The sequence below is a fragment of the Spermophilus citellus genome (assembly GCF_964194105.1).
Source record: "Spermophilus citellus genome assembly, chromosome: 3".
NCBI lineage: Eukaryota > Metazoa > Chordata > Mammalia > Rodentia > Sciuridae > Spermophilus > Spermophilus citellus.
Window position 1 is genome coordinate 188,365,205 of NC_138184.1, and position 72,089 is coordinate 188,437,293.

General features: G+C 38.2%; 2 protein-coding genes across 2 annotated transcripts; both read right to left on the minus strand.

Annotated features, from left to right (window-relative positions):
• Nucleotides 1-7,465: 7,465 nt before the first annotated feature.
• Nucleotides 7,466-40,138, minus strand: CAV1 (caveolin 1). Its single transcript, XM_081284371.1, has 3 exons — nucleotides 40,020-40,138; nucleotides 38,468-38,632; nucleotides 7,466-9,708 (listed from the first exon to the last, which is right to left on the minus strand). The coding sequence occupies exons 1-3, from the start codon at nucleotides 40,047-40,049 to the stop codon at nucleotides 9,367-9,369; spliced, it is 537 nt and encodes a 178-aa protein (XP_081140497.1). The 5' UTR covers nucleotides 40,050-40,138; the 3' UTR covers nucleotides 7,466-9,366.
• Nucleotides 40,139-56,602: 16,464 nt separating this feature from the next.
• On the minus strand, nucleotides 56,603-64,347 carry CAV2 (caveolin 2). Its single transcript, XM_081285386.1, has 3 exons — nucleotides 64,018-64,347; nucleotides 63,501-63,688; nucleotides 56,603-58,943 (listed from the first exon to the last, which is right to left on the minus strand). The coding sequence occupies exons 1-3, from the start codon at nucleotides 64,165-64,167 to the stop codon at nucleotides 58,793-58,795; spliced, it is 489 nt and encodes a 162-aa protein (XP_081141512.1). The 5' UTR covers nucleotides 64,168-64,347; the 3' UTR covers nucleotides 56,603-58,792.
• Between the last annotated feature and the right edge of the window lie 7,742 nt (nucleotides 64,348-72,089).

Genomic DNA, 72,089 nt, shown 5'->3' on the forward strand with positions numbered 1-72,089 from the left:
ATATATATTATTCAACTTTCTATAGAATCAAATCTCTTCTCTGAGTAGATTTAATTTTTAACTTTCTCCATGTCTAACTGTTCCCATTCCTCTCTCATCACAATAATAAAAAAATTCCTACTTCCTTAGTTGTAACTTTCTAGCTCTGTGGAAGTCAGAGTGACTCATTGCATAGTGGAATTGATGAAATCAACAGCTGCTGGAAAAACATCTTTTTCCCTAATAGCTGTATCAACATGTGTTTGCTATTATTCAAGTAAGAAAAATACGTATATCAAACATCCATGTTAGTTCTTGCTAGAATCTTTGTTAGGGAAACTCATGTTTTGATCATAACAAAATATTCAGATGCGTACAATTGAGACACTCTGTTGGATAACAAAATTATGGAGAAATACTGTGATGTAGAAGAAGAAAAACAAGTGATAGATGTGTTGCTGACAATACTGCAGCTTATTTCAGAACTGGTTAGATGACTTTCTTCATGACATTATTACTTGTTAAAGCCAAAATTTGACAGTTTGTGCCTGTGTAGACCCTGGGTGGTCTGACTATCCATCCATACTTCTGTTCAACAAACATTAGTTTTCTGTTATGGTAAAATCTCTGCCTCATGGAGCTTAAATCCTAAAGGGCGAATAGACTAAAAGAATATAAAAAGTCAAGTAAAATAATTGATATAGTCTGTGATGGAAAAAAAAAGAGGCTAAGATAGAGATTAAGAAGGAATGCCTTGCTTCAGGTAAGGAAGACCTGAAAGAGCTCTGAGAGGTGACATTGAGGCTGGGCCTAAAGGATGAGAGGGAGCTAAGAAAGAAAGAAAGGTGAAGGAGCTTCTCAGTCAGAGGGAGCAGCTGTGCAAAGTTCTGTGACCAGAAAAGGCGTAGCATGCTCTTGGGACTGAAAGAGGATCAGTGGGTCTGGTGTACAGATGGTGAGAATGTGCAAGAGAGAGTGAAGGGCAGGGACTGGACCACATAGGACTTTATAGGTCTTGATACAGGTATTCAATTTTATAGTGCAATAATATGTCATCAGAGGATTTTCTGCTATAGTGTACGTGTGTATGTGTGTGTGTGTGTGTGTGTGTGTGTGTGTGTGTATGTGTACATGCATGGGGCAATTTATGTTTCTGTATAATAAATGACTAAATGAGTTGGGTACAGAGCAAAAGTGGAAGTAGACTAGCTAGGACAGACCAGGATTTGAATGACAAATGTTCACACTGAGGTAGTAGCTGTAGAAATGAGGCAAGAATGCCAAAGCAAGATGTGTCATGGAGATGGAACTGATGGAATCTGCTGGATTGGCAATAGGGATAGTGGCAAGAATATTTCAGGGAATCTCCTAGATTTGGGGCTTGAGTAACTGCATAGATTACCAAACAATTTAAAATTATGTAGAATATTTTGCAGGATGGAGGAAGCATCAACAGAATAGTTTTGAATAGGATATAGGAGAAATATCTGTGAAACATCCAAGGAGAGAGAGAGTCCAGCGGTCACATGGATAAAAGGACAGGAAAAGGTTTAGGATGAAGCCTGGGGAATTTTCAACATATATGGTAATGTAGAGGACCTTTGAGGAACAAACTATCTCAAAAAGAGAACAACAAACTGGATTACAAATACCATCAGAAGCAGACATATTTAGAACAGAAAGACCAAAAATTTGTGTTTTCTAAAATGAACACTTTGAGGAAAGAAATATAACAGAGTAACAGTATGAAATAAGAAAAGAAATCACAAAAGAATTATGTATAATATTAGAATAAAAAATATAAAGTTTGAAGTAACCTAATTGATGGAATAAAAGTGATATAAAATCAGGTTAAGAATGAATTAGTTCACTGAAAGACCAGATTGAAAGTCCTAGGAAATGTGAATGTTCAGAGGCAGAGATAATATAAGTACCAACTTGTTTGTTTTTGATTTGCATTTTTCTTTATTTAATTTTTTGGTCCCAGGGATTGACCCCAGGGCACTTAGCCTTTGAGCCACATCCCAATACCTTTTTATTTTTTATTTTGAAATAGGGTCTTACCAAGTTGCTTAGGGCCTCACTAAGTTGCTGAGGCTGGCTTTGAACTTGTGATCTTCCTGCTTCAGCCTCCCAAGAAGTACCAGGTACTTTGGGAACCACGGAAGGAGAAAATACAAAAATGGAGAGAAGAAAACATTTGAAGAAGAAATATGGAGAAATATTTCTAAGAGAACAATTACAGATTGAAATAGACTACAGAGGACTGACTAAATGGGAAATATAGATCTCTTTTTAAAAAAATCACACATAGATACACTTTTAAATCATACACTAAGATGTAAAAATATCATAGACAAAGAGAAAATGATAAATGACACAAATGACCTAAGACTTTTAAATAGTGATACCGAATGCCAGAAGCAGTGCAATCATCTTTTTAAAACACTGAAGGAATTTGAAGATAGAGTTTTACAAGTAACTAATTTGTCATTCAGATGTGAGACCACAATAAAATATTCTGAGACATACAAAGCTTTCCAATCAAGAGACTCCCATTGAAAATACCTTTAGAGTAAGTGGCAAAAAAAAGAAAAAATGAAAGAAAGAAAGAAAGAAAGAAAGGAGAGAGAGAGAGAGAGAGAGAGAGAGAGAGAGAGAGAGAGAGAGAGAGAGGAAGGAAGGGAAAAAAAAGAAAATACATCAATTAACTCAGGAAACCTTGGTAGACTTCCCATTTTCTGAAGGAAAATAAAGCTAATATTAAGAAAGCTAATATTAAGAAAATGAAGAAAGAATATCACCTCCCCATTTGGTAGATTCAAAATCTCTCTCAATTAAGCTTCTGGATAGTGTCAGCATGATTTGCATTGCTAGTGTAGGAAGGCCAATGTCATAAATGTGTGCTAAAATTCTCATCTAATTAGAGTAATATATATAATCAGAAAATATATAAAAAACTAAAACACTGGCAATAAAAATAAGAAAATAGAAAAATATATCAATAATCTTAAATTTTTTTTATAATAGACTGAATTTACTACTTAAAGAACAGACTATCAGGATAAAATACACACTCTAACTTTGTGTTGTTTATAAAAGACCTATAAAGCATAAGGAAGTAGGGAAGGTTGTGCAGAACCCAGGAGATGCCATTCACATGGCAGTGTCTTTGACTGGCACGCTGAATGATTCAGTGTGTAGGGGTAGAGCACACTGTCAGTACTGCTGTGGATGGCAGCCTTAGGGATAGAATACTGGGAAAAAACATATCAGAACAGTGCTGGTGTAACTAGAAGTAAGCTGATATAGTCACATAAATATCTAGGGAAATAAATTTAGGAAAAAGCAATTAATTAAAGATAGAAAGACTCACTAATCAATTCATAAGTAAGATACAATATTTCTGAGGAGGTACCAAGTGAAGTAGTTTATATAGTCTCTGTATACATAGATATACACACACATGTTCATGTGTGCATATGTGTGTGTATGTCACCATTGTAGTTCTTTGATTTGGGGATGAATTCATAGGTGTTAATGATAATGATAATTAAATAACAAAATAAAGAAATCAAATCAAATACAGCCTCCTGAGGAACAACAATGGTATTGATTTCTGATATACATTATGTCTGGGAACCTGGAGTCAAATGTTATTTTAAAAACCTAGGTGGCTTAAAAATATGATGCTAGCTAGGGTAATTTAATAATGTCTAGATAATGTCTACAGATAATTTTTCTAAGAAGTTTTCCTGTAAAAGAACATAAAGAAAATAGTTGATGATCAGAGAAGGGTCTGAGGACAAGAAAAGTATTTTTTTATAGAGAAATATAGACACATGATGTTTGTAGGCAAAAACAAACAATCCAGAACACAGGGAGGGGTTGGTGGTAAAGAAGTTAAAGGAGATAACCAAGGGAGCAAAGATCTTGGGGAAATGAAGAATAGGACTTGGGTACCTAGGAAGAATTGGCTTTTGGTATGAGAGGGAATCATCCATTTAGCAGAAGGGAAAGAGATGATGGGAGCAAATCTAAGCAGATTGTTGTGCATTCTGGGAGGAGAGAGTTTGCACTGATGTTTATATTATTGACTCAAGCAAGTTGGGTAAAAAATAACACCTAGAGAAATTCATTATCATTCAAGGAATTGGCAGATTTGAGGTATGAAAGTCAAGTAAAGAACGGAGATTTCTAGAGAAAAAAATAGCAGTTCTGAGTGTTAATGGTAAAATGGTTCTATCAGTAATCTGTTTTTTCTTTTTTTTGGTCTAAATAAATATAAACATTATGGTTCAGTTCAAAATGGGTGTTTCAAATATCTGCCCTGAATTTTGTACATCAACTAAAGTTAATCATTTTATGTTCTTAGAAGTCATTAAGCTATGTGACAAAATATACACTCTTATGAAACATTTTTGTGTTGTAAAGTCTTTTATTTAAATCTATAAATCAATGATTTTGATAAGTTTGCGAGCAGTTTTAGTTTTATATTTTAAATGTAAAATGTTTTGATTTGCATTTTAATTACCACCTATGTTTTTAGCTATTACTTATTCTCAGTAGAGATACTCCTTGCTCTCTGCTTTTTGGCATTACCACTAACTGTATGGTTTGGTATCCTGGTTCAGTTCCCAGACTCTGGAGTTAGACTCCATGGATTCAAAACCCAGACTTTACTGGCTGTGTGACTTTGGGCAAATTACTAGATTCCTCTGAGCCTCAGTTTCCTAATATGTAAAGTTGGAATGATAATGATAATACATATCATTGGAGGTTATTGGGAGGATTATGTGAATTAATACATTTAAAATGCATAAACTTGGAACTTAGAAAATATTACAAGTTTTAGTTGCTATTAGTTCACTGTTGAGAAAGTTTACTCCAACTTTGCTCATACTACTTGATTGTTATATATTCAAAGTGGAAGAAATGATTCTATAAGTTTGTGGGAACAGAAATCTTCATGAAGAGGAAGAAGGCTGAGGGCTCAGAAGCCACATAAAGTTAGGTGGAGGAGTGGGAGGAGCAGAGCATTGATGCAGAACACACAAGTCCAAGACCTATTATTTATGAGAGCTGGTGATGCAATACAACACTCTAAATCTTATTTGTAAAGTGAGAATATCAATACCTATTTTGAAATCTTACACACATGCAATAATGCCTATAAAGCAGATAGAAACTTAGAAATAATTCAACAATTTGAAGCCCTACCCCATCCCCATTTTTAAGAAACAACAACAACAAATTAGTAGCATATTTCACATATAATTTTTTATCTTTCCTTTTCTGGTTAAGATTATCAAGACTATATTTTCATGTGGTTATTCTATTACATAAGCTAAAAGTAGTCTGTTAAGTTCATGCACCAAAATTTATTTAACTGACTCCCTGTGTTTGTATATTTATGTTGTTTCCAACTTATTATACTATTGACAACCAAATTTATAATGATGAATCTTGGTATGCCTTTGTTACTTTTATTTAGTAAATAACATTGTAATTTTATAAAGATTTAATTTTATAAATTTTATAAAACTTAACTGTCCACCAGTGACCTTCAAAAAAGTCATGGATGAAGGCATTGCCTTTCTCATCCTCACCAGTATGAACATTACCTTTATTTCAATCACTGCATATGTAGGTGAGAATAGTATCCCATTGCTCTGATGTTATTACCTCCTAATAAGGTTTTCATGTGATTGTCATGCATGTCCTTTTGTAGATTATCTTTTTTTTGCCTATTTCTTCTATTGACAACATCTTTTTCTTAATTTATGAAAACTCTTTATATTTTAAGTATATTATAATGCGTTGCATGATATAAGTTTCTCAAATGCTTTCTTTTACCATCTTCTATCATTTCTTTTGTATTTATTTCTACAGTTTTTGGTATATAGAAGTACAACATTTTTATGTACTCATAAAATGAATTTTTTATGGCTTAACATTTTGTATTAAGAATGTCTTTCTTTACTCTCCCCTCTCTAATTTTAGCATGTGGATAATTTAAAAACCAGAACATTTGAATATCAGCAGCCATATGCAGGCAAGTGACAATCAGCTATTCAGACACAGCCCCACTCTGCTGAACTGATGTGTATTATTACGTCAACTGACATTTATTAAATGTGTGACGTATGCAGCTGTGATCACCAGTACAGAGATAAGTCCTCCAAAATCGCCTAATTATTTGTGCATCCATAGTTGGAACTATTTCCTGTGTATGGCTGAATCACAATATAAATAAGTCCTAATTTTGTTAATATATATTCATTTAGAGACTCAAGTAATAAAACCAAAAGAGAATCCTTGTTTATATTCACTTCACTTATTCTGCTTGAACTAGAGATGTAACTTCAGCCTGGATCTCAAATGCTGCCATGAGCAGAGACTCAGAGGCATGTCTTCATGTGCATCTGGAAAAGGAATTGTTGGGTAAAAACAAATCCCAGAGTGAGTTACCAACACAGCAGTCTCAGTATTTCCTTGGTAGTCCAGAGAAAGGATGAACTCTGTAAACTGTGTGAAATAAATTTCAGAATGAGAGAAATTAGAAGATCTCCTTTGCAAAATTTGGTTTGGAAAACATTATTCTGGATATTTCTTGAGTGGTGTTTTTGAGTGAAAATTACATTTAAATTGGTAGACTGAGTAAAGCAAATGCCCTGCCTAATGTGAGCACACTTCACCCAAGTTGAAGGTCAGAGAAGAACAAAGACCAGCCCTCTCCCACGTCAGAACTTATGCTTCATTGCCCTCAAACTGGGACATAAGTTTTTTCCTGCCATTAGATTCAAGTGAAAAATAGGGTTTTCCTGGGTCTTGAGCCTGCCAGAATTTGACCTGGACCTTCAGTGTCAGCTGTCCTGAATCTTCAGCTTGCTGACTTACACTGTAGATTTTACAGTTTGTTGGCTTCCATAATCCTAGAGCCTAGACTTAATACTAAATCTCTTGCTCCCTATTTTTATCTCGGTTGTTTCTAAGTCCCATGGGTTTTGTTTTTCTGGAGAACTTTGACTAATAACAGAAGTCCTGAATATAAACTTAGCCAAGGATCAAAATAAATGATTACCTTTTGATAAATCCCAGTTAAGCCCTGGCAAAATTCAAGGCATTGCCTCCTAAATGCAAATTGTGTCCTTAACCAAATGACTGTGTTAATATCCAACACACAAGGTTGTTGAGGGCTCATATTAGATAATAGATAATAAAACATTAAGCCAACTGCTAAAAAAGTCTTTGTTATTAATTACAATTTTATCTGAAGTAACTCATGAATGGTAATGACCTTAGCAAAAAGATCCCAACTAAATGATTGGTAATAATTGAAAAGTAGAAGACCATTACTTGCTCCCCTCCAATACAGTACAAGCATGTGCACATGCAAAACACACATGCTCACTACATACAAACACACAGACACAAACACACTGACACACAAAACCCTGTTTTGAGGAAAAAATAAAGTTGATGGTTTAACTGTTAAATGTTTTTATTTGTGCAGATTTGTAACTTTTATAGGACATGCAGGATAAAAAAGTGTAAAATATATCAGTAAGCATATAAAATTTCAGCAATTTTTTAGACCAGCAATTGATTTGCATGAGGGACTAAGCCTCTATACAGAACAGATATGTCTTGGGATACACAGTATACAAACTGAATCATAAAGCCATTTCCCAAATGATTTTCCTCAAATAAAGATAAAAATATCTTTACACTTAAAAAGTATGCAGTATAGTGTATTTTTTCAGTTATGTACACTGCTTAAAAGAAAAAAAAAAACTATGTCCACGCCAGTGTCTGTTTTAAATGCAAACAATCATAGTAGGTAACAGGTTGGTAATAAAACTGTCAAGAAATTGGAAGAGGCAAAAAAAAAAAAAATCAAGCAGAGTTTCCAATAAGTGTATGAAAATAAAAAATAAAAGCGTAACTGGACTAGGTTAAAAAAAAAAATTTCCAGCAGCAGAAATGCAATACGAGCAGGAGGAATAAAAAGCTTTTGGAGGTACCAGGCAGCTTTCTGTATGAGTCAGGTTTACAGGTGAAATTCCTCAGTTTGAGTTCCGAAGAACTTGAACTTATTCCAGCGAAATTACCTCAATCTTTTATTACTGCCTCCTCCCCCATCTTCTCTCTGAGCAAAATGATGCTTGGATTAGGTCCAAGGCTCCTGGCAGGGGGAGGGGCCGAGTGTCACAGCGTAGCAGATGGTTGCAAGGCTTTTCTCAGAAGGGGTCATGTTTGCAGCCGCCCTGACAGTCTCACACAATGGCCTCCATTTTGACAGCCCTTCCCCAGAGGCCCACTGATCAGCTGAAAAGGGAACACAATGTTGAGCCACTAAACCACCCTGGTGATGGATTAGTTTGGATTCAGGAAAGCATGGTTATTCTTGAAAATAAATGAAGCTGAATAGACATGCTGACCTCATTCAGCTGATGAGAGGAAGGGAAAGCTGGCGTCTACTCCTGCCAGCCCAGAGAGGGCTCAGCCCCATTCGTCCACTTTCATTCATTTTATCGGGCTCATGTTGACCATACTTGACATGGATAAAGATTCTACACGATCCAGTGCAGACAGGAGCTTCCCCAGGTTCTGCATCTCAAAGTCAGAAACAAGTATAGGGAGCTAGGTAATGGGTTTTCTTTCTAATTTTGGTCTTCAGGGAGGCTGCTGATCTAATGACAGTTGATGAGTTAGATCCTACTTGAAAAGGACCATGTGACAAACAGGAAGGCACTTAGGTTTTGTTATCTCTACAACAAATACTGAGGCACAGAAAATTTCAAGAAGAAGGATGAGTGGGGTCATGTCAATGCAGAAGATTATGCTTTCTAACTTGATAGGGATCACTAGATCCAATTGGATTACTAAGATGAATGGCAGCAATTCATTAACTCCTCATGATGGGGAGAAAGTGTGCTTAAAATCAGCCCACATACTTGTACACTCATGGCCACAGCCTGGAATTCTTTCCTCCTTATAAAATGATTAATATTTTAAGAATAGGCACTTGAGGTTATTGGTTCTCTTTTATCCCCTCCTGAGTTATTCATATTTCTGTCAAATTATCCTTCAACAATATGTTCACATGTTAGCCAATAAACCAATGATCCACTTGCAAATCAAAAGGTCAGAAAAAAACTGGAATGGTTTTAAAAAAATTCAGATCACCAAAAATAGATGAAATAGCTCAGAAGAGACAAATAACAGTTATGAAAACTGAGAAAGTGATTTCTTTGTTCTGAACCATGATAAATCATTCATAAATTGTTGTTGCACTAGCAACTTGAAACTTGGGATTGGCACCAGGAAAATCACAAGGAAAAAAAAAAAGAATCATGAATACTTTTATCCTTGAAATGTCATTTATATTTCTTTCTGCGTGTTGATGCGGATATTGCTGAATATTTTGCCAATGGCTTCAAAGAGTGGATCACAGAAGGTGTGGATGTAGATGGAATAAACACGGCTGATGCACTGAATCTCAATCAGGAAACTCTTAATGCACGGTACAACTGCCCAGATGTGCAGGAAAGAGAGAATGGCAAAGTAAATGCCCCAGATGAGTGCCATCGGGATGCCAAAAATGGTGGACAGTAAGCGGTAAAACCAGTATTTTGTCACAGTGAAGGTAGTGAAGCTGGCTTTCCAGATGCCATCGAAACTGTGTGTCCCTTCTGGTTCTGCAATCACATCTTCAAAGTCGATCTAAAAGAAAGAAGTTAAAGAATATGAGCATGCAACAGAAGAAAAGAGGGGGAAAACACTACTCAGAATTTATACACAGTTATTAGTTCTGTTCTAGTCTTTTGTGAGATGCTTGAAAGCAAGCAGCAGCAACAGCATCACTTAGAACTCATAGGGAAAACATATTTGGGGTCCACTTTGACCTTATTGTAGCTATAGTGGAGCTTAATAGCATTTTAACATGTTCCCCAGGTATTATTTTACCATACCAAAGGTTGAAAACTACTACTGCTCTCGGAACAACCAAGTGGATGTGATTAAATATCTTGCTTAAAATTCAAACCCAGTGACATGGATAAGGTCACTGGGAACTCAGTAAAATACAAAGAACATGATTAATTAGTTTGGAATTAATTTATGACTCTTCAAACACCATTAGCAGAGTTCCTTCAGGAAATGAGATCATTGTGAGCTTTGAGGCACTGAAAAGTCCTCATGGGATGGTGAGCCTTGAACAGGGCTTGGGAAGTAGGGTATGATTTGGAGAGGAAGAAAGAAGGGCCTTGGAAATGTTGTGAGCGAGATCAGGAAATAGCAAGGGTGAGGACAGGGAGCACCACAGTCAGAGTAGAATGGTGTGGACAAGCATGGAAAGACAGGTTGAGGCAGGACTTCATACTGTGAGGTCTACTGAGGATGTCGGACGGAGCAGGGATGCACAGCCTCAGTCAGTGCAAGGCAGAGAGACTGAAGTAACAGCCAAAGTTGGGGACAGTAGGGTTGAGCTGGAAAATTGCCATAAAAACAAACAAATGAACAAAGGAAAGAAAAGAAGGGATTCCAGGGATATTGAGGGAAGAATTCATACGACTTAGTTACTTCAAAGAGGTGGGTGGGACTCACATGAGCTTTGAGCTTCTGATCTGAGGACAGAGGCGATGTTAAGTAGTACATTAGAAAAAGAAGGTAGTCAAAAAAAAAAAAAAAGGTGGTGGGGAGGAAAAAATATAACCAGAGGTTCACTTTTGAATTAAATAAATTAAGAGTGAAGTTTTGGATAATCAAAGATATGATTATCAGTGTTCCACACCTAATGAATCCTATAGATGTCCTTTCGGGTGGGCTTTAGGAAGTAAGGAAATGAGTTTGCAGTTGCAGGAAACTTAGAGCCAGTAAATTCTTCTCTAATGCATCATCTGCATGTATGTCTTCTGGGGTTTCAAACCCATCAGAGATGGTAGCTTATTGGCATTTTGTAAAAGAAGAAGGGCAAAGGCCACTTAAGCACACAGCAAAGGAGGAACTCAGAATAAAAACTTTCTCAATAGTATCCTCTTGTGGGTACCTGATCACCTATGCAATTAGTTTTTAGAATTTGTATTAACTAAACTAGAATTAACTAATGCAGAATTAAAAACAAAATTATCAACAGAAATGTAGGGCAGCACCAGCCCAGTTACTTGTGGGTAGCAGCTATAGGAAGGGATCTAATGTAATCTGGAATCCAAACAAGTCAATGAGATCCAGCCAAGCTCAGGATTAGGGAATGAGGACTTGGATGACTCTAAGGAGCTGCTCAGTGCCAAAGAGTCACCTTTGATTCAACACAATAAAATGTCTTTTGGAAAAAGTACATGATGCTTACCAATTTTGAAGCTTCATTTTCTAGAACATTCTGTTTCTTGATCTATTGCCCAATTTCCTAATAGTGTAATATGCAAAAATGGTATGGTTATAATTCTGCACATGAAGTTAAATAGATTTGTTATCATTCTAATATTTCTTTGTCCATTTTGATCAGATTTTTTATTTATTTTTACTTTTTTTTAACTTGTGTTTTTTAAAAGGTTGTAGGAAACGTGGCAAATTGGATCAACATTTTAATGATATTTCTATGCGACTTTGATAATTGTCTGTAATGAGGTTTTGTTCTGACACAGCATTCTTCCCAAAGTTTTAAACAATAAACTTGTGATTTTCCTTTAAACCCTCACATTTTCATTTTTTATGAAATTATTTTGTAAGAGAATTTAATGAAGTCAAAATTAATGTATTAGAAGATCTTTCTTGACATGGGGTCACAGGATGAGCAATGGTGGTTCACAAATACCCTGAGATGGGTATAGAAATTTTGAGTGTAGAAAGTGAAAAGGAGCATTACTTTTATTACAGAATAAAGCCAACTACCAAATAAAGCTAAGAAGTGGTTTACTGGAGAGAGGCAATTCCTTGTTTCTACAAAACAGACTCTCAGCAGGTCTGCATTAAGAGTCTCTTGCAAGGAAAGGAATCATTCCTAACATTTGCTGACTGGTTATTAGAATCAACTGTTCTTGATATAACTCATAGAAAGTCTACAATAAATTATTTCCATTTCATAAAAAGTGGGAGGTTTCAAATGTTAATGAATTTCACAGGCAAATAAGAAGCTTAAATCTGGTCTAAAATAAACCACTGCTTTGGTTAATACCACACTTTACAAAAACATTTTTTCATGTTTTCTCTAAGGTAAGCATGGTATTTCATAGTAATTAAAAGGCACATAGATTTTTTAAAAAAGAATTTGCTGGATTTAACCCTTTTGGAACTAATAATCCTTCTAGCATGACCTCTGAGGACAGTATTACACCATGTACACAAATAATCCGTGTCATATAAACATATTCAGTTTTTGAAGACATCTATGAACATATGAGGATACAAAGTATTTCTTGACAATAATTTTTCCAAACATAAATATAAATACTTCTTTCAATGATCATATTGGAAATTAAAATGCTTTCTTTTAAGTTACTTAGTAAACTTTGGGGTGTCTGTATTTTCAGTACTTTCCAGAAAAAGTTAGTGAGCATCACTTGTCTCAAAAACCCAAGTGAATTTAGAGCAGGTCTCCAGGGCTAGACAGCAATAAGACCAAAATAACATGTTATATAAATACATTCAGTTAGTTGCTGCTTTTTCCTTGAAAATTTAAGGTAGTTTAAAACAATATTAAAAGTACAGCTGGAAAAATAAAGCAAAGCAGCCTGAAGAGACACAATGAAGATAGAGGGAAAGCTTGGTCTCACTCTACCTCCTTTTTCACACCAGTAACAGTAGGTTTCTGTGAAGAGTGCAGGAGGGAATGCACATGAACTACTCAATATGGGCACAGTGCATTGCAGTATACAAAATGCCCAGTAAGTAGCAATGTTAACAATTACTTGCCCTGGATGCCTAGGTTTTTTAATGGACAATTATAATAAGAGAGATTCTCAGTTGCAAAGCACACAGTGGGTGAGAATTCAACCCCATAACTGACTCAAGACCACTAACTTGCATCTGCAATCATCTTCATCTCAGTCCTCTGAGACACCTGTCATTATTCCCCTTTTTACAGATGAAGGTACTGAGGGAGGTTAAGAAATTTCTCAATATCACCCAGATGCTAAGCAGCAAAGCTTAGACTTGGCATATTTCAAGTCTCCACCTTTTGCTTCTGTATCCCTAGGGCCCTTACAATGATCCTCATGGCTTAAATTTCACCCAGCTAGATGGGTTTCCTAAAACATCACATTTTTGATTATTAAAATAATGACTCTTGCTAATATTTCCACTTTAAGTCAGGACATCTAGTAACTAGGATGTTTTGCAGTTGTGGTGCTGATCCTATTTCTATGGCTCTGCACAGTATGTTCTCACAATCCTGGGCACTGAGCCAGGGACTCTCACTCTAATTGGCAGATATGGAAACTGAGGCATGGGATGATTAAAATGGGCCAGACATTCTCAAGGTCCCAAGTGAGTCAGTGGAAAAGCTGAAATTAGAATTCACAATTCCCAGGCCCACGTCCAGCCTTCTACACCACATTGTTTCCTTAGGAACTCATTCCACCCTCTCCATGTACCTTCTCTGCCTATCCCATTCATTTCTCTACTTTCTCATACATGTATTGTCCTTAAGTCATGGACTTGAAAGGTATCTCTGCACAAGCTTAAGAGTACTATTCTTTTCACAATGTAAACACAGACATATTTGTACATCACCTAGAGTGAAGAAAACTGGGAGGAATATTTTTAGAAATATTTTCATTGTACATTTTGATTTGCATTCAAAATGCACTGAACCCAATAAAGTTCTGCTAACTGAACACTTATGTCATCAAAGGCAGTTCCAAATCCCACCTCAATCAAAGCACAGTTATTTCAGCAGGTTCATAGATATTTAAAGCTAAAAGGATCCTTAAAGAAGTGGAGTCCTGTTTGAGACAGAGAAACTGATGACCACAGCTGTCACATGGCTGAGTTAAGGATACCTTCCCATTTAAAGGCAGACCCAGGATTGGAACTTAGGCTCAGGAACTCTCCTGTGCTTTCCCATTACTGCTGCTGTCCCACATATGCCCCAACAGTCTTGCTGCTATGTTCTGTGGACCATGTGAAAGGAAGCTAGGTTTGCATCTGAACTTCAACATCATCTTGCTCTCAAGAGATCCCACAGGTCTATCTGTTGAGTGATTGATAGTGCCTCTTTTTGCCAGTCCCCAGTGTGTTCATTCCGTTATGTGCAGCATCAGTTTGATTAATCTCTCATCAAAACAATCATGATAAGTTCTGTTTCCTAGGGGACTCATTCCAGTTGCCTACAAGTTGCCCCTGGAGAAGTACTTTCTGTTCACTGAGATCTGGAGCACAACAAGAATTAGAAATGTGCTTAAAAAAACCCCACCATAACCCAACAGGTGTAGATTCCTATAATTTCTCAGAATGAGAATAGGATGCCTCCAATGAAGCTGAGCTGCTCTTCCCAAGAACTGATTTTCTGTTCCACAGTCTATGGAACAAGTGCTCTTCTGGCAAGAATCATTATGCAGACCTAAAGACCAAAAGCATGAACGTGCTTCAGTGATATTTTTGTCTCAATAGATGCTTTATAAGGAGTCAACAGTTTATATTACTAGATTTTTATAAATGATGTCAAATACCTTTGTACAGCACTGGCTTATGATGCTTCAATTTCAGAAACATAAGTTAACAAAAAAATCTAGCAGCAGATGTCAAGAAAAGCAATCTGTCTTGTTGTGTTTTGATAATACTTGGCTTGTGCAGTAAATCTCAGAAGATTTCATCCTGTTAAATGTTATCTGAAGGCAATATTTTAAAACAGTTTATATGTACACAGGATTAAAAGAAGCACAGTCATTTTTTTATCTCAAAATATGGACATTTTATTTCTGAATAAGGAATTTTCAAGAAGGAAACTTTAAATAAATCTAAGATTTCAGACACAGTGATGCTTACACATTCTGTTTCTATAGGTAAATATCTTTTCAGTTTCAGTGGAAACTGTGATTGTGTTGGAACATATGAAATGTATTATATTAGAACATAATTAAACATTTTTGGGCTGCACTGAATATATAGAACATATTTTAAAAATACTCAAGATATTTATTGAAGACTATCTGCCAGTATTCATAGTCCCATTTCTGTGCTACACATTCCTAATTGACTCAGGTAATTGGAATAATCCTTTGACCTCATAGGAAATCATGGCTGGTTTATACTTAACATTGTCACTTAGTCCTTTTGGTGAATCATTGGTTCAGTGTAGACATGGGACTTTATTATGACCAATGAGATTTTCAGAGGAAGTCTAGTGGGTGGGACTTGCTTCCTTATGAAAAGAGGCTTTTTGCCCCTTTCTTTTTGCTTAGAATTGGGTGTGCTGCCTGGATGAAGAAAGTCATCTTGTGACCATGAGGTGACTTTTTTGTATGGTTAAAAGGATAAGAGATTAGAAGAATTGCAGCTTTTGTGATTATCAAGATACCAAAATAATGCAGCAATGTGGGTCCCCTGACTTCTTAAGTGACACATACACACTTATTTTTAGTTACCTGTGGCTGGAACTATTCCTAGAGCACCCTTTCCAGTTGGTTAACATAGTGTACTCCTCTCCTTGTTTAGAAATATGGGTCCCATTTCTGACCTCATCATTTCCTTCCAACACTACTGACTCTTTCCTCACAATAAGCTGCCTCATCTGTATCAGGACATGTTTGCTTTACATAGTTTTAGGAAAGCATGAGTAGGCTAACAAACTATGTGTGAAACTGTTTAATATGTTTTTTTTTTCATCTAGAAAAGTACATTTAAATGTGTTAGGCAGCATCTAAGAAATGTCTCAATGATTCCCTTTCCTGGAATTCATGCCCTGTGTAAAGCCCTCCCCTTGAATGTGGGCTAGAATTAGTGATTTACTTATCAATAATAAAACATGGCGATTGCAATGGAGTGTCACCTCCAAGATGAAATTACAAATGTCTGGGTATCTGTCTTGCTTGCCTATCTTGCTGTCCAGTTTATTCTGCTGGAAGCCAGCTGCCATGATGATGCCCTGTGGAGAGGTCCATGTGGAGAGGAAATAATGGAAGCCAACAGCCATGGAGTCACCAAGGCCCTCAGTGCTACCGCCTAACAGGAACTGAATCCACTATGTGAGGGAGCCCTGGCATAGTAAATCCTCTCTCAACTCTCCTTTGAGAGGGCCCCAGCCCTGACACTTGGATTGTAGCCCTATGAGAGACCCTGAGCAACTACTCAGCCAAGTCATGCTGATTCCTGATGCACAGAACATATATGATGATGAATGCTTGTCATTCTATGTCACAAAATTTTGGGGATAAATTTGTTATGCAGCTAGAGACAAAAAATAGAATTACAAAACAAATCACTTTGATTATCATTTCTTATTTTCTATTGTATGTGCTTACAGAAAAGATCTGAAGCAAAGTCCGGAAATAAAAGGACACATAGTATTTTCAACTTTCTATAATTCACACCAAACTTAATATTAGAAAAAATTTAGGCTATTTTCTAGTGTTTGTGTAGCACTGTTCACCCATATACCTCAAATAACTTGGTTTTATAACCAGATATGCTGCAAGAATTAAGAGCCACCTCCATCTAGAAAATCTATTACCAAATCTAGGCTCTTAAATATATTGCTCCTGAATGCATAATATAAGGTTCTTACTTCTCAGGAATTCTTGGCAAGAGAATTGTGTGACAAAAGAACCAGACAAGGAAGGATGTATGTTAAAAAATGCAGATTCTCAGGCTTCACTTGAGACTCAACTCAGCCTCTCTGGGGTGGGGCCTGCAGATCTGTATTTTTAACAAGATTTTTCTCCTTTTTCATGCAGTAGACTATGCTAGTGTATGCCATGGCTTTTCAGATGTAATGACAGTTCCTTTTTGTCTATGCCACTCTCTCTACTCCATGCCTCTCAGCCCTGGGTTTCTTCCTGCTTCTTCCCGGGACATCATTGTGTGCTGGATGGCATCTGGATTCTAATGGACAAAGGAATGGAAATGCTCTTGGAAAAGCTTTTCCTCATTTCAACCTACAAATGTTTGTTATGGGACAAGGATAAATGACCATTATTTATTATGAAAAACACCCAGACAATAGAATTCCTAAAATAAATAATGATTTATTTTCATTATTCTACACCCAGTGTAAACAAATGCATGTTTTTAAAAATCAAATATGTATTTCTAAAGTCCTAATGTATGTACTAAACCCAGTCAAATAGAGAAAGGGTCTAAATCAATTTCCAATTCCTTTCTCTGTTCCCACACATATTTCCAACATGTTGAGCTGCCTTTGAAGCTGATGGAATAAATGTTGTGCAGGAGTGTGTGGGTGCAGGGAGCGTTGAGAAACAGCACAATTAAATGTTACCAGAACACAAGAACTTTGCTCTAAAACCCATGTGTTCTCAGGGACGAACTTTACTGGGCCAAACTGGCACTGTTGGGGAGAGGCTGCTGTGTTCTTACAGCTTGTACTGAAAGCAGGAGGCCTGGAATGAATTGTTCATCCCTGGGAGTACAGCGATCTCAGTGTGATCCACCCGAAGTTTTAGGAAGGATAGAAGTCTGAGGTAGGAACATTGATATGTGTTCTTGGACTTGAAGGCTGGCTACCTTGAAGTGGTAGATACTAGGCTACTTCATCCTACAGAAGATTGCTTCTTAGGGAGGAAGTGAGAAGGATCCTTTGCTAACCAGGGCTTCAAATAGAAGAGGGCAGAAAGGTGGGTATTTATCTATCTCTGTAAGCGAGTGAAAAGTTTTGGGGTGGGAGATGTAGGATGTGTAGGAAGCTGCAGTCACAGGCCTGGGCCTCCCACTTGGGCCCAGTATGTCTCCCTTTGGACTGAGTTGTTTCTTGTTGCTTCTCAGTCGTCATGGAGGCTTGGAATAATATTTTACATTTATAATGCCCAATTTCCCTTGTCTGCTTCTCTTTACAAACTTAAGAAGTTCTAGGTTATCTTCACAATACGAATGGTGTACAGGCTCTTATTTCCCACTAAGACTATGGAAAGGTCACAAGTAATATGTGACTAGAACAAGACCAGGACTTAGAGCAGAGCCTGTGTCTATTGAAACCATCTGCTGTCTTCCATAATGCTTAGCAGTGCCACATACATGGGAATTAGCAAATAAACATTTCTTGGTTGCATCATATTTTTTTGAAAAGATGAAGGAATACATGGCATTTCACTAGTCATATTATCTCTTAGAATTCTTTGCCAGGTATCACAAATGTAATTTTATTTATATTTTTATTTTTTGGATACTTTTTTATTCCAAATGACTTTCTTGTTCACCATAGTTTTATACCATCACCATTCTCAACAGGAAATAGAGGTTGGAGACTTGGTCAGCCTGGGAAGCCCACACACAGAGAAGCACATGATTTAAGCTCGAACTGTAACCTTTAAGGAAAAATGATTTTGAAAATACAGATTAAAGTATGTTTTTAACTTGGTTAGGTTTTGTCCCAGTGATCTGAATAATTATGATCGTGTAGCCCTGGCCTGAAAGCACTGGATTGTGAGGAGGATGGAGCCCCAGGGAGGAGGTAGAAGCAGCAGCCAGGCCCAGTCCTGTTGGGGAAGGACTAAGGAAAGACAGTGAACTTATCCTTTGGTGCCTTTAGCCTCCACTTTTCTTCACATCTTCTGTGTGTGTATGTGTGTGTGTGTTTGTGTGCACGCGCGTGCACACAAAGGCATGTCTGTATGCATGCATGTGACCTACTGTGGGCAGAGAGGTCCACAGGGAACTTGTACTTTAGAGTGAATTTAGGTGCCTCTCTTCAGTCTTGTACAGGGAAAGCAGAGGATCCTCTCTAGTTATCTTTTTGTGTCATTAATGGGCTGCAGGCAACAGTGTGGTGTATATACTCTGGGGCAAGAGAATTTTCCAGAGGTCTTGGAATTGCAATAATTTACATTATTAAGTACTATATGTCTCTAAGATGTGAATACCTAGAAGATAGGTCCTATTTTGTCCATTTTACAAAATGGACAAAACCCCCCAAATGTTGTTCTATTACTTGCACCCAGACTTCCCAACCAAACTAACAGAAAATGCATCTCCTGAATTATCAGTTGACTATTTCCACAGGAAAGGACGTGTGATCATGCAGGAGGAAGGAGGAAGGGGCTGCTCTCAACCCTCCACTTTTAGCTTTACTTCCCTATGACCTCACTCTTCTCTGGCCAGGACTGTTGGATCATTTGACTTTGACCTTATTCTTGGGACAATGGTTCTCAAACATTATTAGCGTATTGAAGAATTTTCTGAAGATACCTGTTAAAATATAGATTCCTGGACCTTCAGTTTGAATCAGTTGTCTGAGGATAGGATCCAAGTGGCTGTCCCTCCTTTCCTCTATGATCTGATCTTAAATGATCCCAAAGGCTCACAGGCTAAAGGCTTGGGGGCCAAATTGAAGTACTATTTGGAGTGGTGAAACCTTTAGGAGCTAGAGGCTACTGTGAGGAAGTTAGGCCCTTGAAGAGTGGGGAATCCCACTCCTTTCCTCTTTTTCTTTGCCTCCTGGCCACCATGAGGTGAACAACCTCCTCTACCACATGCTTCCCACCATGATATACTGTGCTGCCACAGCCCCCAAGCCACAAGTCCAAGAGACCATGGAGTAAAATCACTGAAATCTGAGCCCCAAATAAACCTTTTCTCCTATAAGTTATTTATCCCAGTTATTTTGTCACAGCGATGGAAAGCTAACTAACGCATTTCCCCATAAGGACACTTTGAGAAATGAAGTTTAGCTTAGGCTTCATTCTCTGCTAGGCAAAAGCATCTACAAAACCTGACACCCAGATCTGAGTGAGTATGATACATGACTGTCTTGCTTTTGAAAGGACTTAGAAATGCCATATGAGCTCTTGGTTAACAGCGTAGAGCTGAGTTTGAATTCCTGCTCTGCAGTGCTCTCTCAGATAAATGACTAACCATTTTGAGCCTTGGTTTCTTATTTGTAAAAATGTGAATAAAATGGTACCAGCCTCCTAGGGCTGGACTGAATTTTATATGTGTTAGCTTATGTAAACTGTTTAGAACAATGTCTGCGACACCAGGAGTTCTGGCCCAAGAGCCCTGACCAGGAGTAGTAGGGAAATGTCAGGCACTTGAGTAACAGTACTGGGAAGATGGAGAAGATATTGTGGAAAAGAATCTTTTGGCATTCTTAAAACTCTTCCACATAGGTGGCTTCTTATTTTGTGTTCTGCTTTTAAATGAGCAAGAAGAATTAGTTTACCACCAGCAAGTCAATTAGCCCTCTAGAGTTTGATACCATGAAGTACACAGTAGCCAAGTATGCCTCAGGGGAGAAGATGCTTTGGCGAATGAGTGCACACATGTGTCAGAGAAACTGATGGCAATACCAAATATATGGGCTCTCTTTGTTTTGGATTATTTCTCTCTCTCTCTCTCTCTCTCTCTCTCTCTCTTCTTTTTATCTTACTTCTTTTTTCTTTTCCTCTGCAGGCAGACATCAGATCTCTCCATCTTTTTCTTTTCTTAGGAGGGAGTATGAATTATTCGGGGGTTCAGAACACACTTTGAAAATTGAAGCTGAATCTCTCTGTTCTGATAACATGGATACACCTTCCTAGTTTTATACCCTATTTTGCACTGAACTGTATTGCTGCCACAGCTCTATTGAAGTCCTAATCCCCACTGATCATGTGACTTTATTTGTTCACAGGGTCATTATGGATGTCATTTGTTAAGATGACATTATACTGAGTAAGGTGGGCCTTCACTTACTATGACTGGAATTCTTATGAGAAGATGGCCATATGAAAACTCAGGGGAGAAGACCATGTGACAACTGAGGCAGAGACTGAAGTAGTGATCCTAGGCATGCCAAAGGTCCCTAGAAAACACCAGAAGCTAAGAGATGAGGAAGAGTCCTCCATAAGTTTCAGAGGGAGTGTGGCCCTGATGACCTCAAGATTCTGGAGTTTTGGGCATCCAAAGGATGAGACCAAAAGTCTCTGTGGCTCTTAGATACCCAGTGTGTGACATTTTGGAGGGAAGCCCCAGGTGATGTATACAGATCCCCTTTGAAGTTGCTTGAACCTATCCTCATTGAAAGGGTTTTGGGGTTCCAGAGTATTTTTGTGCCTCTTCCTGCAGGCTTCCCACCCTTTCTTAGGACAATCCTGGTGGGAATCTAAAGCTATACTTGGTGTACTGTACACCAGCTGAGCAGGAGCCTTCTTTGGGAACTTGGTCACTCTTGTCCGCACAACTTCACGTTTTCATTATCACAAAAAAATGTCCCATTGTAGATGAATCTGTATGAAGCAGGCTGCACATCTCTGGATTCCTTCTTCTTTTCTTTCTTTTTCTTTTTTTTTCCTCCACAGCCTTCTGGTATCTATTTGGTGGCACTTGTTGATGTCGAGTGTCACCAAACAAGTGACATAGAACAGAACAGTGTAAAAATAGGCTGAGCGAGGGCCAGCGATAGGAACATGGAGTTTCGGTGATGAGTCAGTGAACTTGGAGAGAGAGAAGTGATACCTTGGTGGCACTTGTCTTTGCCATCCTTGAAGAGGAATAACTGTGGCCCTTCAGAGTATTGAAGGTTCTGTCCCAGGGAGAAAATCCTGCCTCATGTAATACATGGAAATCTTTTTTTGTTTTCTAAATATGCAATTAAGGGATTCATCCAGAAGTCTGGTTTGCTCACTGAATTCTGTGTTTACACTTAGGAGTTTGTTATTCTTTAACCCTCTGGGCATGTCATGGACAGATATGAATGATTACCACACTGAAGAAAATATAAGCTGTATTTTATCAGAGGCACAAGAAATGAAAATGTCTTCACTATTTTCAAGCTACACATTGTTCTGCAATCACGTTTCTTTGAACCGGAGCTTTTTAAACACCATTAACATCTTTCGGTTTCTACATTACACTTCCTGGTCTCAGAGGTTGCTTCCTACCATTCAGTTAAGTGAAACTAGGGTTGCTAACAGCATTCGTCTTACCTCATTGCTGGGATATTTTTCCCTGCAGTGCTTCGAGTCTGTTTATTAAACAAATAGAAAATAAATGAAATAAATCTCTGAACACTGCTTGGAAAGAGGAGATAGGATATACACCAGAGCTCTTGCCATGTCTAAGCAAGGGTAAGCTTGGCCCATTGTACAAGACTATCTGATACTCCATGTAAGGTGACTATTAGGACACAGTCCACAACTGCTACAGTACAGATTCTTAACCTGGGCACTACTGGCATCTGGGGCCAGACAATCCTTTGTTGTTAGTGAATGAGCAAAGGGTCACTGTGCTGTGTGGACTCTACAATGATTATCAGCCTCTCTGGCCTCTACTCACTGGATGTCAGTCACATCTTCCAAATTATGACACTAAAAATGTCTCAGCACTGTCACATGTCCTCTTGGAGGGGAGGCAAAATTGCACCTAGCTGAGAACCCTGCTCTAGAAAATCATAATATGATGTAATGAGACAGGACCCTATGTTTAGAAATACCCAGATCCTAGAATGATTTCTTATGTTTCACAGGGACTTTGGGCTTACACTACAGTGACCCTATTCATTCATTCATTCAATATTTGGAATGTGCCTACTCTTTGGGGATGTAATAAGTTAGATGAGAAGGCAGGACCAGCTCAGGGTTGAAGGGCTGGCTATGGCTATGTTTTCACAAGACAGTGCAAATAAAACAAAGATGGCTTTTGGCTTTTCAAGCTCACTCAGGAATCATTACCATGGAGGGCAGGGTCCTCGGTCTGGGATGCATTCCCTTATTTTTAAAAAAAAATATTTTTAGCTGTAGGTGGTCACAATGCCTTTATTTTATTCATTTATTTTTATGTGGTGCTGAGGATGGAACCCAGGGCCTCACATGTGCTAGGCTAGTGCTCTACCACTAAGCCACAACCTCAGCCCAACATTCCCTTATTTTTAATGTAAGAGATGGAGTCATTTCCTTTTTAATTTTTTTTAAAAAATTAGTTATACATGCCTGGCTTCACAAATCACTGCCTTCTAGAATTATGACTGGAATCTTGAATATTCTCTCAGGACAATGCCGCTAGCCCTTTCCTACCTCAGAGTTACCCACTTGTTCTAGGTTTGGCTTGGAACACTCCTGCAGTGTTCCAAGCCATTTCTCCTCACCTGGCTAACTCTGAGTTATTTGTAATGTCTTAACCTAAATGTTCTTTTCTTCACATTTTTTTTCTAACTCCCACCCTCTTTTCTCACCTGGACCTTTCCTTTGTCCAGCCTATCACATGTGATATATTTTTGATTGTGTGTGGTTATTATTTCTGTTAACAAATACACTTCTGAAATGTAGTAGTACTAAGTGAATATCGCTGAATACATGAATGGCTTAGTGAACACAGCCATTTGTTAAGTTATCTCTACCTCTTTCTTCTATTTACAAGAGCACCATCCCGATAATATCTCCTTTAGGGAAGAGAGCTCTGAATGTGTTCTTCTCTGGCTCAAGGATTAATAATTCATTTCTTGATTGTATCTATTTTGTCTAACCCAGACATGATTTTCATAAAAGAATGAATAAAGGGTGACTAATCACAAGGAAGATAGACTACAGTTTTTGCTTATCATAAAATTTGTATTCAAACCTACAGATTTTTGACACAGCTTTGCTCTAAGAGATGATAGGTTCCAAAGAGTGTGCAGGAGGCCTGGAATTCAGACATCATGTTTACCTTCAGAATCATACAGCTGGGATACTAAATGATGTGATTAAAATCATACAGAGCCCTAAAGGCCAAACTTTATATGGGTCAGAGAGAAACAAACTTTACAGCTGGGCAATGGGAAAATGTGACTCAAAGTAATAGTGCTTCTGCCTGGTCGCTCTTAGTCATCTGATCCTATTGCTCACAGATGGGCTGTTAAAAGAACTTCATGAACATGGCCACAAGATCTAGATGAATTTGACAACTGTCAAATTTTCTATTAGTTAGACTTTTTTCACCTGAGCATTTTCTATTAGTTAGACTTTTTTCAAACTATTGCTCTAATTGAAGTTGCAAGTAATTACATATTTCTTTGTTATGTGAATTAAGGTGATTTTTCAGATTGCAAAAACAATAAAAATACTGCAAGTTTGTAGCCAGCTTTGGAACTGACTTTCTGGTCCTCTTGGAACTTAAACCTTCAATTTGGAGGCAAGGGCAATAAAAGGAAAGACCACACAGTACTGAGCCCAGATCAGAGGAGGAAATGGACTCCAGTGCTTGATCTTCTTTAGTGTCAAATGCTCACTTGTGGTACATTTGCATGCAGAGGTCCATCTGTAAGCTCAGTATTTCAAAGATGATTTAATTAAATCCCACAGTCTGAATATTAAAAATGAGGAATGCCAACCGGTAAAATGTAGGAAAATAGTAATAAAAATGCCATTGAGGAGAAGTCCTGTCATTCTCCCTGTGTGGGTCCAATGCACTTTTATGCTTCCATCTTTTATGAACACTGGTCCAGAGGAATCCAGTTTAGAAATGAAAGCAACTTGGAGATTGTATACCTCTACATTTTGATTGCTGTGAGTGAAGACACTGCTGTCTAGGGAGTATATATGACTTTTCAAGGTCCAAGGTAATCCTGGAGATCTGGCCCAAGAGGGGACTAAAATTCAGATTCACTCTGAGGTTCAGTTTCCCTATCTGTTCTGAGGAGTGATCCACATCAGTAAAGTACTTCCCAATGACATGGTGTCACTTCTCTGCCAGGTACTAGACAGATGAGTGACACCTTCCTGTCCCTGAGTTCCCCAGAACTGCTGGCACGGCAGGGATTTTGCAGCACCATTAGGAGAAAAACCAGTGCCTATTGCGAGCTTCATTTCCAGTATCCCTGATGCATGAACACAGGTATGCCAAGTGGGTGGGTTGAACCAGCAAAACTTTTTCTTGTGGAGAATAAAAAGAACAGGGAAAGATAAGGGGAAAACAACAGAGCTGGATCACAAAGGTGATATGAGCTTTATTCTATATACAAAGTATCTTTCATGCAGTTGCTACAGGAGAGTTCCAGAAATTATGTTTCAATAGGAATCTGACAAATATCAAATTCCAATGAAAATGCTAAGGCCACCCCTTGCCCCCATGAAGACCTAATAAAGTAATAATTACACCCCACTGTGGCTCTTATGATCCTGAAGGTCTTATCATGATACAGTTTTATTATTTATTTATCATTAAATTATTATTTTATCAAATTATTATTATTTATTTTATTATTAATTTATTATTAAGAAATTCTGACTGAGAGTCTATACCAAATTGAATTCTGGCTTTATATTTGCAGTACCTGGGAGCTAAAAAATTTAAAATATATGAATCTAGGTCCCACCATAGACAATTACATCAGAATTTCTAGGGATAGTTATGCACAGCAGTATTTGAAAATGTTCCCCAGATGATGTGCAGGCAGGATGAGGAGCCACTAGTCTAAATTTGCAGAATGGCCACCCTTTGCAGAAACCACAATCTCTCACGAGTTTATATCACAATGGGGTTTATACAAGCTGCAGAGTCCTGTGAATATGTAGTGTGTAGGAGGAGTGGATGGGCAGGCTTGCCATAAAGATAACGTTTCATGCTGACCTTTCGGTACATACAATGCATGTATTTTTCAGCATTCTTGTTTCCAATGTTTACCACTAGCATTCTGAACTGCTGATTAAAACAGTGCTACATCAATTCTCCTTTGCACCCTACAAACCAGTTATCCTGCTGGATTAGAGAAAAGTGTTCATATGCATGTATATGCTTCATGAGAGTGTGTGTAAGGGTTGCTATAGACTGAATAATAACTGGTAGAAGTGTTGTGGAGTTGTACACATAAGGAAGTTAACACTCAACACCAAACAACCTCTTGTGACTTTTTCTTAATTACTCTTGTTAATTGAAAGAATTTTCCCCACATAACAGTACTTTTTTTTTTTAAGTTCTTATCCTGAATGGTGACTGTGTCAGATCAATGTTTTCTTGTAAATCTTGTGATACCCTGGCAATAACCAAAGGCAGTTGTTGGTCTGGTCCACATTCCTTTGCAATCCTTGCAACAAGTCATCTAGACAAGCAGTGTTACCCCAGTGCCACATGGGGATTTCTCTCTCTTTATCACCTGCACTTTGCTCTCCCCAGGGCTTCTCCAGAATCTCTGCCTTCTCATAAGATCAAAACAGAAGCCCATTTATAATGAGTCTGAAGATAGCAAGTTGGAGAACCTTGTGTGTTACATTATTTTTTAGATTCTTCATTGTTTTCTTTAAAATATCAGTAGCCGGGCTCTGGAGTATGTGCTTGTAGTCTCAGCTAAACAGAAGGCTGAGGATCACAAATTTGAGGACAGCAACTTAGTGAGATACTGTATCAAAATAAAATTTAAAAAAGGAATGAGGGTGTATCTCAGTGGTAGAGCACCTCTGGATTCAATCCCCAGTATTGTAAAAATAAATAAATGAATTAATTAAATAAATAAAGTATCATTCAATTACAGAGATTAAGGTTTAAGAACAATGACAAACTTAGTTTGGGTTTCCCATTGTCTAAGGGCTGTGCAGTGGGGATTCATCTAAGTATGTATTTACAATAGTGCTTTTCAACCCAGAGATCTTGGTCGTTTGGGGGCTGTGGAATTATTACAAAGAGTTTCCTTTTCTATTATGTTCATCAGGTATCTTGGTTTTCTACATTATAGGCTTTCTCCAAAATGACATTCATCTCTTGATATTTTTTTATTTTTTATGTTCATCTATTTATTTCCTACTTAGTATCTATATATTTTATTTCTCATTCTTTAATATTACTGCAATCTGTATGGGTTCTCATCTTATTTTTAATGGGCTATTTATAATTCATAAGTCACTTTGATATTATTTTTATCATAGATGTTAACAAGGTCATGTTAATTGGTGTCATTTGTAAGTTGAGAGTCCTCTTAACTTGTTCACTCCAGTCTCTGATAAAATATTAAATGTGCTAGGACTGTGGTCCTGGCTGTATGTTAAAAACCAAGTCACACCTAAAACTGACATTACACATCATCACTCTTTTCTGATGACCGCTTCCTAGTCCTACCTATTGTTAACTGAATAACAACCCAGATATTTATGCTTAGCCTGTTGATAGGGAAACTATTTGAGGTCAAATCTTTGAGTCTTACTTGTATACACATTGTAGTGAATCCATTCCTATCATAGGAGAATAGAGAAGGAAGCCTTCTGGGAAAAGAGCTAACATTCATTTCAGTTGGCACAGACATCAGTAATAAATGAAAGTCATCTGATCCCTTCTAGAGACACTTAAATGTTTTGCCTGCCTTGTTTTTCTTGTCTTTTTTCCCTAAGAAGAGATCTGAGATCTGTAAGAGACCACCTTGGAGGTGGAAAGAAGCCTCCCAGCAAGTAAAAATCTCAGATGTCTGTGTACTTAACATTTAGAAGTAGTAAAGCCAAAGAGAAAGAAGAAGCTTGCATTTTCCACAACGGTTTTCTCCCCCAGGTATGGAAGAGTTTGGAATTTTCTTTAGCGCTGTCGCCTAACCTAGTCATTCCTCTGAATCTTGCCATTTTGGAGGGACAGATAGTGGATTCCATTAGGGAGTCCTTCCATCCTTTTATGGCCAGTGAGTTCTCAGGTGGCCTGAGATCCAACCCCAGCCTGCACACATCTCATTCTAGTCTCATTAGATGGACAATGCTAAGCCACAGTGGATGGCATCCTGGGAATTTACCACAGATACTCAAGAGATTAGCTTTATCTTCCAGGGCCCCGGGAGCTTATTACCAGAAGGCTGAAGAGAGATGTACTTGGGTCTTCTTAAGACTGGGGATTTTAAAACAATTTAAAAAAATGATTATTCTAAATATATAACACACACGAACATGCTTTTTCCCTTATGTAAGTAGAGTGAATGTTCTTTATATTTTTATTTATGTTTTGGATTTTTAAAAAGTCTTTAAATATGGCCAATAGAAGGAAAAGAAACAAAGGAAATGATTCAGTATTGTAGTCTATTGAGCCCTTTTGTTCACTTACAAAGCAATTTCAGAGTGTTGATTCAATTCAGACTCCATTTTCTGATGGCTACCTCCATGGGATCCTGGGTTCTCCTGTGGGCACTGGGCAGCTACAGAGTAAAGAAAAATTGTCCCACTAGGAAGGACATGAGCAGAAGTAGGGCAGGAAGGGGGAAAGAGGAAAGTGGATAATGAAGGACAATAAAGCAGAATAGTTGGATAAATGCTATCGCCAAGATAAAATCCAAATGTAGTGGGGAAAAAATAGAAGAGATGGCTGATTCTGAGGAGGCCCAGATGGCAGAGACCAGCCTGGCAGATGGCCGCGGCTTCGACAGTAGGACTCATGACCTGCTCTGTGACTGATGAGGAATCCATGCTTCCTAAATACTGGTTGAGTCCATGGCCCTACCACCCTGAATGCCCCCAATCTCATCTAAATACTGGTCGAGTGTATTCTCTGAACAGTGCATGGGAATGACCCACATTCTCAGACCTTCATAACTAGACAAATAAAAGCTAATCCAGGGCTGGGGTTGTGGCTCAGTGGTAGAGTACTTGCCTCATATGTGTGAGACACTGGGTTCAATTCTCAGCACCACATATAAATAAATGAATAAAGTAAACGTCCATCAACAACTGAAAAACATATTAAAAACAAAAGCAAACCCAAGTGGTTCGGTGGATCAGTGGCACATCACAATTTCTCTTCCTATTTAGAAGCCTGATTCTCAGGATCAAGTGAAGAAGAAAGTGTTGTTGAGATAACATTGTTAGTGATGAAATCTGGTAGATACAATTCCCGTTCCCTGACACATTTTGGCAGGCTCACTTCTACCCCTATATCACTGCTAATAATGTAGGAAAGGCAAGCAGTAAGTTATGATTGATGGAACTTTTCAATTATTCTTCTGAGAGATTAATGATGCGTTATGAAATGCACTGTTCAGTCTGTCTTTGCTTCTGGTGTTTGTTTTTTAGAACAAATATGTAATTTCTAGGGAGGAAGTCTTGGAGAAACTGCTTGAGGGATACAATAGGCCTTTCTCTCACCAGCAGAGAAGTAAGGTTTCCCCCAATTGCTTCCTGTTTTTACAATGGAAGGTTTGGTGGCAAGAATGTCTGTAGAAACTGAACTGACAAACTGAGTACATTCAAAGAAGCTGATTAGTTCCTGTTGGGACCTGTGTTCTCTCACACTTACCCTCCCTGCAACCCTGCATGATCAGCCCCACCCCAGATGCCCTGACCAATCAGGGTGATCTGGGCCCTTTAAAGAGACAGGTAATTCAGTGTCACTTAGTAACTTATCTGGTTCCTCTTATCATCCCTGAGACACACCCCTACTGTATACCCCATTCTGGTCTTTGGAACTTATCTTCCCAGCCTCTATTTTCCTTGACATCTGGGGTTTAATGTTGTGACCTTCCCCACCTACCTGCTAGGATGTGGAGTCTGATTCTAGGCTCACAAACCTGTTTCTCCCAACACAAACCATGGCGGGAATCCTGCTGCCATTTGCTGCCTGATGAATGTGAGAGCAGCAGTACCTCTTTCAGCAATCGGGACTGTGCCTTATTCCAGGGAGTTATGATCAAGAAGCCGGGCTTTCGAATTTCACTGTCTGAGTTCAAACCCTGCTTCCCCCACTTTCTACCTGTGTAATTGAGCAACTTGCTAAGCCTAAGTTTCCAAACCTGCAAAATGAATAGGATGGTGATGCTAGTAATAGTACCCAGCACATGGGGCCACTGAAGGAGTCATTAAATAACCTGTGTTACCAACCCAGCCTGTAGAAAGTGTTGCAGGAAGCATCCCACGTCCTGTCTCACTCCACTTGCACGGCTAATATCATACACTGAAGCTGGCCATTGAAAGGCTGTATCCCTTCTGGACACTCCCTGTCCCAGAAACTCCTCAGGGTGTCACTGCTGCCTACAAAGAGACAAATGCCTTGGCTGGGCAAAGGAGGTCTTTGCTGATCTGGTTCCCACTTGTGTCCCTGACATAGTTACTCTGACCTGCTGCTAATATTCAGCATGTGCCAGGCTCCCTTATCTTTCTGGTTGCTCCTGCTGCTCTTTCCACTGGAATCCCTTTCTTTGTGGATATATGTTTGGCTATGAAGCTGAGAACTCTCTGCCTTGTGCCCAATTGGGGCCCATCTTTTAGTTACACGATCTCATTCAGATTTATTTACATGCATGTTTCCCCACTAAATTCTACACCCTATGGGGAGTAGGAGCTGTAATTTAACTACTCAGTCTATACCTGAGTCTGATCAGGTCCTTGGACATGGCAGCAGTGTGCAAAGAAATGGAAGAGGCTGAATCCTGGAGTTGGGATATGTGTAGCCCAGTCCAGCACAGGCCAGGGACAAGGGCTTCATGAAACTTTCTTCATCTTTGCTTCTTTGCTTCCCAATCTCTTACTTTTTCACTGTTTGGGCTCAGAATCTTTTCATTACTTATTGTAAATGAGAAAATGTGATTGTGTTTGATAGCTGTGACATATATGACCCAGTGCAATCTCTAGACACCATTTATCATTTAACATAAAATCCATCAATGTCCATCAGTATTGCAATGGCCTTACTTGGATCAGAAAAGGTTTATATACTGAATGCAATTCAGATTTTAAAAGTTTAACTTTTAAATTGCTATGAAATAGAATATTAAGCACATATAGTCGCCATCAAAATTCACTTAAACCACCTCAAAATTAAAAAATGCCTGACTCTTAATTGCCAAAACAGCTAACAATGGTTAAGAGAAAACTTGGTTGGTTGTGTATTTTGGAATATTTACTTCCCTGTCATGAAATAATGACCAAACAAGAGACATTATCTCAAGATTCAATAAAGAAAACAAGATGTATTTTATATCTGAAACATCAACACGTTTCCTGTGAGAGGCAGGAAATATGTATTCTGTGCAGGTGTAAATCTGTTCTACCAACTAATTCCCTTGGTAGTTGCATAGTACATGGACCATGCAGATTTCCTTTAAGACAGAACACTTCCCCCACCATGAACAATGGTTCATGTGAAAGCATGCCATTTTATGTTTCCTGGACTCACTGAAAAAAAATAGTTAAAACTATTTTAAACATTTTAATCTTTGATTGAGTAGCTGACAAATATGAGATGGAAGGATGTCAGTCTTATTAACCCTGTGTTTCAGGGAAAGAAACTAAGGGTGGAGGGTAGAGTAGACAGCCTGATTGCTGTGATGAAACATCCGAGAGGGTAGCACTAGAGAATGAGGTGGGGAAGAAAGAGGCATGTCGTGCCTGGTATGTGGAAATTCTGTAGCTTCTTGCTAAAAATGAGTGTGAGTAGAGATTTCTGGTGTGCTCCAAGTGCAACAATCAGTAACAGGTCATTCATTGCCAATCCACTTGTGACCATTATTTTTTTCTTCCAAACTGTGACACTTCTGAATGTGAAAGGGGCACTATGGGAGTTACTTGGTGCCTATATGGAACAACCTAGAACATACGGCCACCCTACTCCTCAGTCACCCTGAGGCTTCAAGCCTGCAGTTGGCTTTAAGCCCAAATGGCCTAAGAGATGGAGGACCATTGAGCAAGATTGATTTGGGAGCCCTTCATGGTGTTTCAAAACTCTCTGGAGGATTTAAAATAGTCCAACCCTCAAGCCGTGTTCTGGCAGGGCATACAGCTATATCTCTACCATATGACTCATCTGTTCTCTTAGAGTGGAATACACCAGGGTGTGTATCTTTAAACCAACCTTGGTACAATCATTTCTAAATCTACATGACTATACTTAAGTGTCATCATTTAAAGAATGAACATTTGAAGCTCTGAAAAATAAAGATAATCAGAGTCCACTCTAGATCTTCCAATCTAATAGATCTGGGGTAGGCCCCTGCATCCATATTTTTTAAAACTTCTTTGGCCATTCTGATTCCTAGAAAAATTTAAGAATCCTCTTGGGTTTGTAAAGAGGTTATAAACAGGTTTAAAAAGGCTGCAAATTTCAAATTGTCAACAGGAAGATAAAAAGTTGATTAGAAGAAAACGTATTTTTTTCTTTTAATAAGCATGGATGCATGTCATTATTGACTAAATTTGAATACAGAAGAGAAAATATTAGAGGAACTGAAATGTTTCCCACAATTTAATTACAATTTTTATAGAACTAAATTAGGAGCAAATTGTTTAAAATAATAGAGGTTTCTTATTTTGCTTTGTTCACTGGCATAAACCATCCTCTAAGTTCTGCTCTTTCCCCACTGCAAACACTGGCCAGAGGACCACAGGTCAGTGCACAGAGTCTCTTCTCTCAGGGACCAGCTGTCTCTGACATTTCATTATAGAAAACCGATTTTTAAAGTAGGGCAAACTAAAAAGCAGTCTCATTTGGAGTATGAAAGTGTTGGCTATTCTGTGGAATTGAGTGGGCAGGATGCATAAACAGGTGGCTTTTTGAAATTACTGGACTTTCCAGGTGCTGCTCACTATTGCAGCTGTTCATATTTTAACTCTCTTAAAATGTAGCCAACAGCCTGTTAACTGAAAGAATATCTTGCATCGTGAACCTTTTCATAATTGAAGGATATTTGGTGTACCTTGTCTAAAATTCTAGTAAATAGTATGAAATTATACTTAGTTAAAAATCAAAATTGAGCTAATTCCTCACTGTTTTTCCAGAGTTAAGAGAGAGAGAAAAAGTTTTTTTCTTTTAATAAGCATGGATGGGGGCTGGGGATGTGGCTCAAGCGGTAGCGCGCTCGCCTCACATGCGTGCGGCCCGGGTTCGATCCTCAGCACCACATACCAACAAAGATGTTGTGTCCGCCGAGAACTAAAAATAAATATTAAAAATTCTCTCTCTCTCTCTCTCTCTCTCTCTCTCTCTCTCTCTCTCTCTCTCCTCTCTCACTCTCTCTTTAAAAAAAAAATAAGCATGGATGCATGTTCTTATTGATTAAAGTGGAAACCATGTCTGATGCTTAAGAATGAATGATGTCCACCATTGCAATGTCATTCTTAGCTCAGTAATGTGAAAACAATCTCCTACCAAAGATGACCATGCTATTTTATAGGCAGGGGATTCTGAATTCCGTGCATGATTTCTTGTGTGCCAGAATATTAATTTCCATCTTGAGAAGTTATCTCCTAAACAAACAAACAAGCAAGCAAAACCAATGCCAGTTCCAACAGAAGAGAATATTAACATGGTGCCAAGGACTTTGATACAATCTGATATTTTAAATCATATGCTTTGGGGATAAGTATATAAAATAAACATACTTTTATAAGAGATGATAATGCTGACATTAATCACCAAATTCTGTAGAACATGTTTCAGTTGAAAGGAAACATAGAGGCATTAGGTTATTATGTTAAAACCAAAACTAATCTGATTGCCTTGTAGCATAGCATGCACCCTTCCTCCATGGCTAAGGAATATTTTGGGGGACCTGATATGGTGCCTTACGCCTGTAATCCCAGCAACTCAGGAGGCTAAGACAAGAGGATCACAAGTTCAAGGTTAGCCCCAGTAATTTACTGATGCTCTAAGTAATTTAGTGAGATCTTGTCTCAAAAAAGAAACTAAAAAGGACTGCATATGTAGCTAAGTGGTAAAGAACCTCTGGGTTTAATCCCCCGTACAAAAAGAAAAACGAATATTTTTTGTCTGTATACTTAAGAATCATTACATTCAAGCTTTATAAAATAAAGTTACATATTTTTATTTTTCAACAAAGACCTCCTCCCAGATGTTCTGATTTGTCTCAGTGCTAATCTCAGACTCATCAAAACTCATTTCTCCCTATGACAATAATCCATGATGAATCAATCACGGATTGTCAGTTCTTCCTTCATGATATACTTTGAAATAACTATTTTGAGCAGTAACTTTGAAAAAAGTGGCTAAAATTTTAAGCTGCATTAGCTCTTAACTTCTATTAAGGTCAAAAAGGAGGAATTGGAGGCCAGACTGATAACCACTATGTTCTCTAAAATTCTTAAAATGCTTATAGGGTTCAATCCTCAATGCATGCCCTAACCTTTTCATCTCACATCTGGACCCTGGTACAACTGTAGATGCTCCTCCAATTACCATGGGGTTCCATAAATCCATTGTAAGTCCAAAGTGTCATAAGTTTAAAATGCATTTAACACATCTAACATACCAAGTGTCATTTTTTTTTTAGCCACATAGTACACTGTAGAATATCTGTCATTTCCCCTTGTGGTCTTATGGCTGACTGGGAGCTGTGGCTCACTGCCACCGCCCAATATCACAAGAGAGCATTGTACTACATTTTGCTAGCCTGGGAAAAGGTCAAAATTCGAAGTACACTTTCTACTGAATGTGTGTTGCTTTCACACCATTAGAAAGTCAAATAATCACGTTGAACTATTATAATCAGGGACCATCTGGACATCTTGACTCCTTTGCTTATCCAGAATGGTAATCTTTCATCATGTCCTTTGTCTTCATGAGCATCATCTTCCAAAAAGCCCACCTTCATCATGCCAAACCTGGGCGTGACATATTCTAGAGATTCTCACCTCTGATGTGAGAAAGTTCAAACGCCATAAATACTGGCTTCAGTACTCTGCCATTTGTCCCGGATCAATCCTTTTATTTTTATCACCTACCCCTCTGTCACATAAATTCCCAAATTCCAATCAAAATGGGTTACCAAAACTTCCCTGTGTGTGACATTCCTATTGCCATGCCTGATCACTTAGATTGGCGTCTTCTGATTGGCTCATCTATTTGCATTCCATCTATTCCCCACAACCCAACTCAGACTGCACCTCTTTTGTGCCCCCCTCTATTAAACCATCTACAGTTCATTCTCTGCACCCATTACCCTTTTCACAGCAGGGTCTAACATTTACTATCAATACCATTCACTGAATATCAATACTGAATATTGCATAATATTCAGTATTATTTACTTTTGATTTATTGTAGTATGTCTCTGGTCTGTTTCTAAAATGATAATGAGAAGGCTTATAGTCGAGATCTAATAAAACAATATGCCAGTTATAAAAGAAAGTGAAAATACAAAAACACATGTGGAAGATGGTAACATGGGTTAATAAAATTTTAAATCTAGCTATGTCAAGGCAAAACTAAAGGACCCATTGTTATTTGGCAGAGACTTATCATTGTGATTGGGAGTATCATTTCACTAACTGTGATATTTGCGATTGTTGGGCTTTATTTTAGGAATCATGTAGCAAAGCATCTACTCTAGATTCCATAAGATAGCCTAACAGTTTGATGAATAAATTTATTGATGGTTAATGTGACATCAGAATCATCAACTTGAAGCCATTTTCTTTACTTAGAAATTCCAAATAAGTACATAATGAATATAGAAAAGAAAATGTGAACATAAAACAAAAACAAACAAACAAAAAAACCCAGAAATCTCAGGAAGAGAATGAAATCTCTGAGATTGTTCCCACTTCAATCAGTGGAAATTTAAGAAAATATTCACAATCACAATATTTTTTGGATAAATATTTGTATATCATACTGTGGAGCAGCAAACTTATAAGATAAAATAATTTTATTGGAAATAAATTGTACTCTTTAATTTCTAGCAGACAAAGAAATAAATTGTTTTAATTTCTAGCACCTTCTTGAAATACAAACTTACAGCATTCACAAGTTTGTTTGTTTTTTTCCTTCCTAAATAGTTGTTTTACGGGACTGAACGAATATGTACAGAACACAATGTTATTCTTTATATTTTATATCAGGTTTCATTTCTTCTATATGTAGAGTTGTTTCTTCTTAGTATGGGGACATTTTAAAAATGTATGTTACACTCTAGTAGGACACACTATCCAATAGAGTTTTCTGTGGTGAATGACAGGTTATACATCTTGTGACCAACTGATAGAGAAATGTAATACATCCATGCTTCTATACTCACAAACTGAGCCCTTGAAATATACTTAGTACGACTGAGGAACTGAATTCTACATTTCACTTAATATTAATATGTGAAATTCAAATTGAAATAGCCATAGTGACTGGTGACTACCTTATTGGATAGACCAGTTTTTATAGGCTGTTTGCTTCTAGAACAGAACTTTCCTTATTTGGTTGGTACTTTTAATAGTAGATTCCACTAATACTATCTTTTTATCATTGTGTGAGGTTATGAGCTACCATTCATTCATGGTAAAGTTTTAGATGTCTTTATAATTAAGAATAATTCTTTATTATTTAAGAAGTTGATGTCAAAAGTAAAATTTAGGGAAGCGTATTATTTACCGTCATGGTAACAGGGAGAGGATCTTCCCTATTTTATCATTACATTTGAGCTTGGACTCAAAGATAAAACTTTATAAAACATAAGTCTTCATAAGTATATGTAGGTTCCCTTCCACCACCCACTGTTTGGGCCTAGTTTGCATCTGTGGCCTCTGTATCTCTGCAGGGCATTCTCTGAAGTCAATCCTAGGTGGGGCATCTGAATTAGTGATCCTGCCAAATTCTTCTCAAGGTGGATTTTTCTTGTCTGACTTTCTTGTTTTGCTCTTAGCTCTATGAGCAAGTGGGCAGGGTTTGGTTTCTTTAGGCCAGCAGGAGCTTTCTTTAGCTCTTCTTTTAATTTCTTTAATTTGAGGATCTCCACACTTGCTTTTTGAAATGCTGTTTTGTAAACTGCTATTTCTTCCAAGCCTGTTATGCCTTTTTTCCATCTGTGTTGAAGCCTCTTTTCCCAGTGGGGCCTTTCTTTCTCAACTTAGTCATGCTATGTGTGGAGACCCACATCCACACTGCTGGCCTCTCTGACTCATCCCGCGAGGCTGGTTTGCTCCAGGGAATCCCGATCACAGTGCAGTGGAACAACAGGGAGGATCCAGTGAAGTGAGCCCTTTCTCAAATCTGCCTCTTTTCCTGGCAACTCTCCCTCTTGTCCAAAGCTACAGGAGAAGGAAAAAAAAGGAAAAATGCCCTCTCCCCTTTAAGGTAATGGGATTAGCAAAAAGTCTTTAGCAATTCTAACTCCCAGTTTACAAGGTACTTTTTTTTTTTGTTGTTGCTGGGGCTCTCAAAAACTCCATAATCTGGCTAATAGAAAAATCTGTGAATGCTCCAACTTTCCTCTACCATAAGCCAAGCAAGTCAATTCTGACAGCTATACTTTCCTTCCAGTTACAGATGAAACTGTTTCCCCTATTGAAATGCATTATTCATAACTGTGAACAGTCTCTGCGGCTCCTCCCATCCATAGATGGAAAGCAGGTGGGTGGGTGGAAATTGCTCATCCACCTCATTGGCTGCTCTGAGGTTGTTCAGAACTTCGACTTCATATTCTCCCTAGAGGCCAGGATTTTCCTTGGCCTTCCCTGGCCCCTCAAAGAAATCCTTTGCCAGGGATGGCTCAAATCCACGATTTCCCAATCCAAATGGGTTCAGACAATAAATTCCGCCCACTGAATTTGTTAAAAAGGTCAAAGTTGAATAACATCATGATAATAAAAAACTGACCACTGTGTCAGATTCAAGTTTGGCCAATAATCCAGACAATTAATCTATTTTCAATGCCACCAAGCACATCCTGAAAGTATAACAAGGAACCATAATAACAATGTCCTGCTAGCTCAGGGCAGGCTGACCCAGGTCATCACTGAAGAGGCAACTTTCCACACCTAACTAGAAGTATCCAGAGGCGAAATCAAGAGGTGGTTTTATAAATTGGATTACTTCTGCACAAGTGCCACTTTCTTCTATTTAGAATATCTTTCTAGTTAAAATTCCTAGTTACCATATCTTGCATATGTACATACAATATCACATAAAATTTATAAATACATAACTTTTGTCAGTCCTCAGCATTTCTATCATTTTTTTTTTATTTTTAAGAGAATCAATTCAGGTTATTTTAGCTGGAGGAACATGCCCATTCTGACTCTTGCCTTTGGCACAAAACTTTACACAATTATTTTATTGCTTTAATTCAATGTGCAAAGGGGACTCATCACTAGAATTTCAACCCGAGAATGCAGTCCAATCATCCTCCCCTACCAAGAAGTGTGGGCCCCTCTGTGATTGGGGTCAGGAGGTTTATTTGTCAGGAGAAATGTGTAGTTATGTGAACTCCTACAAAACTCCTTTTAGCTAAATTCCAACTGAACTAACCAGCAGGAGGAGGGAAGGAGATGTGACATTTCTGAGGACCACAGGAGTTCCCATAAACCAAGCCCAAAAAACAGTGTGTGTGTGTGTGTGTGTGTGTGTGTGTGTGTGTGTGTGTGTAAGTTAGAGAAGGATGCACAGCTGCTTGCCAGAGAAGGGCAGTGGGTCCTTGACAGCGGTACCCCGCGGGGACATCGCATAGTCTCTGGCCAACTGGACTTACCTTGACCACGTCGTCGTTGAGATGCTTGGGGTCGCGGTTGACCAGGTCGATCTCCTTGGTGTGCGCGTCGTACACTTGCTTCTCGTTCATCTCGTCTGCCATGGCCTTGTTGTTGGGCTTGTAGATGTTGCCCTGCTCCCGGATGGGAACAGTGTAGAGATGTCCCTGCGGAGGGCAGACGGCCAGAAGGGGGAGGGTGGCAACCGCGATTGGAAGAAAAAAAATCAAAAGGAAAAACAAACGTCAGAAGTCAGCCTGGCGGCGGAGCAAAACTCGAGCTCAAAATCGAACTAACCGCTTGAACAGCTACCGCTTTGCTCACAGAAAACTCCTGCGCACTGCAAGCTTTTTAAGAGGATCGAGGAGAGGACACCACACCCCTCGGTACCAGGCAGGGAGCGCCTGCCTCCCCCGCCCGCCACCAGGGGTCAGGGCGAGCCCTGGCCCGCGCCCGCCCTGCCTGCGGAACCCGCGGGGACCACTGGAGAGGAGGTCTACCTTTTCTTCTGCCCTTTTTTCAGCCACTCCACCCTCGCCCCTAGTACTTCACCTGCTACATTTTCCTGTCCCGGGCCCATTACCCCTGCCCCCATAACCTCTTCCAGCTTTATCCCTAAGATCCAACTGAATCTCCTGACCCATAAAGTGTCCCCACATTTGATGCTTCTTGGCTGCGCCCCCCTCGCACCTGCCGGCGTTCCTCACCCCTCTCTCCACTTTGTATCTCCATGGCTACCCCACCCCACTTCCGTGATGGTCAAAATCTCCCGCATACACCCACCTCTGGGCAGAACCTTGTGCCAAACCCCCTAAACTCCCTATAACTCTATCTCACCTGCACGACTGACCCGACCAACCCTCAGGTCCCTTCCAGGCTGCCGGTGGGTAGCTGAACAGAGGCTGCGTTTGGGAAAACTTGGTCTTCACACCCAGGCTGAGCAGGAGCGCGGAGAGACGGCTCCGGTGGGGGTAGCTGGGGGAAGGGAGATTCCTCCCGCCCGCAACGTGCACCTCTGCACACCCCTGCAGCCTTGGAGATAGGGGAAGAGTTCTTGAGATGGCCCAAGATTTTAGGAAATCGCAAACACTCGTGCGCCCGCGCGTCGCCTCCTCGGCCAGCCGGTCCAGATGCCTGGCAGGGACTGTCCTAAGAACTAAGGATAAATGACCCCCAACCCTGCGCTCCAGTTCCCCGCCTTCCACACCGTAGCGGATAGATTTCTGGGGCCCCGTGTCAAGGGAGCACCCTGGACCCATCTGGAAAACCTGCCTTAGACCGGCAGATCCAACTTCAGGACCTCGACCCCCCTTTCCGTGGTCTCCTTACTCAGGGGCTCCCTTGATGCCCTCCCCAATAGGAAAATATAAAACATTCCTGGCTTCTTTTCACCTCCCCGCCCAGGCCCATTCCTTGGCGGTGCCAACCCGAGAGGAGTGCTCCGAAGTGGAGAGGGCTGGGGCGAGAAAAGCAGCCGGAATATTTGGAGTGGGAGATAGTAGAAGCAGGCACTCCACGCGCACCCAGGGCCGGCGCGCCCACACCCAAGCCTACCTCGGAGTCTACGTATTTGCCCCCCGACATGCTGCCGCGTGGCTGGATTGCAGGCTGTGAGGAGGTTTCCCTGAGCTGTAATTTAAGGGAACTAAGGAAGGAAGATCTTGTATTGTATGGGGGGGGGGGGGGGCTGGGAGGGAGCCTCCTGGCTGCCTGCCAGGGGTTTGTTCTGCTCGCAGTTGGCCGGGACGTGCGCTGCGCTGGGTCTAGGCACATCCCCAAGGTTCTGGCAGCAGAGGGCGGGGAGCGCCCACAGCTAGCTCAGAGCAAGTGAGAAAGCCTTTCACTCGCGCCAGGCTGTTTGGGCAGATATTTTAGACCTGGGGCAACAGTTTCCCAGCTATGAACCGCGGAGAGGCATCCTGGGGAGAGCGAATATTTTCGCCGTGCATCATCTCAGCAGGGGTGGAGGAGCCCAGTAATCTAGAGATGCCCTGTATGAGCAACCGGGCGGCAGATTGCGTTTTGCCCTGTGCTAAATTTTTTTCCCCTCACCCATGTTTCATTGCCTTCTAAGACACTTCTGTTATCCTTTTTCACAGAGGAAGAGATGAAAAATGGCTCAGAGCCTTTAGGTACATTTCACATCTAAACATGAGGAAGGAATCTGTGTGGGTGCCTGTGTGAGGTATGCTTTTGGTGACACTCGTTTACATCCAGTCTGTGTGGATGGAAACTTGGAGATAGATGCAGGCACGCAAAATTGAACGTTTCCCATTCGCTTCTTCCAAACTCTTCGAAAATAGTGGAAATGTTTAACTTTGCTATAATTTTATTACTGATCTTTTCTGGAACAAAAGAAATACATACTAATAGGTTATGCCATATTTATTAAACACATTGAATAGTTACATTTGTAGAAAAATTTAAGTAGAGTCTCAAGTTTATTACTAAGGAGGGTTTACTTTTGAAAAATGTGCTTGGATGTAAGCAGAGATTTGATTTTTTCTTTTAAAAAAGTATTAGCAATTAAAATGTCTGTTTTTGAATTTGGGATCCCTCTTTTTTACTTTATTAAAAAGCAGCACAAGAAAAATTAAATAGTGATCAGTGATTTTACTTTTTTACTATAAGCAGTCAGAAAATTCACTAATCAAAGGAAAGGGTGTTTTACCTAAGGATCCATATGCAATAACTTGAAATAAAAAACTGAGGTACCCATGAAGTCTCACAGGATAAATTTTAAATACTGGCTGTCCAGAAAGGGGAATATGAAATTGGAAAGAGGAGATGAGAAGGAATAGAAAATGGAACACTAAAAATATTAATTATCTAGTTGGAAAGAAGACATAAAGATGAGGGCAATCCATTTTTTGAATTAATTACTTTTGTTAAACATATAACAATTATACACATTAATGGGGCACAGTGTGACAATTCAACACATACATATGCCATGCACTGATCAAGTCAGGGTAATTAGCATTAAGTTTTGTTAAAAAAGAAAAAAAAAGGATCAGTTTCAACTTGGAATGGCAAAGAAAATGTCAGTGTCACAGCCGTTGGAAGACTTTGTGCTGGCTATCCACTTTTAGAAGACAAAAGCTGTTCTAAAAATTGAGTTTTCTTGGTTATATTTCTTCCAAATTGTCTTTCTTAATTCTTTGAACGAATGGTGTGTTCCCAAAGGATTGCAGCTAGTTCAATGTGTTACGAAGAACCTAGCTCACCTCTGAAGATTGTTCAAAGATTGCTGTTGGTGTGTAAATCTTCTTTTATAAATGAGTGCTACAAAGAGTTGGGTTCTGTTCTATGGAAAAATGTGGACACCATTTCCCATCTATTGTTATTCAGTTTTCAGCTATGATGAGTAATCTTAACTGAAAAAGTCAACAGGAATGCAGAGAGAGCTTGTCCTGCATTCCAGCAAGGAAAGGACTTTCTGTGGAGGCCCTTGAGTGAATGCTTAACCAGTACTGGGCAGAGGGAAAGCAGCTTTGCTAGGGAAGCCCAAGTCAATAGAATCAACAGCAGCACATGTAATCATAAGGATCAGTGAAGCGTTGTCAATGCCAAAATGAATTCCTAATGAATGGAAAAACCACACACTGTTTAAGTAACCTGCCTCAACAAGAAGCTGGCACCCAAAAGAAACACATCCTGTTCTGGATATAATAGCTGACTTGGAGAGAGTTCCAACTTTATGAAAAATAAAGATGAAGAACTTTGTTAGCATAGGTACAAGATTTGAAATGAATAGAGGATGTAAACATTTTTTTTCTTTGATACCCACATAGATAACGAGGCTTGGAGGCAAGTTAGTAACTTTCTCCGAATCATTTACTAAAATGGGTAGATGGCAACTCATTTTCCCTCTAATTTTTTTTTCTTTTCAGAAGCAGAATTAAAAGTCAGCTCACGGATTATATGTGGTTAGAAATAAAGAAAAAGAAATAGGACCCAGATTATCTAAGCCAACCATCTTAGAGATGATAAAGCTAAGGTTTACATACAACTAAAAGTATGTGTTCCTAAGAAGTTTTGTTGAATAATGGAACATTTTGAAGTTGATAAATAACTGATACACCTGTTAACTTCTGGGACATGGGACTCTTTAAGTAGGCTAGTCAGAGCTGGCTTGTGGCAAAATGGTGAATTTAGTTACTTCTGGTTTTCTCTCATTTCCTGCTCCTTGTTCCCTTCTATTGGCCTTGTTTCCTCTTCCCATTCCTACTATCATGGTTCTTTTAATATCTCAGCTAGCTTCATCTCATTCTCACTTTAGGATCAATGGTTTTAGGAAGCACACATCTTTTCAACACTTCCCAATACTCAGAATCCTGTGACCACCCCCCTTCCCCCAAAATATGTCTTTGTCAGTGAGTTTAGAAAAGGAATCCCTTTCTTTTTTCTTTTTCTTTTTTTCTTTTTTGGTACTGCAGATTGAACCCAGAGATGCTTTACCACTGAGCCAGCCCTAATTTATGTTTTATTTTGAGTCAGGGTCTCATTAAGTCCTTAGGGCCTCACTAAATTGCTGAGGCTGGCCTTAAACTTGAGAGTCTCCTACCTCAGCCTCCAAGTTGCTGGGATTATAGGAGTGTACCACTGTGTCCAGCCAGAAAGGGATTGTAGTGTGGGTTATAATACAGGTTATGTCTGGGTGTGATGTAAATTTTATTTTTTTAACAACTAGCATGGCAAAGCTGGTCACCAATCTAAGGTAGCACTGGGGCTTGCCTTAGAATACTCTGGTTAGTTGCTGAATCATCAGGAAGTTGGGTTCCCTCAGGAGAAGGGCAGGGGGTACATGTCAGAAAATTGACTGTTTACACACAAGTGCATAAATGGGTCGATATTTTTATAATTTCTGTGTTCAGCTGAATATTCATTCTATTTATCACCATCACCCCCTCATACAGCTATTCCTTTTTACCCACATCCACCAATTCCACAGAGGCCTTCTTCCCATATCTCACCATTGTATTTACAGAGAGTAATGGCTTTCTCACAGAAGAGTTCCCACATCACCTGGGCCCTTCCTACCCCTGTCTGGTTTGAAGGCACAAATAAACTCTTCCTTTGGTTGGCCCTCCCATTTTGAGTATTTTAAATATCTTTCAATTTATTTTCTTCAAAAAACATGCAAACAACTATTGCTATATATTTTTTTAAAAAGTCTTTCTGATTAAGATGCCTAGAGTATACTATTTCCATACAATTTATTTAAGCTAGCTTAATTTTTCTTATTTAAAATTGAAAATGTAATTGATTTCTACTCATTGGGGCACTATGAGCATTTTTAATGAGATGATACAGTTAAAGCACTGAGATTTCTACCCTAATTATGATAAATGCTAGGGATAAGGGAACACATTTAAGTCCACAAATTTAGGACATGAATAAACATATATTTCACAGTATTTTTAAATCATAAAATAGTTTAACCATCCAAAATATAGCAAATAGTAGGAGGAACACCTACCATTAAGCCTGATCAGACACAATCATTTTGCCTTCTTTCTTTTCTTTAGGGGAGTATCAGGGATTGAACTTAGAGGCACTCGACCACTGAGCCACATCCCCAGCCCTATTTTGTATTTTATTTAGAGACAGGGTCTCACTGAGTTGCTAAGTGCCTTGCTTTTGCGGAGGCTGGCTTTGAATTTGTAATCCTCCTGCTTCAGCTTCCTGAGCTGCTGGGATTACAGGCATGTGCCACCTTGCTTAGCTTGCCTTATTTCTGACTTGCTTTAGAGTTTTCATAATAGAAAACATCATAGATGTTCTCAAAGTTCTTTATGACTGTAACTCTCTGTTTCTATAACAGAATCTGGTTTCTTTTCCATATCCTCATTCTTTCAGAATCTTCACCTCAGTCAATTCCCAGTTTCTTCCATTTTGTCAGCATTGCATCTAAATTCCAGGGACTTATGAAATGCCCAGGGATCTCAGGATGGGTCTGTGGAGGAGAGTTTCCTGTTCCACTCTGCATCTTGGCATCTACTGATAAGCATATCAACTTGTCTATTCTGAGACCTTAGTTCATTTGGAGACCACAGCATTGTCCTTCATGCTTCTTTGATATGTCCTTTGGACTCTACTATAGTGTCCTACAAAGGCCCATGTGATAAAGGCTTAGTCCCCAGGGTGATGCTCTTGGGAGGTGGTAGAAACTTTAAGAGGTGGGGACTAGTAGGAGGCCTTTAGGTCTTTGGGGCATGCCCTTGAAAAGAATCATGCTATCCCAGTCTCTCTCTCTCTCTCTCTCTCTCTCTCTCTCTCTCTCTCTCTCTCCCCCCCCCCCCTTGGTCATAAGTTAACTAGTTTGGCTCTGCTAAGTCTCTCACCATGATGTGCTGCTTGCCACAGACTCAAATGCATTGGGGCCAAACAATCAGGGATGGAAATCTCCAAATTAGTGAGCCAAACTAAACCTTTTCTCTTTATAGGTTGATTATCCCAGATGTTTGTTACAGTGATGAAACGCAGACTAACACAGGACCAGAGATGCTTTCTTGGTCCCCCTGCCTCTTGTTTGGTGCTCTGTGGAAATCTGATGAACCTGGGTGGGCAGATCTGATGCAGTATCATGGAGACTCCCATAGCAAGTGTGTTACAGACAGCAGCTAATCCCTAAGAACTGCCATGGTACAGAGAAACTTTAGAGTGCTGCTACTTGAGTGGAACTTATCCAAAAATTAGATATGAGGTATTCCCCCAAAAGCTTATGTGTGAGACAATGCAAGAAAACTTAGAGATGAAATGATTGGGTTTTGAGATTCTTAACCTAATCAGTGCATTAATCCACTGATAGGGATTAACTGGATGGTTAATTGTAGGCAGGCAGTGTGGGGCTGAAGGAGGTGGATCACTGGGTGCATGCATTTGTGATATATATTTTGTTCTTGGTGAGGGGAGTCTCTCCCTCTGCTTCCTGGTTTCATGTCCTGAGTCGCTTTCCTTCGTCAGACTTTTTCACATGATTTTTGCCTCTTTTTTCCTATGTTTATTTTCCTTTAGTAGGCAGCCTTGTTCTTCCATCTCCCAACAATATGTGCCCTCAATCCCCAGGATCAAGACTTTGGGATTGGAGAGGAGCCTTTTTCAGCTATAATAATTCTTCTCTCATGTGCAAGTGTGGGTGGGGAAGGGGAAAGCTCCAGAGACAATCAGAAAAGGACATCAGTAAATTCTTCAAAAGTAGGACCCTTCCTTAGTTTCCTTCTAACCAAATCCTGCCCAAATTTTGCCAGTAACATCTCTAGGATCTATGTAGTGTTTCTGAATTATAGCCAATCCTTGAACTCAAATTCCAAATATATAATTTTAGGACTTCCGCCAATATTTACTTCATTGATAGCATTGCATTAAGACTTTTTATCCTTCCAATTAGCTCAAAATACTGGTAATGGAGTAAGATGTTCATCCTCTAGCTTTCCTTGTCTTAGTTTATAATTTTCTTATCAAATCTTGTGTTTTTTAATTCCAAGTCAATCTGACTGGTTGTTTCAAGAAAAAATATGCAAGGCGTCTAAAAGCCTAGAATTGGAATGGTACACTGTCACTTTGCTATGTTCCCTTGGCCAGCATGAGCCACATGGCCCAGCCTGAGTCAAAGGGTAGGGAAAAAATTTCCACCAATGTTGAAAGATGGCAAGGGTGTAAATGAGGCAAAGTGTGAAGAGCTCAACCCTATATCAAAGGTGAGTGATCATTAGAGATTGGTTTTGGCTTTGATTTTCAATTTTAATCTAATTTTTTATATACCTTTAAATACTTTCCTTTAAACTAAATATTCCTGATCTAAAATTCAAACTTGTATTTGAAGATTCCCTAATATGATGCTTGACAGAGGGCGTCAGGGAGGGCTCATACAGGTCACCCATCCATTGTCTTGCCTTAAAGCGCAAGGTGATTTTTCAAGACAGGTGACAATTTATCCTACTTTTTAAAAACTAGCCTTTAACTTCCTTTAGAAGTCTTGCTTGGTGAAGCCTAAACTAGTGTTCGGTTCAGGTTAGCTGAGAGCTAAACTTTTGAGTGTTAACTTCTATATTTCAGTGTTTTCTGAATAAAATTATTGTTTCAAATGTATTATTTCCCCTCCCTGCCTTTTGAAGATGAATTGGCAGAGCACAGGTGAATGTCCCAGAACAAAATTGAATAGTGTCACAGAAAGTGCTGCAGTCTTTCTCTGGCTTCTTCAGTTTGAAATTAAATTTCATCCTAATGACACAAAAGAAATCAAAAGAGCTGCTATGAGATAGGGACACTGACTGACATCAGGATTGAGAAACAAATGCCCAGTGGCAGAATCTTTCTGCACCATTCGTATTGGTACAGGTACTATGAAGTGTAATCATTGCTATTGTTCTGCAATTATTCTGGATTTAGAACTAAGTTTGATGAAATCATGACTATCTTTGAAAATCTAGCAAAAATTTTTTTTTCTAAAAGTAGGTATCTCAAGATTTACAGCCTCGCTTTTTTTAGTCTGCAAGTTTTTATTCTTTGAGATAGCTGATTTCTTTCACAAATTCCATTTAATATAAAATCATAGAGGCGATTTTACTTATCAACATAAAAGAAAATCCAAATACAGGGAAAATGCTAAATGGAAGGCAACCTAAATTTCATTGAGATCTTATATTTGTGCTTGAAGTCCATGCAAAATCCCAGATTCAATTCATGATCTCATCCTGATGACATAAAAGAAATCAAACGAGCTGCCATGAGATTGGGTTCTCTACTTAATCTGTTTTAATAACTGGAGTATAATAGCCCTTCCCAAAGATTTCTACCACTCTTTAAGATGGGAAGTCTTGGTCCAAACTTAAAGCCAAATACTAATGTCATAGAAGGGCAATGTATTTAGAAAGCATGAAAGGAGAGAAAAATAAATATTTGACTCATTCTTTCATCTGAGTATATTTATATCAATAATAAAAATAAAAATTACAGTTTTATGCAACAGAAGATTGAAAATACTTATAAATAAGCCTTGGGCATGGCAATATTTAGAAAAAATGGTAGTAAGAGATGCAGCAAATTAATATATTACATCTGGTTGAGAGATGTAGAATATTTATATATGCAATAGCAACTGCATTTATTCCTATTTCAGCAAAATAAATATGATACCCTTTAAAAATATGGATACCCCATGAATGCTATCCAATCTATGACTCTCAAATCTAACAGGAGAACAAAACATAATGTAATATATGATATAATGTATTGTAATATAACATAGTATAATTAAATTAGTATCTGAGATATACTCTATTTTATAGTATACTAGCAGAACTTTCAATAGCATGTTAAAAAACACACTTTTTAAGCAAATAATTCAATTTAAAAATTCCACTTTGATCATAATGAATTGATAAAGAATAAAAACAACATGAGTTCCTGAATACTACCGCAAAATTGTAAGGAGAGATTACATATACTTCTATATTGTTCTCAAGCTAATGTAAATATTTGGGAGGAGTCCTCTACAAAAGCCTTTTGTTTTGTAACCCATCTGGCTTGAAGTCAGAGCTCCATTATTTAACAAAGGAAATTCTCTTTCCTTTGGTCCTTTCCCTAGTAAATAAACGATTTACCAGGAGTTGATCTGACCTAAGGGAAATTTATCTGTATACTACTTTCTTCAGCAATGATGCTTAATCATGAGGCATTTCACTCTTTAAAAAGTATATAGAAGTGGATTTTTTCACTAATTCCAGAGAAACTATTCCTTTCCAAGGTCAGCTTTTGTTCATCCTAGATGCTGGGGTGCAATTTTGCACTACTGGTTTTTACTTCAGAGGGAATATGAATGTGTTTTAAAGCAGGAGTAAGGAATTGGAGTTTTTTTTCTAATATATAGAGTTTTAGTTTTAGATGAACACAATTCCTTTATTTTACTTATTTATGTGATGCTAAGGATTGAACCCAGTGCCTCACGTGGGCAAGGCAAGTACTTTACAACTGAGCCCCAGCCCCACGCCCAGGAACTGGAGTTTTTGAACAGCCTGCTCAGTCTTTTTATAAGTCCAACCAAACAAATGAATACTTTCAGGATCTGCTCTTCTCTCTCATCTTCTCTCTTTCCATGTCTGACTCAAGCTAATTACTCGGGCTCTGTTACAGCCTCAAAGGGCAGCTCAGGGACTTGCAGCCTTGGCATCAATTGAGAACTTGTTAGAAATACAGACTCTCAGGGACAATCCCAGATTTACTGATTCCAGGTTGATCTTTTAGCAAGATCCCCAGGGTCATTCATATGCATGCTATCTTTGAGAAGCAGTGATGTACAGGAAACTTGAAAACTTTAAACTGAAACAGAATTTAAAAAGGCAGAAGTTATGGCAGCAAACGCCACTCTCCTACATAAGAACCATGGATGAAGGGGAGAAAACTCACTAAAACATACATAAAAGGTTCTTCATATTATGGGACAAAAAATAACTGCAGCCTGGATGACTTAGAGGGAATTCCACTCAACAAAAGGAAATAACCTACCATTAAAGTATTTGTAAGCAAATTGAAGGAAGCATCATTTACAGGGGGAAACCCTACAGATTAAGTTGGCCAAGTGGCTTGCAGGGAACTGGAAGTTCTTTCCATTTCTATAAACTGAAGTCTTCTTGGAATGTGAAATCAGGAATTACAGACTGGGCAGCAGCCAAGCTGGTTTTTTTTTTCCAAATATACAAAAGGGCCTGAACTATATTGAATATTCCCATCAGGCATACTTAAAAAGTATTGGCCATCCAAAGAGTTTAGGTAGCATCAACTAATTTTTTTAAGACCACAAAGTAATTTCTTGCAGACTGCTTCAAAGTAGCCCAAACCCATCCTGCACCTTGAAGAGTCTCATGTTTTGTGAACTTCATTGCAAACTTCAGGGCTGGGAGATTTTCCTTTTCAATTCTGAACTTTTCTTCATGGAAATCTTTGAATCAATCCTTAGTTCATTGTGTAGCATAGAGCATGGGCTGCATTGTATCTGTCCCAGGTAGATTAATGCTTGCCATTGCCAAAGTTCTTCCAGGAAAATTATTTCACAGTCTTGTTTTTACTTTTCCCTCTTATTTGAATATACTTATGTTACAATGTGTATGTGTGCATGCATGTGTGTGTGTGTGTGTGTGTGTGTGTGTGCACACACATGTATGCCTACACTAATGGGCTTTCTCTCCCCTTAGGGAGGAAAAAAATAGTTTTAATAAAATCCATTCTTTGCACTTTTTTATGTTTCATGTTATCCTTCAGCAACATCTGCAGCAAATAATGCCAACAACTCTGTTGCTTTTTCAGGGGTTTCATTTTCAAATATTTAGTAATCATAGGATCTTTCTCTTGTCTAAATAAAATGTGTGTGAGTGATTCAGTTGATTGCTCATGTGTTTCTCTGCATGATAACATAATTTTCTGGTTTTATGTTCAGTGTTTTGCTTCTGTCCTCTTTCAATACCCCATCTCATTCTCTCTCCTGTAGGGCCCCTGCATATGTAGCATGTGACATCTAACTCTAATATGTGCTGTTCCTGAGGCCTCCCCCAAAAGCTGGTAACAACCTGGAGAGAAAGGGTTGGATGCATCTTATGCATCTTTTCATGTATTTCAGTGTTGTCATTTCCCACATTAAATATTCTTCTCTTTTTTGATATTGGTTGGTTTACAGCTATCACTTTGTGAGAGAACATGTGTGTAAAACCTATTTACTATTGTAGAAATATTCATTTGGTGATTTTTTAAGTTTTTGTATGTGGTAGCTTATAAACTTGAATTAGAAAAAAATATTAATCTTTGTTAGATAGTTTAAGACAAGGTTCTAAAGAAATCACATTATGGGGTTTAATTAGTTTCCTTTATCTGATAGCAAAGTATTGTAAAAGCTCTTTCAAAGCCATCTAACATGTTCAATTTGTAGGAATGGGTGAGAATGGGGATGAGGAGAAAGAGAAAAAGAGAAGGGTGCATGGATCTGGGATAGTCATTGACAATGTTGGGAAGTATAATCTTGCCCGATGATAGTGAAACTGGAGTTTTGAGATGAGGTTGGATTCACGGCTTCTGTTGGTGGTTAGAGTTTGTGCTAGCTGCAGATCTTTGCAGCTGAAATAGCTGCTTTAGTGTTAACAGCTACACACACCAGGAGATATCCATCGACATCAGCCTCAAGGCAGCTTATAGTGCTGGACTTTTCTTGCTACTATCATCAGTGTGTTGCAGTTCTTGATGTCACAGCACACCCCAGAAACCCAGCCAATTTCCTCTGGGTTCTTGTCTTACAAATTTGAAAAATAAAATCCATGGCAATCACAGAAGGGAAGAGCAAACTGAGTAGGATTTATTTAAGTGAGAAGAGATAGAATTTCTGCCATGCAGAAGGGGGTCAGATAGTAGGAAAACCCATTTTGGTGTGCTAGCTTAGGAGCTTATATATGGTTTGGGGTAGATCACGGAGCAAAATCTATGTTAATTGAAAAAGTATCCTCCTCCATGTCCTTTAGTCTGAGTTTTAATCCTTCCTCTAACTCCCATCTGGGCTCACTCCATTTTCCTGCTTATGGGACCAAGGAGCTGGCATGGTAGTGTTCACACAGGCAAGCCTCATGGTCTTTTGCATTTGGAAGAGGCCTCGATAGTATCCATCAATATTTCTACAGGTTAGCCTCTTGGTGTGGTTTCTGCATTTGAACAAGACCTCAGTTGGGACCCATCACTTCTGATTGCTGACCATTGACTATTCTTCTTCAACAGGAGTCCATAATAATCACTACTGCAAAGCACAGCATTACTGTATTACATATAATTGAAAAATTAGAGTAAATAACAGTATTCATTATCACTATAGAAAAATGCTCATTAAACTTTTATATATGTAAAATGGGATACTATAGCATTGTTCTATAATACTACCTAATAACTTTGTAAAATTACATATATATTAAATCTTACTGATATATACATAGCAATACTGATGTCATGTAGAGAAACTATCTCTCACACACACTGCTGTTGCAATTTTAAATTATACACACCTGTGGAAAAGCAGTGTGGTAATACACAATTAAGCCATTAATATGATTGTATATGGCAATCCAGCCCTGCTTTTAAAGTTTTATCATGATTTAATTATTCTACAGTGAAAAAAAATCATAAATGGGTTTTCTTGGAATCTCCAAGATAACATAACTGACGATAATGGATTAAACATTAAAGGATAGACAGATTGAAAATACATTTCTAACCAGAGGAATAAAGACATAAAATATAGATTCTATCTTGAAAGAGATATGTTAAATCTAAACAGAAAGTATTAGTACAATTATTAATATTTTCTGCATCAAAGTGTCAGTCATGAGGAGAAAAATTATTGTCCTTGTGATACATATTAGAGAAGACTGTGATGGTAGTGAATTTTTTAATGAGATTTATTTTAAAAATGGGAGTGTTAGCATTTGTAAAATACTATTATGACATTAGCTGCAATATGTAAGGTCTAGAGCTGAGATGGTAAAGGGAAAGAAAGAGAGGATGTGCCCGGAAATTTAGGGGAAGGACTCTGGGGACTAGAAATGCAGACTGAAGAGGGTCAGGGAGCCCAGATGCCAGCATGGGAGAAGTCTTACTTTTGAGTCATGGAATTGGCCTCATTGATGGGAGAATAAAACAAGATACTTTTCAGTTACAGGGAAGGAGGTGTGACTGAATGATTACAAAAAAGATTTGGGCTGGAAGGGAGAACAAGTCTCGGGCACAAATCCTAGGGAAAGTAGAAAATGACCACCACAGTGATTAAGCATGTAGACTCTGGTGACAGATTGTCTTTGCTCAAATCCCAGCTCCTAGTGTGATCTTGCGTAACATCCTCCACTTCAGAGCATCAGTTTTATCATCTGAGATGTGGGGATGTAACCTCCCCCGCCCCCATCGTAGGGTTGCCGTGCAGATTAAATAAGTGTCCAGCAGGTCATCAGTGCTCCACAAATGCACCTGCTCTTTTTGTTGTTGGTACTGAGATCTGAATTTTCCCAGCTAGATGATCCACACAGGATCAATCACTTTCCTCCCCAGTAATGTAAGTGTGCTAATCTTTGCCATTTGCCTCCCTGAGAAATGGCATGCTCATCCCTTCAACTTTCCAATTGACTCCTTGTTCACTGTCCCAGTTAGCTGAGACAGCAGTTGGCTGGAACTGATGTTCCATTCAGTCAGAGAAGCAGGACCTGCTTTCTGCCCTTCTCTCCCCTTTTGTTACTGGTCGGTGCTCAGTGACAAGTGACTGGGAGGCAGGCAAAGAAAAGAATGCTCCAAAGATGACCTGTTGCTCTCTTCTCTTCCTGATCCATTTATGTCTGAGAGAAGTATTTGCCCTTGGCTACGTGCTGTTTCTCACTCTGAGTCATGTCTCTTCCTTTCTCTCATCATTCCCCACCCCTACCTTTTCCTATAATGGCAAAATGACTTCTCCAGCCGTGCAGCCAAGCTGAGTGACCTAACACGTCCAAATGCAGGCAGATAGGTGTCCCTGTCCTATTTTTGGATAATTGTTGAAGTGGTGTCCTCTGATTTTTCTGACTGCTCTGTGGTGTCCTTTCTTTGCAAGGACACAGCAGCAGTCAATAGCAGAGAGGGGCAAGGTGAAAGAGACACAGGTGGTCACAGTTATAGTTCAGTTTTCAGCTTCAGTTTTGCTCTCTGAGCTGTCTTTAGGGTACATGGTTCCAGCAGAGCCCTCAATGCCCCCTCCCGGGGTCCTTTTCGTTCAATAAGACAAAAGCCACTCTCCTCTGTGGAGATAAAGAAGTCTTTGCTGACTTCAACTCCCTCCATGCCTGTTCAGTTTGTGTTGACCCCTGCTCTAGGGATTCGAGGTAGGGGGGTCCAAAAGCAAAGCTGTGAGAGGTGAAGGTCATGTCATTGGAGCCTCCTGTTTTCCATTCTCTGTCCCAGCTTTCCCCTGGGTAGCATCTCTTTTAATCTGTGTGTTTTGCCCTCACACTGCACTCAGGGCCCCCACACGCAGGTACCCATACAGGTTCAATATCCCCTTTAGGCCATCCATTCACACTAAAGTAAAAGATGACTGCTGATCAATTGAAATGTTACCCCACTCAAGGGTACTTTGCACTTAAAAATCATCAAGGGATAAGGTTTCTGTGATGGCATTTTGGATATTAATCCAAAGAAAAAAGCTGAAAAGTGAGTTAAAAAATGATTTGAAATATGATGGAGATTTTGCTCACTTTGGTATTTGGCGGTGAGGAGAGAGAAGACATTGGGATGGTTAGATTATAGTAGTGCAGATTATTTTTATTTCTAAAGTACATAGCCTGATATTTACTATACTTGTGTATCTGAATATCTAGTAGACCATGTCCTCTGCCTCCTCCTTTGTCAGCCTGCCCTCCATACATGCACACACCTTAAGGGAAAGAATATATTGAATCCTGACTTGTGATGAAGCTCTAGGTCCATTTTTCTTCTTCTTCTTCTTCTTCTTCTTAGCTTTTTTAGGCAGTGTGTAACCCTGTAAAAATCCTGTAAGGTCTTATTATCTTAAACATTTTACAATGATAAAGTTGCAAACTAAAGAAGTGACCCATTATTTGTATTTTTTTCTCTATCGAGATTTAATTTGACCTGGAATTCAAATGAGACAAACATGAGCCCTTGTTTTCTGAAATGTTAAACTCTATAGAAACAACATTTCAATCCCATACATTTCAAAGTGACAGACAGGCTAGTGAAAGAAATGGCAACATTCTAAGAAGCATACAAGTTATGTTACCATATGATTTTTCTAAGTGCTAGGATTTCCTAACCCAGGAACTCTGGAAATAAATTTCAGATAAGAGATTGGAAACAAAAGTCAGGCATTGATCCAGAGGATGAAATACACCTGTATGCTTTACATAAGTTTCAATTTTCCTGCCTTCATGGTTTATGAGTCAGAAAATGGTGAGAAGGAAAATCGTATTCAAATCACTATATTTCAGACCCGTTTTATAAATGAAAAAAAATTGAGTGTCATTTGTACCTGTACTTCTATAATCATTCCAAGTTTTCTTCAGCTGTTTATTTCATTGTTCATTCAGAAATTATTAATTACACTTATTAAGTACTGAGTACCAATATATACTTGGGAGTGGTCTTCATATACAATTTTATATATTAAGACACAGAAAAAGTATTTAATGTGGAGAAATTTTGGAAACATGCCAGGATTTAGGTAGGTCTTGGGGGAGAGTTGTTGGCATGTGGCAGGAGAGAGTGGGATTACATAAAAGTAGCACAAGTTTTCAAAAAGGCTATAGAAGAATCACTAACAGTGACAGCAGACTGATAGTGAAGGCCTTGTATATGTTGCTCAAGAGTTTGGATGACCATTTTAAGGGAAATGACATGGAAGTTTTGATAGAATCACTTTATTTTTTTTAATAGAAAGAGGGATTTTAGATCATATTGAAGGTAGCAAGTGTGGCTGGTTAGGAAGCTCTGGCAAGTAGACATGCCAAAGATAAAGACGGTGATGAGCATGGCAGTTGCATTAGTCAGCTTTCTTTTGTTGTAACAAAATACCTGAGATAAATCAGCTTAAAGGAGGAAAGATTTGTTTTGGCTCATAGTTTTAGAGGTTTCAGTGAATGGTCACTTAGCCCTATTGTCTTTGGGACTGGGTCAAGGCAGAACATCATGGTGGAAGCATTTGGTGGAAGAAACTACTCACCTCACAATGGTAAAGAAACAAAGAGAGAGACAGAAAGGGGCCAGGGTCCCAATATCTCCTTCAAGGGTATACCCCAAAGACCTAATTTCCTTCCCCTAGGCCCTACTTCCTGAAAGTTCCATCACCTCCCCAAATTTCCCCAGACTGGCAACCAAGCCTTTAGTATATGAGTCATTAGGGGACATTTAAGATTCAAACCAAAACAGTGCTATAGCAACAAGTTTGGTAGAAAAATCTTTGAATTTATCCTAAGTAATTTAAAATATAGATTTGTATGTTATTTTCTGGAAAAAAAAAACAAGAACTGACAAAAACCTAAGAATTACTGTCACAAAGAGTCAAAGTCATAACAATCACTGGAAGAGAGAAAAATACATGTATTATGTTTAATGAATTCATAGCATGCCAACCTCATAATTGACAGGAAATTCATTGCCTTTTTTTTTTTTTTTAAGTTTCTGAATTGAGCAGCTAGATTGGTTAAAAGAGACATGGTAAAATCTGTACCCTACTTAAGTCATAGAAAAACCATGAGATGGAAAGTTCTTGAGATATCATTTTGCTAAAGATAAGAAAACTGAGACCCAAAGGTTAAAACCATTTTCAGGAGTGACACACCTTGGATTGGAATCCAGAGGTCTGACTTTGTGCTTGGCATTCTTCATTACAATACAAAAATTTCCCAAGATAAGACATTGAAATAAGTTAGTGGGATGCAAATGACCATTGAAAAGAGCAGGTTTTAAAGTTCTTTGAAACTATAAAGAACATGTTAAGAAGCCAAACACCAGCTTTATTATTAAAGGTTGGTCATTTTCCCAGATTAACTGACCACAAGAAAATAATACCAGCAACTACTTGTCACACACTTGCTTTCCAAAAATAATTTTGGATTTTGGTCTGGCTTCATGATACAGGTATGTAAATCCATGTGATTTATATTGTTATTACTTTCATACTTAAAAAATTAGAAACAGAAATATTATTTTATTTAGGATTAGCAAGAAGAGACTATATAAAGATGAAAGATGGTGGGTTTATGAGTAAGTGATTTCATACTACTTATCAAGTGTTAGAAAAATTTATGTGGAATCTCTTTAAGGGCTAGGAAAACAAAGAATAAATTCCTATCTTGTAGTTTTTAAAAATATATTCCTGAATAAGCAATAACTCATGTATTTATTAATTTTGAGTTTTTAATAAGTTAAAATTAGCTTGATGTGTTTCTTATTGATCAATTCCATGTTTAATGCAATAAATGCAATAAAAGCAATGCACATATTTATGAGTTTTTAGAAAGTTTATTATGGACAATGAGGAAGTCTCCTTGTCTTCTTCCTGCCCCAAATGAAAGAATCAACATGTTTGCATGTTTGCATTTGAAACTTTGATTCACTTTATCCAAAACTTGTTTTTTTTTTTTTTTTTTTTTTTTTTTTTTTTTTTTTTTTTTGGTACTGGGGATTAAACCCAGAGATGCTTTACTACTGAGCTACATCTCCAGCCATTTTTATTTTTTATGTTGAGACAGGGCCTTGCTAAGTTGCTTAGGGCCTCACTAAGTTTGGAGGCTGGTCTCAAACTTGCCATCCTCCTGTCTTAGCCTCCTGAGTCACTGGGATTATAGGTGTGTGCCATCTTGCCCAGTTTTATCCAAAATTTGAATTTTTGAATTTCATGAAGTGAAATACTTCGTGAAAACTCTCAATAAAAATTCATTTTGAAAGTAAGCAATACTGTTCAGAAATGAAGAAATCATATTTATCACTTATACATTATTATAATTATATAATTTTTATATATTTTTGGCTTTAAAACTTGCCAATAAGTATTTGAAAGGATTGAAGCTTGTGACTTACTAAAATAGATATTTTATTAATCAATTATTTTGAAGCAATCAAAGTATCTAAATGTTTAAAAAATTTTAAATACAAAGCATATAAAGTCATGAGACTGATTGACCTTTTAAACTAACACAGTAAAATCTTTATAGTCAAATGAGTGACAGTGCTTTAACGTCATGATCATGAGTTTTTTCTAAGGATGCTACAAAGTCCTCACATGGTTTTGAAATATCTTTTATATAACTACCTTCAAAAGGATAGGAATGTCCTAATTTAATCATTCTCTTGATTTGGTTCCCAATAGTATTCCAGTTCAGTCATCCTTTATATTTATCAGAATATAATTTGGGAAAGATTTGTCATTTAAAAGGATATTCAAAAGAATGTTATTTCAATTTCGATGGTGGTTCTGAAATTTGAGTATTTACACACTTTTAAGATATGTAAATTATAGTAGCTACTCACCCTGTAGACAGTTTTTGTACATTTATCATTTTAGAATGAACTTTTTAAAGTAACAGTAACTTATAACACTAAAATGGGACTCTATGACTCAAAAACAATAATTGAATATGGTATTACAAAATCTACATTAGAGAATATCTTAAAACTTTGTAGCTGTTAATTTTTAATTAATGCATGTAGCTTAGTATCAAGGACCCCCATAAATTGAACAACTCTCCCATAAATCTTTCTATATGAATCATTTAGTAGAAATTTATTGTAGGATCAGAATAGCCTGTATCATCAAATATTACTAAATAGCACCAACATTATTTGAAAGTAAAATGAAACATTCATAGAAAAGCAGAATTAAAATTGCAATTATAAGATTAAATTTGCAACTATAAAAGAGAAAGCATCTTCTAGATAAGATAGCAATTAGATAGGAATTATCTTAAAATCATAGCCAGATCAATATCAGTCATAAAACATTTCAGGATTTTTCTTGAAAAAGTTAGAAAGGAAAACTTTAAATTCCTTTCCAAAGAGACATAACAAGGCTTACATAATCAAGACAGTGCAATCTTACCAATGAAGTTACTTTGTAGGAGATACATTTACTTTTTCTATATATTAGTTCAACAAGATAATATAATAAAAATGCTTTAAAGCAATTTGATTAGAGCAAGATTTACATTAAGTACAAAATATACAGTAAAATGAAATATCTTGTTAAATAGGTCTATAAGATAACAATATCTGAAAGGAACACATTTTCATGAATCTATTTTCACATTTATTTATTATATTTGATAATTACTATCATCATTATATTCTTTTGCTATTTCAGTTTCTAGGATCTTATTATAGGTTATCTCTAGGTATCCTTCTATCTGTAAAAGTAATAGAAAAAGTATTACTCCCATAGTAAAAAAACATATGTATATAAGAAATCCCACATTTTACGAGCTGTTGTATACAAAGCTATTGTAGTGTTTTGAGAGAAGTGTTCCTTGATCACAAGTTAGTCAGTATAAAATGTGTACCTTTTTACAAAGTAAAAACTGTCTCCCTTTAAAATTAAATGTTGTCAGCCTAGTGTATACTTCTGGTTATAAAATTAGACATGAAATTCTTGGCTCTTAATTAGAAAAGCATAACTTGCCAATAGCTGTTTCCAAATGTGGGTGCCCATCTTAATAGTTTTCTTAATTAGACCAGTTGAGCAACGAAGAGAACAGTAGTGCTTTTATGTTACAACAACAAAGAAGTATTACAGTATTTAAATCTCCAGACAGCAGTTTAAATGCTCACTCCTTGCTCAGTTGCAAATTGACAGAAGAGAAGCAGCGTCCAATGCTTGTATACAAAGGGGCAATGATAACATCAGTCACACTCTTCCATATTGTCTGCACTGAAGGTAGAACCATCAGGCAGGTCTTTACAAAAGGCATTATAATCCTGGAATGGAGGAAGAGGAATGTGTAAGGATTATTCGTGTTATCAAATAAGACCAATGACTCTCGTACATGTGTGAAAAGATACAATAAAGATGAGACTCACTTACATTTGACAAATAATTCAAAATAAATGGACAATGACCATAGTGATGAGAAGCACAAAAAATAAGTGGCTTAAAAAATAAAGAGGCTACTCAGACTCTTGGTAAATGCTATCCAAAACAGGGCAACACAAATAAACAAATAGTTTATTTATCTTTCTGATCTCTGCCCCTAAACATTAACCTGCCCAACTTGCCTTGTTCCTCTGAGGTTCTACTTCATGACTGCCCCCCCTGGTGCCTAATCCTCCTTCCCTTCCCCCTGGACCAGGTAAAGTTGCATACTCTCTCTCTCTGTGCATCTATAGTACTGAAACACACTTGCTAATCCTGATATTTATCAAAAGGTATCATAAATAGATGCTTATATTTCTGGCTTTTCTTCTGGAATATAAGTTCTTTAAGTGACTTTAAGTGACTTGGTCTTTCATAAATATTTGAGCAGAAATAAAATTTTGCATTCTATTATGCTCCATATCGTTAATTATCTTCATATTATTAATTTTCATAGCAATTATACACATTAAGGCTGTGTGGTATAGTTAAATTAGCCCTGAAATTGACATTAGTATCTTAGACAAGAAAAAAAATGAGCCTTTCCTTAAATTACTTTTGCACATCTTTAAAAAAAATAGCTTAATATTCTTAAATTCCTCAGGATAGTGAATTTTCTATGTAATATTTGAATGGTTTTTTTTGTAGTGCTCTTTGAGTACAAAAGTATGTGAATTCTTAGGCATTGTTGGTAGCTTTAATGGAAACTATTATTTACCTGGGTGGGTACAAAGAAGTGAGGTTGATTTTCTTGGTTTGCTGTTAAAATGTGATTTAAAGGTCTGCTGCACTTAGTTCAGAAGAGTCAATCAGCAATTTTCTGATTGGTATATTTTGAGAGTACTAAATTATTCAGATTGCCTAACTACACAGACTATATTTATCTTGTGTTTTACTGGAAGTGCTAAATATTTGAAGCAATCTTATAAGAAAATTATTTATGAATTATTTCAAAGCTAATCAGTTGAGTAAAAACTTGAATAATGACAAACTTTGACCTTTTATCTCATTTTGTTTCTCACTTGATATGTGGGGCCTTGGGCACACTGCCACAAATAAGAGAGAAGAGGAAATCCTACAGAACTGGTTATCATAGTAGGCTCTTAATGTGTCCTTGAGATGTCCATATGATGTGATCTAGAATGAATAATAAATAGACCTGTTTTGAAGACAGAATATATAAGGAAAACAACTAGAACAAAATAATCTTGAATTGATAAATTACTAAGACTGAAGTTTAGATCAGAAAGTTTCCTAACCAAATCCATTTCATTTAAAATAAAATGTACTTTCCACTTTTTCTCAGGCTAAAAAAATTTCCACCCCCCCCATAACTCTTTAGAGCTCCATGTCCTCAAAAGGAATTAAGCACTAACAACAATGGATTTTTCAGTTTAAGGATGTGATGTACTCATTTTAACTTTATTTTCTTCAAATTATCATTCTTTCCTTTTGGATAAGAGAGTCCAATAACCCTTGAATATGAAACTTCAATTATGTTTTCAATATTGTAAATAGTTTTTCTTTAAAACTATACACAATTTGTAATGACCCCAAATTTGTAGAGGCTCAGTGTGGTCAACCAGACCTTTCTGATAAAAAAAAAATTTACAATGTATAAGAATATTTTTTTTTCTTCCAATGGATAATCTGGCCCTAAGTCAGGATCTTTATTCAGCCTTTATTAACTATAGTGTTATTCAGACTGTACTGTCACAGAAATTTTCTGTAATTAAAAACATCACCTAGAAATGAGATCACTACCATTGCATTTTTGTCAGTAAACATCCATTTGCATTTCACCCCAGCAAAAATTAGAGTATAGATGCTCCAATCACATTTCTTTGGTAATGATCCACTTATGTCCAAAGACCTTATTTGCCAAATGACAGCTATATATGTCCAACTGTGGTACCAAATCAAATCAATTCACTGGTCATTAATGATCTGTACTTCTGGTAAAGGGTCTTATATCATTAGACTTCTGGTTTTTTATTTTTGTTGTTGTTATTTGTTTACAAAATTTGAAATCAAAGTGCACAGTGGCATGCACCTACAGTCCCAGTTACTCAGGAAGTTGAGGCAGGAGGATCACTTGAGACGTGAGGTTCACGGCTAGCCTAGGCAACATAGTGAGACTCCATCTCAAAAAAGGAAAAAAAAATCTAAAACTACATGTGTGGTGGCATTGTGGTTTGGTTTAAGTGCCACTAATGCATATTGTCTTAGCTTTGGACACCATCAATCTCTTTAGTAAAACAGTGTTCAATCCCTTGCTTTAAAAGATGGAGAAAGAGAAGAAGAAAGCTTACCTAAATGGGTTTGCTCTCCTATATAGCCTCTCATCTATCTGGTCTTGTGTGTCATGGGGATGTAATCCAATAATGATAAATCTATTTGATCAAGGCATAAACTAACAATTAAGCATTTTTGCTTGAAACTACTCCTCTACTTACAATCATGGCTTCCTGATGACAAATGTATGACAGTTAAATATTAATATCCCACATGAATGTAATTTGAAAAACAAGTGAAGTTAAATAATATGTTTTTTTTTTGTGTGTGTGTGTGTGTGTATGGTTAAAATGTATGTGAGTTGATGATTCACCAATGGAAGCACTACACAAAAAACACCTACCATTCTTAGGAGAGCCAGGTGGAGAGAGGCATCATTTAGTTAATTATATAGTATTATATAGTATTACTTGTATCTTTCCGCCATTTAGTAAATGAAAACCTTTCCTTTTTTTTCCAATTCTTCCACAAAAGCTCTGGGAAAGCCTAGCTTTGCCAACTATAAATATGGTACTCTGTATTTCCAAATAGCGTCATAATGTGCATTTCACATTATTCTCTGTGTCACTCAGTTTTCCATACTTTCGAAATGAAAAATTGACATCGAAGTTAAGATGACTAATTTTAGTTAATTAAGAATCCCAAATTTTATTTGCTGATTTAGGCACCTACAAAAAAAAATCCATGTTATGTGAATATCAAATACGAGATAACTATACATCTGGCCTTTGTGTATCTGCACATGTATAAAGGCCAAGATCTTTATTTCTGTGTCAATCTTTCAACACTTTCAAAGTAATGGCTTACAACTTGGTTAAATCTGGACTTTCTTTATTTATCTGGTGAATTTTTACTTTTTTAAAAGGCCTTCTTAGACTTCTTTCCCTCACAAAGCTTCTTCTGTTTCCTCCTGTTTCCCATTAGACTTAACTACATTCTCTCAGCATTCACATCTTTACCTAGCCAGCTGCCCTGATACTCTGTGGGTGGCTGGAGGAAGATCCTATGATCAGTGTCCAGCACAAACTAAGCACTCAATAAATTTAGTCTGCGGAACAAACCAATTACCTAACTGAGCAAAGAAACTGAGAGATGGTAGGGAGGAATGAAAAAATAATTTGGTAAATTCTAGCAATGAACAGTGTGGCAACATCATGTAAGTGGTAACCCCATGGAGGCCTCTGGGGTTGCAAATGTTTCATTAAGACTGCCTGAGGCACCAGTTTGACTGCTGCTGTGATGTTGGGGATGATCTTCCTCTCAGAATAAAGTGGATATCCTTTAACTCAATAATAAAACTTGGTGAACTATGATGCCTTTAAAAACTTTAAACCTATAAAAATGGTCCAAAGTTCTATGGTGCATTTTGAGTGTAAGTTACTCAAAACATCCTATGGAGGTCCAGTGGGTTTCCCTATTTCTTTTCTTTCTAACTATCTGCTGTTGATAATGTTTATTCCTCACAAGTGAAAAAGTAATTTGATGGCTTTCTCATTTCATTATCTCGCACCTTGAGTTCTCTTCTGGTCCTGTTCTTGCCATTTGTCAAGTAGGATTGGAGCAGCTCTTCCAGAGCTGCTTAACTAGGCCTGATTTCCCTGAGCAATTATATTGTCACTGACATTCTGCGCAGAGATCACTTTTGTTTACCCCAAGAACAGGTGGTGACTGAATAAAAGGCAAGGAAAGAAAGAAGAGCCCTGCCCAGAACCACAGGTACAAGTCAGAACAGGACCCCAGAGCAGCCTGTGGCCGGAAGCATGCTTGGAGGTCCCCACCTCTGGTACTCCATTCAGCCTCATTCATGTATGTGAAGGAAAATCACATCCAGGAAAGGGGTGCATTCTTCCTTCTGACTAAAATACCAGTCTGAACTATTATTCTAAAGCAAGTAAGCTGCCTTTCAGGGCCTTTCAGTTTTGCTACTGCTTTGGGAACAGATGCTTCTTCTTTCCTCTACAAACCGGCCTGGGAGAAAGGAAGGGGTTTGGGGCGGGGCGGAGGGCTGTCAGGTGGCAAAAAAAAACAAAAAAAAACAAAAAAAAAACAAAAAAAAAAAACATCACTACTTTGCAGAAATCCGGTCCACCCAGTGTGCCCCTCCTCACCAGATGTGCAGACAGCTGAGTGTGGCAAAGAGAATTCCCGCAGCAAAGGCCAAGGGGATGGCCAGGAACACGGTCAGGAATTTGTAGATCACGTATTTGCTGATTTCAAAGAGGGCATGGCTGCAGATCCACACCTTGTCGAAGGAGTGCGTAGTCACAGGCTCTGCGATCACATCCTCAAAGCCTAGCTGCGGGGCAAGACGTAGGGACCCGAAATGTCACCCAACCTGTCGCCCCTAGAATGGCAAGCGCTAAGAGGCGGGAGAGGCAAGAAGGACCGACATGGCTAGACTCTCCCCACCTTTTCTTAGGATCACATAAGAATTTGTCCGAGGATTCTTGGCTATGCAGTGAGCCGGGTGGCGGAGGGGCAGGGCCAGGATACCGGTCCTGGACTATGCGTGGTGGACCCGGGCGAGGGTGGGGTGGGGCGGGGCGGGGCAGAGGCGTCCGCACTCATGGCGGTGGGGAGGGGGACAAGCCTCCCGTCCAGGTTAAGACCCTCCCGGAGCTTCACCTTGAGATGGGAATTGAGCCGGTGGGGATCCCGGTCCTGGCCCGAGTCCACGAACTTCTCGGGGTCTGCGTAGTCGACGCTGCTGTGGTGGCTGTAGGCGTCGTCGTCCATGAAGAGCTGCACGTCCGCCTTCTCGGTCTCCAGCCCCATCGTGGCTCGGTGCGCGGCGGCTGCGGCGGGGCTGGCTCGGTGCAGCTCCGGGCCCTGCAGCCACCCCTTCCCGTCGCGCTCGGCCCCGCCCCGCCTCGGCTCGCTTGGCCCTGCGCTGCCCGGGCGGCGGCTGCTTCCCGCTGCGGGTTCTCACTCCCGGCTCCTGCCGACCCGAGCCCCGCCCTGCTGCCGGGCTTGGGGGATGGGGATCGGCCGCTCCCGCTGGGTCCGGCCTGAGCGCCGGGAATCCTCCCAGCGAGTCGTGTTCCTGTCCTGTCCTGCCCAGTGGGGCGAAGTGTGTCAGCGGGGCGAAGCGAGGAGGGCCTCCTGGGCTACGCTTTTGGAGGCCAAACTGTGATGCTTAAGAGCTGCAGGTTGTCTCAGGGACTATGAACTTACTGATTGTAGACGGCGACGGGGTTAATAGTGCGGAAGAGTCGGGTGTGGAATCAGAAGGTCTAACTTCACCCCAACCTCTCTTTACTCCGTGTGTTTTGGCCCAGTTGTGTCACCTGCTTCAGAGTTTGGGTGTGTGAAAATTAAACGTTAATTTATGCAAAACTCTTATATGGTCCCTAACTCATAGTACGCTTCCAATCAATGTTGCTGCGCTATATTGAGCGGTAAATATCCATAATCCACCTGATTGCCAGAGGACCCCACAGGTGCATCAGCCATCCCAGCGCCCACAGAGTGCGTGAGCCTGCTGGAGAGGCAGGGAGTGGTTGTGTTGCCTACTTGAGACTTCTAGACTCCAGGAGTTTACAACTTCATATTCCAAGGGGAGGTCTGTGCTCACCCCCAAACTACAATTCTTGATTTTTCTTTGAAAACACTGCTGAAGATTTCAGGAACCCTTAAGATTCAGATAGATATATTATTGCCTTGTGAAAAAAAATCACGTAAACAGAACCCTAAGCATAAAACCACGTTGCTATAGATGAACCCGCTTAATGACCATTCAAAGGCTTTCAGAAGGAAGGAGTTGGTAGCTGGACTGGGGAAAGGTGTTCTGCACCTTTCTGATCACCTGGGGTTCCTGGCCCAGAGGCTGTACCACTATGAAAGCCACTGGTGGGCTCTCCTCATGGAGCTTCCATGCTGTCCAGGTGACATTCTACCTGAACTGGGGCTCCCCTCTGTGAAATTGTTACTGGTACAGAATATGCCCATCAGCAGTCCCCAGTTGCTGGGTATATCAGCAACCGTAAGTGTCTGGTTGGTTTGGCGGCGACTTTATAATCTAGTGAACTAGTGTGTTTGGGGAGGAAAAAGAAAGTTTAGTGAACATTTGCCAAAAGCAAAATAATGACTCTAGACTTAGGGGGCTGCCTACAGCTTGCCCAGAGCACTACTCATAGTGGGCAAGCATTAACTGTTGCCATTTCAGCGTTTTTGGAGCCTGCTGCACATATCAAACCCCCTTAAGGGAACTAGAGTAGATGAATTACTTCAATTACTTCTAAAAGGAAAAGTCTATTTTTGGAATAATAAAAATTACCAAAAGAGAAAAGGAACTGAATGGATAAAAATGTCTTGGAGCCCAAATTCTGAATTTCTAATAATTAAATAAAAAGTTTACTCACTACCACTTTTAGGTATGGATGGCAGTGTTGCAGCTGGGCAAGAGTGTTAAGTGCAGTAGTGTTGAATTCTGGGTCACTGTGCCCCTCCTCTCCCACAGGTGGTCCTCTGCCCTGCCCATTACCATTCCCTTCCTTCTTACTTTTCTGATTTTATTTGTGTTGGGTTAGAACTAAAGTGATGACTTAGACATTCTACTTACTGTTTGTTTTTTTTTTCAGTACTTCACTTACCTTCTCCATTCACCCAGGCTGATTGACAACCTGAGATTTAGATATCTTCTAGAATTGCTACCCAAGAATTTTTTCCCAAAGTGAATGGAGGACAGGAATCCTTAAGGGAGTTTGTAACGTTGATTACGAGGAAATAGAAGAGAGAGTTTGTAGCCAAATAACATTTTGTAAAAAAACAGTTTTCTTCAAAACTATAATCCCAGATTTTGAAATATTTTACCAAAGAAGAAAGTCACTCCTGCAAGGCTAGAGTGGGCCTAAGCAGTGGCTGGAAATCTGGCACCAGGGCTTCTTCCCTTGTAATTCCTGGTCTTCTGATCACATTTGCATTTCTAGTGCAGTTACTAGGAAGTTTGGGAGAGTTATCACAAATAATTGACTCATTTTTCAGGCAGTGGAGCCAGGAGGCCAATGAGGAGATGAAATTAGCATGATCTTATCAGGACAGTTTAAATTTATTTATAAGATAAAGATATCATGAAAAGGCATCTTTAAAACATAAGCCAAATGAAATCCATCTATATTTGTTGTATATAGCAAAGAAGTTAAAAGGAGAATTCATCTTTCATTTATTACAAATTATTTTTTTTTGAAAGAGAGAGAATTGTTTTAATATTTATTTTTTTTAGTTTTCGGTGGACACAACATCTTTATTTTACGTTTATGTGGTGCTGAGGATCGAACCCAGTGCCCCGTGCATGCCAGGTGAGCACGCTACTGCTTGAGCCACATCCCCAGCCCAGATTTATTATAAATTCCTAATGAACACTTCCTTCTCCCGTGGACTGGGGTCTATGTAAGTCTTTTATTTTGATGATTATTTCCCCATTTCCTCTAATACATAAGTTCTTTTTGAGCGGAGCTTTAACATTTATTTTGCTTTCCTATTAGTAATGCTCAGATAATGGCAGCTGCTGCTTTTCTGGGCTTAAACCAGAGAGATTTCCAAATGATAACCATCCTTACTAACCTGGTAGTCAGCAAATGACATTCCATCCCTACTAGCTTGATGGGAGATTTTCTAAAGGAAAAACAGAGGAGGTTGAGTACACCTAGTATCTCCTAGACTGCTCTCTAATGGAAAGAACTAAAAAAAATCATAATAAATTGGCTATTATCACATATCTTAGTTTCTGACAAGAGGTTTTTAGATGGTGTATTTTTAGATTTTTAGATGGTGTATTTTTAGTGGTGTATTAATATGTTTGAGGAATGGCAATTGATAATAAATTAATATTTGTGAGTAGAATAATTTATAACCATTTCATTTCTTGATTTTCTTATTTAAGACAGGTCATTTTTCTGCCTCATTGAAAATTGTGTGTGAATCTTCTTATGAGTAAAAATATCTAATTTCCCCCTTTGGTTTGTTCTCAAATCACACATCTTGTTCTCTGAAGAGTTTATATTCAATTTTAGTCAGGGTTTGTTTTTTAAGCTGCCTTTGGGCATATTGGTTATTAATGGAAATAATAGCTTCTTGATCTTACCATATAGTTAAATAATATTTGAAGTATTTAAGTTAAACCAGGGTTTTTCAACCTTGATTCCATTGACATTTTGGTCCAAATCATTCTTTGTTGTAAGCGGCTGTCCATTGCACTGCAGGATGTTTAGCAATATTCCTGGCTTCTATCCACTAAATGACAATCATACTCCCGAGTCACGACAACCAAAAATGTTTCCAGACATTGCCAAACGTCCTGTGGGACCCCAAATCACCTTTCTCCTCCTTCTTTGGGCTGAGAACAACTGAAACAACACCATTGAAACACTGTTATGTGAATGGAAAAAATTAAGCTCTAGCTGTACATTTATAATCCCACACTTAAAATGACGCTCAAAACTGTGATACCATTTTATCGGAAATTCCAGGGTTTTTTGAAGTTTAGCTTAAGGATATTTATCTGTGCTGTAAAATTTTCAATAGAACCAGTTGTCATTGATGAACTGTAAAATTTTAATATGCTGATATAAATTATGGGGTATTTATGTCCCATCAAGAGAGAGAGAGAGAGAGAGAGAGAGAGAGAGAGAGAGAGAGAGAAAAGCACTTGCCAAGCCCTGTCTACTAGGACTGTTTAAATGATTTTATCTGGAAAATCATGGATTTGAGACTTCTTGATGCACAAGATTCCATCTTAGGGATATATAAAAATCAAGGCTTTTCAACAAACCTCAGCACTGAGTAGCTTTTCCCAACCTGTTAGATGACCATAAGGGAGAAATCCATAGACTTAGTAGAGGAAGAACCAGACAGGTGCTTACTAGGTCCTTTAAGCTTCTCTCTCAGGCTTGCTATGGACAGCAAGGACAAAACCATGTACCTTGTCAGAGGGTGGGGGATGGTTGGAGGGTGAGGGTTAAGCAGGGAAGAGATGAAAAGATGCAATAATAAAGAAGAAGCAGGGCTCAGGGAATTATACAAGGAATATGTAGATCTCACTGTGCCACAGAGTGGCTCTGCATGAAACAACAGGTGTCTCTGAATTTCTCAAGTTTTGTGCCCTGACCCAAAGTTTAAAGGAACAGATAAAAAAATGTCTACTAATAGTTATTCAATAATCAAGTTTGTGAAGTGGTGCCAGGTAGTCATATGTTATTTAATGAAAGTTTCTTCATTTTTTTTCTCCTGCATGCCTCTTTTCTTTTTATCCACATTCTGTGTAAAATAAGCCTTGCACCAGTGAACCAAGAATTTCTAGTTTAATATTAAGACACAGTAGCGTGTTTGTGATTGGTGCCAGCTTAATTTTCTGGCTGTTTCAAATAGCACCTCCTCTGGCCAAAACTCTTTTCATACACAAGAATTTGCAGAATTACCTGGGTTTGGGAATGCTTGGCTATATATGTGTATTAAGAATTGTAATGCAAAAAAAAGAGTGCATGTATAATGGCATAATTTGGCGTGAACATACTTTATATACAGTGTTAAGAAAAATTGTGCTGTATATGGGTAATAATGAGTGTAATTAATTCATTATTGTCATGTATCTAAAATATAAATGAAAAAAAATTAAAAAATAGCCAACGGGGGAAGAAGGTATACTCTTGAAAAGTCTGTGTTCATGATTAGAGCTGATGGAACAGTCATTCAAATCTCATTCAAAACATTTTATGACAATTAATTTTAGATTTATTTTATCCTGTTTTCCATAAGTAAAGGATGTTCCTGTTTAAATCTTTTGAGTATCCCATTCATTTCTGGAATACTGTATATATATAAATCAGACATCTCTGTAGGACTTAACATTTTATCTTCCTGGAACATGAGATAGGCATTCATTAACTTTTGGTGAGCACTAATTTTCAAGTTCAACTCTTTAATAACTACAACTTCCTCTATATTCATATGGGAACATAATTTCAGAGTTAAATGCTTTTCAAACACCAACTAAAATGTGCACAAGATTACTAGTTGCTAAAACAACTGACCTAGTGGTTGCCTTCTTGATTTGGGATTTCATTTTGGACAAAAAAATTATTCTAGCTCAGTTTGAAGCTGTTGTGTTCTGTAGTAATTTTTCTTTTTGCAAACGTTATTCTACTTTCATTTAAAGTTATTGCCAACTCCTAAAAATAACATAAGTGATCTACATTAGCCAAGAAAGAAAAAGGCTGAGAAGATTTTCTTTTAAAAACAAGTTTTAGCCTCCTTCATATTTCTAGTAGAAAAATAAGGGCAGAGTATAGAATGCCTTCCACCTGGGTCAGTGAATAACTTGTGTTAGTGTCTATCAGTTGACCTTTAATACTTCAGAGAATCATTTGTGAGGAGAGCTAAAGGAAACTTCACAGAGCAGATGGAAGACTGGAATGCTGCCAAGGGGTTGGGCAGAAGAATTTTTAGATTATATTTTTCTATCAATAAATATCTGGGAAGAATTTTGTTTCCAGAGAGTTTACTAAAAAAAAAATTCTATTTTTGTTCCATGGTGACACAAAACTGTAAGGCAGATTTCTACAGTACATAAGGGCATAAAATAAATTAGGCAATTTAGGTGTCTGTATTCATTCTTTGGGGGCCACTAGAGCCCAGTGAGGGCCTTGCGATTTGCTAACTGCTTATGAAATTCCTAATTTCTTGATTAGAACAATTGGAGGACTAGATCTAGAGGTAGATAATAAAGAAGTTACTCTATCAAATTCATTATAATTATATATATGGACATCCTTAATGTCTGAATGAGGCAATGCTTCTCCAGTTATATAATTAGTGAATGGATAAACATCTTATTTCAAAAGCAATTTTAGTAGATATCTGCATTTTCATATAAGGAGGTGAATTCTTCAATGCCTTTAGAACATTTTCATCACACAAATAGCCTCAAAAGAAACCACACACTTTTCATTAGAATATCCAGTGTTTTTCTACAACATCTGTATTTATGTTGCTATCTTTTTTGTGGGAAATCATAACAATTATTTTTCAAATACAGTGACATCCCCCTCCCTTAATAATAGTGAATGACTATAAAATTCTGATTGCCACTGATTATCAGTCTATATTCATTTATACAATTACACATTTAACTAAAAATTAAGTCTTTTGCTTAATAAAATTATTGTGGTTCTTGGAAACTCTTGGATAAACAAGTTGCTGGAAATAAACTTAAGATAGTAAAACACTGTGGTCCTGAAAAATTGCACACTACTTTATTTGGAAATAGTAGAATTTGCAGAATGTAGCTGTAAAGGGCAGGCTGCTCAAATTACTTAGTTCTGAAGACTTTTATTATGAAAGCAAAGTATTTTCTGAAGGAGTAGAGCACAAATAGCTAAATGTTTTGGACAAAAAATAGAGTTATTATTTTATCATGTTTGAAAAGCCTTTCCAATTTCACCGTTTTTGTATTGCAAGTCTTTTTCATTAAAAACATAGCATAATAGATGAAATGAGTGGTGACAAAAGAATGACTGATTGGTTTTAATTACTTATAATTATAGGATGCTGGAAGAATAAGGCTAGTAGGCTCCAATAAGGTGCAGTGTGATAGTTTAAGGTATTACTGATATTAGGAGGCTGATTTATAGTGGGGTAGGAAGAGGGAGAATGGGAGGAATAGAGGAAATCTAGATAGGACAGAGGGGTGGGAGGGGAAGGGAGAGGGTATGGGGTTAGAAATGATGGTGGAAAGTGATGGACAAAGTACAGGTATAAAGACATGAATTGATGTGAATATACTTTGTATACAACCAGAAATATAAAAAATTGTGCTCTTTATGTGTAATAAGAATTATAATGCATTCCACTATCATATATTTTAAAAATTAATAAAACCCCCCATACTTTAGAAATCAACACTTCTGCCATGGATCTATTTTCCCCTGTATTTTTTCAGTGTTTTTTTGTTCCTTCCAGGAAAAGAGTTTGCATGATAGAAATGTTTCAATTTTCTTCTTCTTTCCTCCCCTGACCTCCTCTTTCTTGCTTGTTCCTTTTTCCAAAGTATTACTTGCCCCAGTCACAGTATTGCTAAATCATAGTATCTGAGATCTGAAAAGAATTTGGAGTTTCTAGACCAATGATTCACCCATCCATGAATCTTTTTGTGTATAGGCTCTGCTAGAACATTGTAGCAATGAGAAATTGGTTTATAAACAACCCAAGTATCATTTTTAAGAAAGTTCTTCATTATTTTGTATCAGGACCTATCTCTCTAAAATTCTTACAATCTATCTATCTAGTTATACATTCATCATCTATCCATCTATCTTAATTCTGCCTCTTTGTTTTTTTAAAGAAAAAAGTGTTCAAGTTTGGTTCTTGAGTTGTCCCAAGATAATTTTTTTTAATTTTTTTTTTTTTGGTACTAAGGATTGAACCTAGCAGCACTCAAACACTAAGCCATATCTCCAGACATTTTTATTTTTTTATTTTGCAAAAGGGTCTTGCTAAGTTGCTTAGGGCTTTGATAAATTGCTGAGGTTGGCTTTGAACTTGTGATCCTCCTGCCTCAGCCTCCTGAGTCACTGTGATGCCAAGTGTGTGTCACTGCCTCCAGGTCCAAAGGTAGTTTTTAAACACCAAGACCTCAATTAAAATCTATAAGTCTTCTGTAATTTAATTAGGTCACACTGGTGGTATAACATGTTTGACTGCTT

What these genes read in the sequence shown, in the direction of transcription:
- CAV2 (XM_081285386.1), bottom strand. Translation starts at nt 64,167, where the DNA reads ATGGGGCTGGAGACCGAGAAGGCGGACGTGCAGCTCTTCATGGACGAC. An exon ending in GGCTCAATTCCCATCTCAAG is followed by an intron (nt 63,689 to 64,017) that starts GTGAAGCTCCGG and finishes CTTGCCCCGCAG; the next exon opens with CTAGGCTTTGAGGATGTGAT. An exon ending in CTCAGCTGTCTGCACATCTG is followed by an intron (nt 58,944 to 63,500) that starts GTGAGGAGGGGC and finishes CCTCCATTCCAG; the next exon opens with GATTATAATGCCTTTTGTAA.
- CAV1 (XM_081284371.1), bottom strand. Translation starts at nt 40,049, where the DNA reads ATGTCGGGGGGCAAATACGTAGACTCCGAG. An exon ending in GCAAATACGTAGACTCCGAG is followed by an intron (nt 38,633 to 40,019) that starts GTAGGCTTGGGT and finishes TGCCCTCCGCAG; the next exon opens with GGACATCTCTACACTGTTCC. An exon ending in TCAACGACGACGTGGTCAAG is followed by an intron (nt 9,709 to 38,467) that starts GTAAGTCCAGTT and finishes TCTTTCTTTTAG; the next exon opens with ATCGACTTTGAAGATGTGAT.